General features: G+C 38.7%; 1 protein-coding gene, 1 long non-coding RNA gene and 2 other non-coding genes across 4 annotated transcripts; 3 read left to right on the forward strand and 1 right to left on the reverse strand.

Moving 5' to 3' along the window:
• The first annotated feature begins 11,756 nt into the window (after window positions 1-11,756).
• LOC140176131 (uncharacterized) lies at window positions 11,757-17,846 on the forward strand. Its single transcript, XM_072206015.1, has 5 exons — window positions 11,757-11,847; window positions 12,092-12,147; window positions 12,447-12,506; window positions 14,577-16,884; window positions 17,044-17,846. The coding sequence occupies exons 1-5, from the start codon at window positions 11,757-11,759 to the stop codon at window positions 17,844-17,846; spliced, it is 3,318 nt and encodes a 1,105-aa protein (XP_072062116.1).
• A 1,176-nt stretch (window positions 17,847-19,022) lies between these two features.
• LOC112723922 (uncharacterized) lies at window positions 19,023-19,652 on the forward strand. Its single transcript, XR_003163230.3, has 3 exons — window positions 19,023-19,096; window positions 19,266-19,469; window positions 19,560-19,652. It is a non-coding gene; the product is annotated as an uncharacterized lncRNA (long non-coding RNA).
• Window positions 19,653-27,116: 7,464 nt separating this feature from the next.
• Window positions 27,117-27,224, forward strand: LOC112725300 (small nucleolar RNA R71). The gene has a single exon (XR_003164417.1). It is a non-coding gene; the product is annotated as a small nucleolar RNA R71 (small nucleolar RNA).
• Window positions 27,225-31,909: 4,685 nt separating this feature from the next.
• Window positions 31,910-32,016, reverse strand: LOC112724283 (small nucleolar RNA R71). Its single transcript, XR_003163454.1, has one exon. It is a non-coding gene; the product is annotated as a small nucleolar RNA R71 (small nucleolar RNA).
• Between the last annotated feature and the right edge of the window lie 40,073 nt (window positions 32,017-72,089).

Consider the following 72,089-nt stretch of genomic DNA (forward strand, 5'->3'; position numbering starts at 1 on the left):
CTCCCCATCATCCTGGCGTTTGAACGCCCAAACACTGTCTGTTTTGGGCGTTCAACGCCCAAATGCTGATCTCCTGGGTGTTCAACGCCCAGTTGTTGCCCCTTTCTGGCGTTGAACGCCAGATTGCTACCCTTACTGGCGTTCAGCGCCCACTGGCTGCCCCTTTTGGGCGCTGAACGCCCAAAAATAGGCTCTTACTAGCGTTTTCTTGCCAGTGAGCTCTTTTTCTCTGTTTTGTGTGCAGATTCCTTCTGTAACCCTGTGAACTTATGCAATTGATTCTTTACCTTGTTATCAATGAACTCTATATAAACAAATAAAAATAAAAATAGAAATAGGGCAAAAATACTTAGAGGATTGATGCCCCATGGCTGGGTTGCCTCCCAGCAAGTGCTTCTTTATTGTCTTTAGCTGGACCTTGCTGAGCTTTTATTCTAGCTTCAACCTTGAGCACTCTTGCTCAATGTTGCCTTCAAGATAGTGCTTGATTCTCTGTCCATTGACAATGAACCTCTTATCAGAATCAATATCTTGAAGCTCCACATAACCATATGGTGATACACTTGTAATCACGTATGGTCCCCTCCACCGGGATTTCAATTTCCCGGGGAATAGCCTGAGTCTAGAGTTGAACAGCAGAACCTTCTGTCCTGGCTCAAAGATTCTAGATGACAGCTTTCTATCATGCCACTTTTTTTATTTCTCTTTATAAAGCTTGGCATTTTCGAAAGCCTTGAATCTGAATTCCTCTAGCTCATTTAGCTGGAGCAATCTTTTTTCTCCTGCTAATTTGGCATCAAAGTTTAGGAATCTGGTTGCCCAATAGGCTTTATGTTCCAGTTCCACGGGCAGATGACATGCCTTACCATACACAAGTTGGTATGGAGAGGTCCCTATAGGGGTCTTGAATGCTGTTCTGTAAGCCCACAGAGCATCATCCAAGCTCCGTGCCCAATCCTTTCTACGGGTATTTACTGTCCATTCCAGGATTCTCTTTAATTCTCTGTTAGAGACTTCAGCTTGCCCATTGGTTTGTGGATGGTATGGAGTAGCCACCTTGTGGCGAATTCCATACCGAACCATGGCAGAGTAAAGCTGTTTATTGCAGAAGTGAGTGCCCCCATCACTAATTAGTACTCTAGGGATGCCAAACCTGCTAAAAATATGTTTCTGGAGGAACTTCAGCACTGTTTTAGTATCATTAGTGGGTGTGGCAATGGCGTCAACCCATTTTGATACATAGTCAACTGCCACCAGAATATAGGTGTTTGAGTATGATGGTGGGAAAGGTCCCATGAAGTCAATTCCCCATACGTCAAACAACTCAATTTCCAAGATTTCTTGTTGAGGCATGGTGTAACCATGAGGCAGATTACCAGCTCTTTGGCAACTGTCACAGTTACGTACAAACTCTCGGGAATCTTTATAGAGTGTGGGCCAATAGAAGCCACATTGGAGGACCTTGGTGGCTGTTCGCTCACCTCCGAAATGGCCTCCATATTGAGATCCATGGCAATACCACAGGATCCTCTGTGCTTCTTCTCTAGGCACACACCTACGGATTATTCCGTCTGCACATCTCTTAAAGAGATAAGGTTCATCCCACAAGTAGTACTTTGCATCAGTAATTAATTTCTTCTTTTGTATCCTGTTATATTCCTTGGGTATGAACCTTGCAGCTTTATAGTTTGCAATATCGGCAAACCATGGTGTTTCCTGAATGGCAAATAAATGCTCATCCGAAAAGGTCTCAGAGATCTCAAGAGAGGGAAGGGGCGTTCCTTCTACTGGCTCTATCCGGGATAGATGATCAGCCACTTGGTTTCTGTCCCTTTTCTGTCTCTTATTTCTATATCAAACTCTTACAGAAGCAACACCCATCTGATGAGCCTGGGTTTTGAATCCTGCTTTGTGAGTAGATATTTAAGAGCAGCATGATCAGTATACACAATCACTTTTGATCCTACTAAGTATGATCTGAACTTGTCAATGGCGTAAACCACTGCAAGTAATTCTTTTTCTGTGGTTGTGTAATTTTTCTGGGCATCATTTAGAACGCGACTAGCGTAATAAATGACGTGCAGAAGCTTGTCATGCCTCTGTCCCAAAACTGCACCAATGGCGTGATCATTGGCATCACACATTAGCTCAAATGGTAATGTCCAGTCTGGTGCAGAAATAACTGGTGCTGTGACCAGCTTAGCTTTCAGCATTTCAAACGCCTGCAGGCACTCTGTGTTAAACACAAATGGCGTGTCAGCAGCTAGCAGATTGCTTAGAGGTTTCGCGATTTTTGAAAAATCCTTTATAAACCTCCTATAGAATTCTGCATGCCCTAGAAAGCTTCTGATGGCCTTAACATTGGCAGGTGGTGGTAATTTTTCAATTACCTCTATTTTTGCTTGATCCACCTCTATTCCATTGTTTGAGATTTTATGCCCAAGAACAATCCCTTCAGTCACCATGAAGTGACATTTTTCCCAGTTTAAAACTAGGTTGGTTTCTTGGCATCTTTTCAGAACAAGTTTCAGGTGATCAAGACAGGAGCTGAATGAGTCTCCATATACTGAGAAGTTATCCATGAAGACTTCCAGAAATTTTTCCACCATATCAGAGAAAATAGAGAGCATGCATCTCTGGAAGGTTGCAGGCGCATTACATAGCCCAAATGGCATCCTTCTATAAGCAAACACTCCAGATGGACATGTGAATGCTGTTTTCTCTTGATCTTGAGGATCTACTACAATCTGGTTATAGCCTGAGTAGCCGTCCAAAAAGCAGTAATAATCATGACCTGCTACTCTTTCTAGCATCTGGTCTATGAATGGTAAAGGAAAATGATCCTTTCTGGTGGCTGTATTGAGCCTTCTGTAGTCAATACACATGCACCATCCTGTAACTGTTCTTGTAGGAACCAGTTCATTTTTTTCATTATGAATCACTGTCATGCCTCCCTTTTTTGGGACGACTTGGACAGGGCTCACCCAGGGGCTATCAGAAATAGGATAAATAATCCCAGCCTCTAGTAATTTGGTGACCTCTTTCTGCACCACTTCCTTCATGGCTGGATTTAGCCGCCTCTGTGGTTGAACCACTGGTTTAGCATTATCTTCCAATAAGATTTTGTGCATGCATCTAGCTGGGCTTATGCCCTTAAGGTCACCTATGGACCACCCAAGAGCTGTCTTGTGTGTCCTTAGCACTTGAATAAGTGCTTCCTCTTCCTCTGAATTTAAAGCAGAGCTTATGATCACTGGAAAAGTGTCACCTTCTCCCAAAAATGCATATTTCAAGGATGGTGGTAATGGCTTGAGCTCTGGTTTAGGAGGTTTTTCCTCTTCCAGAAGAAATTTCAGAGGCTCTTTTATGTCCTCTGAATCCTCCAAATCAGGCTGAACATCTTTAAAGATGTCTTCCAACTCTGATTCGAGACTCTCAGCCATGTTGATCTCTTCTACCAAAGAGTCAATAAGATCAACTTTTATGCAGTATTTTGATGTGTCTAGATGCTGCATGGCTTTGACAGCATTCAACTTAAACTCATCATCATTGACTCTCAGGGTTATTTCCCCTTGTTGGACGTTAATGAGGGTTCGTCCAGTTGCTAGGAAGGGTCTTCCTAGAATGAGAGTGGCACTCTTGTGCTCCTCCATTTCCAGCACAACAAAGTCAGTGGGAAAGGCGAATGGCCCAACTCTGACAATCATGTCTTCAATCATGCCTGATGGGTATTTAGTGGAGCCATCAGCAAGTTGGAGACATATCCGGGTTGGTTTAACTTCTTCAGTTAAGCCAAGCTTTCTGATAGTGGATGCAGGTATTAGGTTGATGCTTGCCCCAAGATCGCATAAAGCTGTCTTGGTGCAATTACCTTCTAATATGCATAGTATCAGAAAACTCCCAGGGTCTTTAAGCTTTTCAGGAAAGCTCTTCAGAATGACTGCACTGCATTCTTCAGTGAGGAGAACTCTTTCTGTTTCTCTCCAATCCTTTTTATGACTCAAGATCTCTTTCATGAACTTGGCATAAGAAGGTATTTGCTCAAGTGCTTATGCAAATGGAATCTTTATTTCAAGAGTCCTGAGATAATCTGCAAAGCGAGCAAATTGCTTATCCTGCTCCTCTTTCCGGAGTTTTTGAGGATAAGGTATCTTGGCTTTATATTCCTCAACCTTAGTTGCTGCAGGTTTATTGCCTACAGAAGTGGTTGAAGAAGCCTTTTTAGAGGGGTTGTTATCAGCATTTGTGTGTGTCTGATCCCTCACTGGCAATTGAGTGCCAGGGTTAGAAGTTGGAGTGAATTTAGACGCCAGCTCCTTGTCTGTTCCTGGCATCTGAACGCCAGAACTGTGCCCCTTTTGGGCGTTCAGCGCCAGATCTTGCCCATTTTGGGCGTTCAACGCCAGATCCTTGCCTATTTCTGGCATTGAACGCCAGTCCTGCCTTGTTTCTGGCGTTGAACGCCAGTCCTGAGCATGGTCTGGGCGTTCAGCGCCAGCCTTCCACCAAATTTCTGGCGTTAAAACGCCAGAATTGCTTTTCCCTAGGCTCTTACTGTCCTCAGGTGAATTTTGGGTGGTCTGCTCATTCCTTAGCTCTTTGCTGCCTTGAGGTGGAGTATTTAATGTTTTCCCACTTCTTAATTGAACTGCTTGGCATTCTTCTGTTATTTGTCTTGACAGCTGCTGCTTGGTTTGCTTCAATCGTTCTTCCACATTTATATTAGCCATCCTTGTCTCTTGTAGTTTATCCTTGAATTCAGCTAACTGCTTTGTTAGAAAATCCAATTGCTGAGTGAATTCAGCAGCTTGTTTCACAGGACTGAGTTCAACAGTTACTATTTTAACCTCTTCTTTCATGGAAGGGTCACTGCTTAGGTACAGATGCTGATTCCTGGCAACTGTATCAATGAGCTCTTGAGCCTCTTCAATTGTCTTTCTCATGTGGATAGATCCACCAGCTGAGTAATCTAGAGACATTTGAGCTCCTTCTGCAAGCCCATAATAGAAGATGTCTAACTGAACCCACTCTGAAAACATTTCAGAGGGGCATTTTCATAGCATCTCTCTGTATCTCTCCCAGGCATCATAAAGAGATTCATTATCTCCTTGTTTAAAGCCTTGGATGTCCAGTCTTAGCTGTGTCATCTGTTTTGGGGGAAAGTATTGATTCAGAAATTTTTCTGTCAGCTGTTTCCATGTCCTTATGCTGGCCTTAGGTTGGTTATTTAACCACCTCTTGGCTTGATCTTTCACAGCAAATGGAAACAGTAATAGTCTGTAGACATCCTGATCTATTTCCTTATCATGTACTGTGTCAGCAATTTGTAAAAACTGTGCCAGAAACTCTGTAGGTTCTTCCTGTGGAAGACTGGAATACTGGCAACTTTACTGCACCATGATAATGAGCTGAGGATTCAACTCAAAGCTACTGACTCCAATGGAGGGTATACAGATACTACTCCCATATGAAGCAGTAGAGGGGTTAGCATATGACCCCAGAGTCCTCCTGGACTATTCATTTCCGCTTAGGTCCATGACAGAGAAAGGGAGATGATGTAAAAAAATATTTTTATTTTTATTTATTTATTTATTTACTTATTTATTTCAAAAATAAATTAAAATAAAATAAATAAAAATAGGTGAAGATTTTCGAAAAATGAGGGGAGAGAAAGTGGTAAGGAAATTTTGAAAAAGATATGATTTGGAAAATATTTTAAATTTAAAAAAAATCTGAAATTTTTTTTTTTAAAATAATTTTCAAAAATTTGTTTTAAAATTAGAGAGAAAAGATATTTTTGAATTTAGTGAGGAAAGAGAAAAACAATAAAATAGCACAAGATTTAAAATTTTTAGATCTAATGCTCCTTGTTTTCGAAAATTTTGGAGGAAAAACACCAAGGAACACCAAACTTAAAATTTTAAGATCAAGACACAGGGAAAACTCAAGAACACTTTGAAGACTCACAAGAACACAAGAACATGAAGAAAGAACACCAAACTTAAAATTTTTAGAAAACCAAACTAAAATTTTCAAAAAACAAAGAAAAATCAACAAGAAAACACCAAACTTAAAGTTTGGCACAAAATTTAATAGAAAAATTATTTTTTTAAAAAAAGATTTTTTAAAAAGAGTGTACCAAACTGCCACGGACTTAGACCAATGCTCTAGCCAATTGGGCAATAAATGTAACACTTGTTTTGAAGAAGGATATTTTTAACCAAGAACAATAATAAGAGACTTTAAACCAAAAAGAAAAATTTTCCTAATCTAAGCAACAAAATAAGCCGTCAGTTGTTCAAACTCAAACAATCCCCGGCAACGGCGCCAAAAACTTGGTGCACGAATTGTGAATCACACTTTTCACAACTCGTACCACTAACCAGCAAGTGCACTGGGTCGTCCAAGTAATACCTTACGTGAGTAAGGGTCGAATCCCACGGAGATTGTAGGTTTGAAGCAATCTATGGTTATCTTGCAATTCTTAGTCAGGAAGTCAATTATATTTATTAGTTGAATTCCGAATGAACAAGAGAGCATGGGTTAAAAGTTACTTGTTATGCAGTAATGGAGAATATGTTGGAGTTTTGGAGATGCTTTGTCTTCTGAATCTCTGCTTCCCTCTGTTCTCTGATTCATGCATGCACGTCCTTCTATGGCAAGCTGTGTGTTGGTGGATCACCGTTGTCAATGGCTACCATCCATCCTTCCAGTGAAAAGGGTCCAGGTGCGCTGTCACCGCACGGCTAATCATCTGCAGGTTCTCAATCGTACCGGAATAGGATTTACTATCCTTTTGCGTCTGTCACTACGCCCAGCACTCACGAGTTTGAAGCACGTCACAGTCATTCAATCCCAGGGCCCTACTCGGAATACCACAGACAAGGTTTAGACTTTCCGGACTCTCATGAATGCTGCCATCATTCTAGCTTATACCACGAAGATTCTGATTAAGAGATCCAAGAGATATTCATTCATTCTACGGTGGAACGGAAGTGGTTGTCAGGCACGCGTTCGTGGGGGAATGATGATGATTGTCACGTTCATCACATTCATGTTGAAGTGCGAATGAATATCTTAGATAGGAACACGCATGTTTGAATAGAAAACAGGAATACTTGCATTAATTCATCGAGATACAGCAGAGCTCCTCACCCCCAACAATGGAGTTTAGAGACTCATGCCGTCAAAGAGTACAAAGTTCAGATCTAAAATGTCATGAGATACAAAATAAGTCTCTAAAAGTTGTTTAAATACTAAACTAGTGGCCTAGGTTTACAAAAAATGAGTAAACTATGATGAATGGTGCAGAGATCCACTTCTGGGGCCCACTTGGTGTGTGCTGGGGCTGATACTTAAGCAATTCACATGCATAAGGTTGTTTTGGGCTTTCAACGCTAGGTTTGGATCCATTTCTGGCGTTGAACTCCAACTTTTAATCCTTTTCTGGCGCTGGACGCCAGAATTGGGCAGAGAACTGGTGTTGAACACCAGTTTACATCGTCTATCCTTGAGCAAAGTATGGACTATTATATATTTCTGGAAAGCCCTGAATGTCTACTTTCCAACGCAATTAGAAGCGCGCCATTTTGAGTTCTGTAGCTCCAGAAAATCCACTTTGAGTGCAGGGAGGTCAGAATCCAACAGCATCAGCAGTCCTTTTTTAGCCTGAATCAGATTTTTGCTCAGCTCCTTCAATTTCAGCCAGAAAAATACCTGAAATCACAGAAAAACACACAACTCATAGTAAAGTCCAGAAATATGAATTTTTTCTAAAAACCAATGGAAATAAACTAGAAACTAACTAGAATATCCTAAAAACTATATGAAATTAAACCCAAAAATCGTATAAAATATCCGCTCATCAGTCCTTTGCACACGTTATTGGGACTTACCTTTCCCAATAACGTGGAGAGTCCTCCCTTGTCCCTACGTTAGAGTCCACGTTAACTAGGTTAACGTGGCTTCTAACGTAGCATTGCCAATTCTTCGAGAACGTTAGTGACACTTACCTTTGTCACTAACGTTCTAATGTGCCCCTTTCCCACGTTAGAGTCCACGTTAACTAGGTTAACATGGCTTCTAACATAGTAATGATAGCCATCCCCAACGTTAGTGACAAAGGTGAGTGTCACTAACGTTGGCTCATTATCTCTTTATCCACGTTAGCTTCCACATTAACTAAGTTAACGTGGGAGTTAACATTGCTCATGGTGGCTCTTGGTGGTTCACCCCAACGTTAGTGACAAAGGTAAGTGTCACTAACGTTGGCTATCAATTGCTCTCTCCACGTTAGCTTCCACGTTAACTAAGTTAACGTGGGAGTTAACGTGGCTTATGGAGGCTTGGCCAACGTTAGTGACAAAGGTGAATGTCACTAACGTTGGCTTCTCTTTTGCTTCTTAACGTTAGAGTCCACGTTAACTAAGTTAACGTGGCTCTTAACGTGGCCACTTATGAGCTTGGTCCAACGTTAGTGACAAAGGTAAGTGTCACTAACGTTGGCTCCATTTTCTTTCTTCCACGTTAGAGTTCACGTTAACTTAGTTAACGTGACTCTTAACGTGGGTTATGATGGCTTTGAGTGCGTTATTGGCGATTACTTTTCTCATTAACTTTGCAAGTTAGCACCCATTCCACGTTAGAGGTCACGTTAGAGGGACTAACATGACTGCTAACGTGGTTCTTCTTTGCTTCCTTTGTCCTGAAATCAAACAACAAAGTGCATCAAAGTTCTAGTCCAAGTCATGAGTCATTGGTGCACGAAATTGTGATCTCAGGCAACGGCGCCAGAAACTCTGTAAGCACGTCTTAATGAATCATTTTTCATTCACAAATTCGATACAACTAACCAGCAAGTGCACTGGGTCGTCCAAGTAATAAACCTTACGTGAGTAAGGGTCGATCCCACGGAGATTGTTGGTATGAAGCAAGCTATGGTCACCTTGTAAATCTCAGTCAGGCGGATATAAAGCAGTTATGGAGTTTTCAAACATAAATAATAAATAGATAGAAAATAAGGATAGAAACACTTATATATATCATTGGTGAGAATTTCAGATAAGTGTATAGAGATGCTTTCGTTCCTCTAAACCTCTGCTTTCCTACTGTCTTCATCCAATCAGTCTTACTCCTTTCCATGGCTGGCTTTATGTAAGGACATCACTGTTGTCAATGGCTACTTTTAATCCTCTCTGGAAAATGGTCCGATGCGCTGTCACTGCATGGCTAATCGTCTGGAGGCATCACCCTTGCCAATGGCTGCATCCTATCCTCTTGTGAAAATGGTCCAAATGCTCTGTCACAGCACGGCTAATCATCTGATGTTCTCGATCATACTGGAATAGGATTCACCCTCCTTTTGCGTCTGTCACTACGCCCAGCACTCGCGAGTTTGAAGTTCGTCACAGTCATTCAATCCCAGAGTCCTACTCGGAATACCACAGATAAGGTTTAGACTTTCCGGACTCTCATGAATGCCACCATCAATCTAGCTTATACCACGAAGATTCTGATTAAGAGATCCAAGAGATACACATTCAATCTAAGGTGGAACGGAAGTGGTTGTCAGGCACGCGTTCGTGGGGGAATGATGATGATTGTCACGTTCATCACATTCAGGTTGAATTGCAAATGAATATCTTAGAAGCGGAATAAGTTGAATTGAATAGAAAAACAGTAGTACTTTGCATTAATCTTTGAGGAACAGCAGAGCTCCACACCTTAATCTATGGAGTGCAGAAACTCTACCGTTAAAAATACATAAGTGAAAGGTCCAGGCATGGCTGAATGGCCAGCCCCCAAAACGTGATCACAGGATCAAAAATACAATCCAGGATGTCTAATACAATAGTAAAAAGTCCTATTTATACTAAACTAGTTACTAGGGTTTACAGAAGTAAGTAATTGATGCATAAATCCACTTCCGGGGCCCACTTGGTGTGTGCTTGGGCTGAGCTTGAATGTTACACGTGCAGAGGCTCTTTCTGGAGTTGAACGCCAGGTTGTAACGTATTTCTGGCGTTCAACTCTGGTTTGTGACTTGTTTCTGGCGTTTAACTCTAGACAGCAGTGTAGAACTGACATTCAACGCCCTTTTACGTCATCTAAACTCGGCCAAAGTATGGACTATTATACATTGCTAGAAAGCCCTGGACGTCTACTTTCCAACGCAATTGGAAGCGCTCCATTTTGAGTTCTGTAGCTCCAGAAATTCCACTTTGAGTGCAGGGAGGTCAGAATCCAACAGCATCAGCAGTCCTTCTTCAACCTCTGAATCTGATTTTTGCTCAAGTCCCTCAATTTCAGCCAGAAAATACCTGAAATCACAGAAAAATACACAAACTCATAGTAAAGTCCAGAAATGTGAATTTAACATAAAAACTAATGAAAACATCCCTAAAAGTAACTAGATTCTACTAAAAACATACTAAAAACAGTGCCAAAAAGCGTATAAATTATCCCCTCATCACAACACCAAACTTAAATTGTTGCTTATCCCCAAGCAACTGAAAATCAAATAGGATAAAAAGAAGAGAATATACTATAAATTCCAAACTATCAATGAAACATAGCTCCAATTAAATGAGCGGGACTTGTAGCTTTTTGCCTCTTGAATAGTTTTGGCATCTCACTTTATCCATTGAAGTTCATAATGATTGGCATCTATAGGAATTCAGAGTTCAGATAGTGTTATTGATTCTCCTAGTTCAGTATGATGATTCTTGAACACAGCTATTTTATGAGTCTTGGCCGTGACCCTAAGCACTTTATTTTCCAGTATTACCACCGGATACATAAATGCCACAGACACATAATTGGGTGAACCTTTTCAGATTGTGACTCACCTTTGCTAAAGTCCCCAGTTAGAGGTGTCCAGGATTCTTAAGCACACTCTTCTTTTGCTTTGGACCTTGACTTTAACCGCTCAGTCTCAAGTTTTCACTTGACACCTTCACGCCACAAGCACATGGTTAGGGACAGCTTGGTTTAGCCGCTTAGGCCAGGATTTTATTCCTTTAGGCCCTCCTATCCACTGATGCTCAAAGCCTTGAGATCCTTTTTATTTACCCTTGCCTTTTGGTTTTAAGGGTTATTGGCTTTTTGCTCTTGCCTCTTGGTTTTAAGAGATTTTGGGTTTTTCTGCTTGCTTTTTCTTTTTTTTTTCGCCTATATTTTTTTTTCTGCAAGCACTACAACATTTATGGGCTATTGCAACATATGTTCAAGATAACACTTAAAAAAAGTTGCCTAATATATATAAAGGTAACTTTTTATACTAGTAGTAATAAAATAGTATTATAACAACGAATTTTTAATAACACACCATAAGTGATGCTATTGATAAATTAGGAGACATTTATTAAGTGTTGCTCTATTAAATATACAAAAACAACTATTATAAAAAGAATATATTACTTTTTTTAAGAGTTGTCTTTAAATTTTATTTTAAACTTTACTTTTCAAGTGTTGCCTAAAAATTTTAATATTTTTTTAAAAAATAAAAATAACTCAAACGACAAGGCTAACTATTATGCGGAGAAAAATGGAAAAAAAAGAAAGAAAGAAGAGTCTCTTGTTGCTAGCAAAACCCAACCCTAATGAAATCCATAACCCCAATCCATTCCAAATGATTCATTCCTCTCTGGTTCTTCAATCCATTCGATGATGACGCGCGTTCCTTTACTGAGCTTCGATCTCAATCTCTGCTCGCGAATGTGATTCGATCGTTGAGCTTTGATCTTCTCTGCTCGCGAATGAGCTTCGATTCTCTGCTCGTTGAGCTTCGATTCTCTGCTCCTCTTCTCATTGAGCTTCGATCCTCTCTGCTCGTGTTCATCACCGCCGGTCACTGTTCAATTATCACTACTCGTGTTTTTTGTAAGATTCTCGTTTCGGCATTATTCTGCAGGTACTGATGATTCTACTGTTCTTTCTCTATTCTATTTTAGCACCTTTTTGTGTTTTGAATCCTAATTTTTGGTTAAACTTGTTGCTGTGTATATTAATTTTAAACTTGTTCCCCTCTATTTCCTATGTGAGTTCGCTTTCTATTTTCATCTTCACTTCTCTGCGATATCACTGATGTTAGAATCGGAGCGTCACGATTTATCCGACGACACCGATTACGCCGCTTCGCAGCAACAAGTAACACTGTTTCTCTATTCCTCTCCTTTCACTTCACAATTTCTCCGGTTCCGATCCGATTGCATTTCAATTAGGGTTGCACGATTCAATTGAATGCTTCACTATTGGATTGCTTTCTTAATTTTTATCATTCCAATCACAAATTTAATTGAGTTGATGTTTTTTTAACATATATAATTTGATTAACTTAAATAACATATACTACTTTTCTGCCAGTATTGAATTACCTATGTGCTTCACAAAATAATTTCTTTAGAATATCTATTTAATTGTGTAATGTGTCCTATTCAAATTTGCAGGCTGCTTTTCTGTTAACTTTGGTTGGATCAGAAGTTGCATATTCTGCTGCACAAGCTACAGTGACAACTCTTTTGAAGGCTTACAAAACAACTAAAAATCATCGATCATTCCCAAAAAACACATCGCTACAAGGTGAGAATGGTGAATATCTTTGGCTTAAGATTACAAGCTTCTGAATTAATTAAGGTAATGGTCATAATGGAGGTTATCTTGAAATGGATGGATCAATCTTCATCATGTACTTATTGGACTAGTTTTTGAAACATGTTTTTCTAAATTATTATTATTAATTGCCAGAAAATAAGTGTCATGCATTAAAAATTATTAGCAAGGCCATTAAAAGATACAATTGTCATGTATTTTTCTTGATTTGGGAATTTAAAAGAACAGCTTAGCTTCCAAATGATATAGATACAAGTGTTAAACACTTGGATGATCAAATTTCTACCTCCTGTACTTTTCAACCTTCCAAGCTTTTAATCACAACCACATTAATATATTTGGTTATTAAGTATCTTAAAAATATTAATCAAAATTATTTATATTTTTTTAATGGCCTTGCTAATAGTGTTTAAAAGCTTTTGTTCTCTCTATGTACAAAATTCATGAAAATAGTAGATTGACTAAAAGGGAAGGAGGTGGTGTGTTGGGAACAAACTTTTGTTTTGAAAAATAAAACCATGAACTTGAAGCTCATCATACAAAATTTGAGTGTGGAATTACAAGCCAAAAAGAGTTCATATATAGAAAAGAGTGGAAAAAGACAAATATTAAAGGTAGAAGTTGGACAAAGTGAATGCACAATTGAGACAGATTAGTTGAAGAAAAGTTTATGAAACCAAATGCATAAGGAAGATATCAATAAGATGATTTTATTATTAGCATACTTACTGCGTTTACTAGAAGACATGGTGTTAGGAGAAAATATTAAGAGATGGTAGATAATAATGTATATCATGAAAATAAAGTGACAGGGGATGTTGGAAGACCAATCCAAAATGAAGCAGCATGAAAATTGGTGGTGCATCATCTAGAGAAAATATAAGAAATACATTAATAGAAGAAAGGATCATAGAATTTAATTGTTATTCATGTTTGTTATTTTGCTTTGTTTTAGTTGTTGAAACATTTACATTCTTTTATTGTATTTCTGTACTTATTTGATTTGTGCTCAATTTTAATTACAATACCAAAAAAATTTGATTCATAAATCAAAACACTTCTCCTTAATTTTGGATTGAGTAAATAACATTGATGTAAAAAAACACGTACCATTATGTTCAAACAACAACTTTTCTTTTTTCTCGTTAGATATTTCTCTTGAAATAAATTAATTCATATTTTATACACAAATATGAATCAAATAGTCACAAAACAGAATGCTTTTGTTTATATAAAACCTGCACTCTCTTGTGTATATAAAAGCTGGACTAAGTGCAGAATCAAATTGATTTTATGCAAGTCACAATTCATTTTCACTCGTACTCTTTCTCATCTTCTCTGGTCTCTCCTTCTTAATCAGATTGATTCCTTCACTCATACTTGGGTATACGCAGCTGAACACTAAGTGCAAATTGTTGCGGCATGACCTCGTAAGATATTTCTATCTTATACTTATTTGCTTTTATATGTTTATGTTATTCTTTTGCACTTTTTTATGTAACAAAATACTGATTATTTAATTAAAAAATTAAAATATAAAAGCATTTTTATTTTAAAATATATCTTTTCAAAAGTAATTATTAATATTTCTTTAGAATAATAAAAGAATTATGATTAGTTTGCATTTGGTTAGCTTTTTAGAATAATAAAAGAATTATTAATATTTCTTTTTATATATTTTATATTGAGCAACCGTGCATATATAGCAAGTTTCAGATTCCATTTTGATAAAAGAAAATTGTTTTTAGCTGGTGTTTAAGACCATAATCATTTTTAGTTTAATAGTAATATCACTATGAACAATTAGGTTTTCCCAGGACTCATCCAAGAACTGGATGAGTTTACCAAGACATAGCCAAGAGTTTAGAGACGGCGTCAATAGATTCTTGGACTATGCTTACTCCGTTGGAAATCCTCAAGGAGAGGAAATTCTATGTCCTTGTGCAAAATGTTGCAACTTCCTTTAGGGTCAAAGAGAGTCTATTTATAGCGATTTAATATGCTTTGGATTTGTCAAGGGCTATACACGATGGGTTAATCATGGGGAAAGTGTAATTGGTATGGATGTCGATACTGGTGATACCGATGAGATTTATTCATGCGATGACATTGAAGGCTTGCTAGACGAAAGGTTTAGGAATGTGGCAGATGTTGAGGGAGAAAAAGAAGGTATGAACGAAGATGCAAAGAAGTTCTATAATTTGGTTGACGAGGCTAGCAAGGAACTATATCCTGGTTGCAAGGGATTTTCTACGTTATCTTTCACCATCCGACTATACTTGTTGAAGTGTCTACATGGATGGAGCAATGCCTCGTTCACTTCCCTCCTGGAGTTGTTGAAAGAGGCTATTCCTAACTTGAATCTCCCTTCTTCTTTCAACAAAGCCAAGGCTATGGTGAGAGATTTAGGTCTTGATTATAAAAAGATTGATGTATGCCCAAATGACTGCATGCTATATTGGAAAGAGCACGAGAATGAAACATGTTGCCATGAATGTGGGACTTCTCGTTGGATTGAGCCTGCGGTAGTTGAAGGTGACATATCTTCAAAGAAAGCTCACAACGTTCCTGCAAAGACATTACGGCACTTTCCCCTAATTCCCAGGCTTCAAAGGCTATTCATGTGCTCAAAGACCGCTAAGAATATGAGTTGGCATCAGGAAGAGCGTAAAAAGGATAGAAAGCTAAAGCATCCTGCCGATGGTCAGTCATGGAAAGATTTTGATAATCGACATTCAGAATTCGCCAAGGAACCTCGTAACTTGAGACTTGGTTTGGCGAGCGATGGATTCAATCCGTTTCGAACCATGAGTATATCTCATAGCACATGGCCGGTTATTTTAATGACTTATAACTTGCCACCATGGATGTGCATGAAACAAGAATACTTCATACTTTCTCTGTTGATTCCGGGACCAAAATCGCCAGGAAATGATATTGACGTGTACCTGCAACCATTGATTGAGGAATTGAAGGAGTTATGGGAACTTGGGATAGAAACATACGATGCTGCAAGAAATAAAACTTTTCAAATGCATGCAGCTCTCTTATGGACAATTAGTGATTTCCCTGCATATGCAATGTTATCCGGGTGGAGTACAAAGGGGAAACTAGCTTGCCCTTCTTGTAACTATGGGACTTGTTCTAGTTATCTTACACATAGTCGGAAGATGTGTTATATGGGTCATCGTGTTTTTTTGCCCGAGGAACATCCATGGAGAACTAATAAGAGGTCATTTAATAGAAAAGAAGAACATCGGAAAGCTCCACCGTTGCTAGAGGGCATGGAAGTTTTAAGTCACTTAGATTCTATGGAGAATTCCTTTGGGAAGACAAAAAAAAAGGTGAATGAAGGCCCGTGGAGGAAAAGGTCAATCTTTTTTTATTTACCTTACTGGAAGTATAACACATCAAGACACAATCTTGATGTAATGCATATAGAAAAGAATATAGTTGATAGTATTCTTGGAACTCTCTTGGATATATCTGGCAAGACAAAAGACCACCTAAATGCTCGATATGACTTGCAAGAAATAGGCATTCGTAAGAATCTTCATCCAAAAGAAATAAGAGGTCATAGAAAAGTGAAGTTTGCAAAAGCATGTTTCTCCATGACTAAAGCTGAGAAATCAATTTTTTGTGATGTCTTGAAGAAAGCAAAGCTACCTGATGGTGCTGCCTCAAATATTTCTCGATGTGTGAACCTTGCAGAAAGAAAAGTATCTGGTTACAAGACTCATGATGCCCATTTTATGCTGCATTATTTACTGCAAATTCCCATCAAAAGTATACTTCCAGATTCGGTCGCAATCCCTTTAATTCGGCTTGGCTCTTTTTTTCGTCAGTTATGTCAAAAGGTTATCACATTAGAAGAGATAAATCAATTGGAAGCAGAGATTGTGATAACACTATGCCAATTGGAGAGGATTTTTCCTCCTTCATTTTTTGACATAATGATGCATTTGCCTATTCATTTGGCTAATGAAGTGAGACTAGGCGGCCCAGTTCAATTTCGGTGGATGTATCCTCCCGAAAGATACATGTGTACTTTGAAGTCATATGTTCGAAATAGAAGTCGTCCTGAAGGATCTATTGCGGAGGCCTACTTGGTTGATGAGTGTTTGACTTTTTGCTCACGTTATTTACATGATGGTGTTCAAACAAAATTGAATAGAATACCCCGGAATAATGATGCTAATGACTTTGAAGCGGAAATTCCACATTCGTTTCCAATTTTGTTTCCTAAGAAAGGCTGTCCATTGGGAGCAAAGAAGGGTGAGCTTTTTTCTCTTGACGACAAGTCTCGAAACCAAGCCCATAGCTATATATTATTGAACTGTGGAAAAATTGAAGACTATGTTAGGTAACTGTCCATTTATAAAACTGTCCATTTCTTTTAATTTTTTTAATTATGAATCATGGTATTATCTCTAGGTTTTACTTACGAAAATCCTAATTTTGGATTTAGAGAGCATGAGGCTGATCAACAAGGAACAAGTTGGGTGAAAGCTAAGAACCATAGTATGACCTTTTCCTCATGGTTTAAAGGACGTGCCATGCGTCAAAATATTCCAGATTGGATTAAGGAGCTTTCTAGAGGGCCTAACAAGATTGCAAAAAAATATTCGGGGTATTTTATCAATGGGTATAGATTTCATACTAGGCAACGTGAGGCAAGACGCAAGACGCAAAATAGTGGTGTAACTTTAGTTGCGTTGACTACGAGCTTTGCAAGTGCAAAGGATCCAAATCCAATTCGTGCAAAAGTTTCCTACTATGGCAGAATAAATGATATAATTGAGTTAGACTACTTTGGCAATTTTAAGGTTGTATTGTTTAGATGTGACTGGTATGAGACTCAAGAGGATGGCTATGGCTCTTCATATGTTCAATTCAACAGAAAATGCTATCAAGAAGAGCCTTTTGTGTTGGCATGTCAAGTACACCAATGCTTCTATGTGCAAGATCCATTTGATCAAAATAAACATTATGTTATGAAGTCAATTCCAAGGGATTTATTTAACATAGGTGACGAAGCTGATGTTGATCCCCAAGCTATTTATGAAAAAGAGCCATCTGACCAGTCAATGGGTCCTTCTATACCCAATGATAATGGTGAAATTGATTTGATTAGGGGTGACTTGCACGAAGTTGTTATAGATGCTTCAAAAGGAGTTCTTCTTTCACAAGAATATAACACAGAATCAGAAGATAATTCCGAAGATGACATTGAATGATTTATACTTTTTTTCCTTCATTACACTAAATAGTAGGGAAGTGGAATGAAAGATGTATATACTTTAACTTTTTAATTGCATTAAACAGCAGGGAAGTGGAATGAAAGATGTATCACTTTTTTTATATATGTGTCTTATGGCATGCCTTCCTGTTTATTTCTATAAAATAGTAGTTTTCTTCTTTTTTTATTAACATACAGCAGCTATAGCATAACTGATTAATTTTATTTCCTTTTTATTTTTAAGGTTCTAATAGAATAGGTTTATTTTGTTTTATTTCAGAAATACAGTGGAAACAAGAACTACTCCAAAGCGGAGAAGACTGGTAAAACAGTATCAAAACAACAAGGAATTCATGCAGAAAAATACAGCAGAAATTCATAAGAAGCAACATTTTATCTCTCCCATGATGGCTGGTGGTCATGGACAAAAGAGAGTGACTCCTATGCCTTCTAAGCAAAGCACTCAAAAAGAAGTCCCAATTTCCAAAAGAATGAAAAGTACGCCGAACCAGAAAATTGTAGCTAGTGATGAAGAACCAGAAAATCTTAAAAAGCGTCCAACCATGGGTATGGATAAATTTTTGGAGACACATGGGATTCATTTGGAAAGAGAAGATGACGATTTTGAACCAAGTGCTGAAAACGAAAGATCTATTCAAGAAAAGCAACAAAATCTTAGGAAGATAAATACAAAATCAAGTTGTCAAGCCATGACACTTGATACATTTTTGGAGACAAATGGGATTCATGTGGAAGGAGAGGAGGAACATAGTGGAGCAAATGCTAATGAAGTTGGAGATGATGATGATGATGATTTCTCGGATGATGAGGACTATGTTGGTGAATATGAAGATGCAGTTCTTCATGGTGATGACAATCACCTTATGGAAACTAACAATGTTAAAGGTGTTGTACTTTATACATAATTATCATTTTACTTATTCATTAGCATGTATAGCTATATAATTTATTTAAATGGTTAAATTGCACATATTTATAGATACTCCAAAGACTAGAAGGACACGAGGAAAAACAAGGTGTGCTAAAATTCATGCAAGAAGTTGGGAAGAAAGAGAAGAGGTGACTTTTTATAAAGGACAAGCAGTGGGACCAACTCCAAGAAGAGTGAATGATTTAACTTACTTTATTGGAACAATGGGAAGGAATAGTGATTTCATAACATTGATGTACACAAGTTGGAAAGCTGTGCCCCTCAAAGTCAAAAAGCGCATATGGAAATATATTAACGTAAGTGTTTTATTTCTCATATATTTTTTATGATCTGAAAATTTTCAATTTCGTATGGCTTAGCTATAGTTTTGTGAAAATATATAGCTGCTGTTTTATGCTGCAGTTGTCTTTGTTTTTAGTGTTCTTGAATTGTCATTTACAAATTTTTCTTTGTACTTTTTCATAGTCAAAGTTCATTCTTCCAAAAGAGGGGAAAGAGTGGGTGATGACTGGTGTTCGAGAAGCTTGGAAAGGTTACAAAACAAGAATCAAGGGAAAGCATTTTGAGATATATAACAACATTGAAGATATGCTGAAAAATCGCCCTTTAGATATTCCAGAAGTTCAATTTTGAAAGTTAATTGCATATTGGAGTATTCCTTCTGTTAAGGTGAGTTGTAGAATAAATAATTCTGTTTCTTTGTCTTTTTGATGCTTTTGGTTTATTACATATAACTCCCTTTAATTTTGTTGGGTATAGGCTCTATCTCGTTTAAATTCTGAAAATCGTAAAAAGCAACAACATCAACATCGAATGGGACCTATAAGTTTTGCAAGAGTGCGTAATGACATGGTAATAATTTTGATTTTTTATAAGTCTTTTCTAGTTGTATAATGACCATCTTAAAACTAGATAAATATTATTTTTGGCCATTTTTAATACTCTTTCCCCTTACTTGTAGCGTGAAATGAATGAGAACAAAGAAGACCCATCACAGGTTGATGTATTTGTTGCAACTCGAACTGGACGAAAAGGAAAAGAGCTTGATTCAGGAACACAAGCTGTTATTGTAAGTCATAATAAGTTGAAGTAGAACTGCCTTAATTTACAGTATTATTTTAAGTCAGATTGTCCTGTATAAAACTTAAGATCCTATCCTGAACATAAAATCCTGGATTCTCTTCTACCCTTAAGATTCCCAATGGAGGGTTGAAAGAAAATGCCAACAAATGCAGCATTTACTTTTAGGCTGTTTTGGAAAGAAGCATGAGAATCAGTGAGTGGAACAAAAGTGATGAATTAGCTCAAGTTCGTGTATGAATTAGCTCAAAATTATATCATGTTCTCTATTTTAAAAGTGATTGCTCCAATTTAATTTTAGAAGCAAAAGAAACCACTTGTATTGCTGGTGCTTTATTTTTAATTATTATTGAACTAAATTTCACGTTTAAAGAACCAAATGTTATAAGCAATATTCTTATTGTAATTGTATTTATACATGAAGGGTTAAGATTTATTAGGAATGTCCATTGATTAATTAGATTTGGATCCATCTTTAAAGGCCATCAAGCCTATTTTAACTTGACATAAAAAGTAAAAATAAACTGAGTATTACATTAAATGTTACAAAGAAGAAAAGATATTTTAGTTTTGATAGGTGATGACAAGTATCCTAATTGATTGGAGCTGTAAACTACAATACAAGCAGGTGTCATGAATATTAAGAGGAGGGGGGTTGGGAGCGGCATTTATGATGTTGCTGAATTGGCTGATAGGGGTTGGAGTCTACTTTATCTTTTCATTTTGTGTGTACTAGATTTGAAGTCAGATAAGATAACTTAGTCAGTGGTTTGCATTTTATAAATTATAACAGTGTTGCATAGATTACGAAATCTAATGTTCACAAGTCATGAAAAATCATGTCCTATCCTGTCTTGTCTTGTCTACATTAAGTCTTTAAGGTTCCCAATCCCTCTACTTCATCACCGCCTTTGCCATTTCCAATCCTCAAAATTAACAAATTAAGCTGGTGTCTTAATAAATCAACGTTACTAATAATACTACTAATAATAATACTAATCAAAATGGGGAACTCATCATCACATTCTTGCTATGCTTCTTCTTGAACCGAGGAAATAGCTATGACATAACACCTTTATTTTTAGGCTGTTTTGGAAAGAAGCATGAGAATCAGTGAGTGGAACAAGCTAAAATTGTTATGTTTTCTTTTAATAGGATAAACTTAAGAGCCACCAAGAAGTTGGAGACACTCCCGAGAAAGCATTTACTGCAGTATTTGGCAAAGAACAACCAGGAAGAGTTCGATGTTATGGGAGGACAATCACAAAAACATCTCTGCAGAAAGAACGGGAGATTGCTAAAATTAAGCAACAACATGCAGAAACTATAAGTTCAATGAAAACTGAACTTCATGAGACAAAAGATAGAGTCCAAAGTTTGGAGGATCTTGTGAAGCTTCTCTTGCAACAGAGTTCTCTTGGCACAAATATTGATGAAGCATTGTCTTTATTACGAGCTAAGGAATCAACACATGATATAAATAGTAAGCATTTTTCTTTCTCAATTTACTCAGGTACTTCATCAAACACATACCATGCATTATTTTCCGTTATTGCACCTTTTATGTTTCAATTTTTTTTTAAATGCAACTTTAACTAAACCCCAATTCATTTATGTGTTTGTTTTTTATTTGGGAACTTCTGCTTTTATATGCTGTAACTTTATAAGTTGTTTCAATGGATTCTACACTAAAAAATTGAAGTATATGGATCCTGAATTATTTTGTTCCTTTGATTTTATTCTATTAGTATTGTTTTGCTATTTTATGGATAATCATATGGTTAGAACTTAGAACAATCTGGGAGTTTTCTAACACCTGTATTTTCAGCTGACACAGGTTAAGAATTATTGCCTTAATAGGAAAGTTTGATGTTACTCGCACATAGTTATTAGGGGAGTATAACAATGGCTACTGCAGCAGTTATTGGACTCAGTGGAGGCAAGAGGATTTTGAGTTCATCATACCATTACTCTGATGTTATCGAAAAGCTTTCATTTGACACTGATTTTGGATCCACACACTATCAGATTGTTCCAACAAATTTAAGCATAGATATAAAATATACAAGTAGATTGACATCTTTTTGATAAATATTAATTACTATTTTGTTATGACAATTATTGTTAGACAAGAATTTTATTATTTTGTTGAGAATTATTGATGAACATGTATTTGAAATACTAATTGAACTTTTTAATATCTATTTCAATTAGAATTTTATTATTAGTTATTTTGTCTCTTTTATAATTATTTTTTATTGTGCACAAATTTATTTATTAATTAAAATAATTACACATGTATCAACAAAAAAAATTATTGTCAATTTTATTTTTTTATATTTTTATTACAAAAATAATTTTTATTTTTATCAAAAGGCAACCCTTTTATTAGTTGCATATTTTGAATATTAGACAACACTTGTATGGTTGCATATCCAAAAGAAAAAGTAACACTTGTATAGGTTGCATATCCAAAAGAAAAGACAATACTTTAAAGGGTTGCATATTCAAAACTAATAGGCAACACTTCAAAGGATTGCAAATTTCAACTTATAAGCAACACGTAAAAGAGTTGCATTTTATTGCAAATAGACAACACTTTAAAGGATTGCAAACTCCAACTTATAAGCAACACGTAAAAGAGTTGCATTTTATTGCAAATAGGCAACATTTTTTAGTAGTGACTAAAATACGAGAGAAGAGACAACACTGCAAAAGTGTTGTCTCAAACACACCTTTGAAGTGTTGTTGTTTTTCAACCAAAGGCAACACTTACCAAGTGTTGCTCTCAAAAGCGTTGCTTTTGAAACAAAAAAGTGTTGCCTTGATCTAAGGCAACGGCTGCATATGCAACGCCGACCAAAAACGTTGCCTTAGGTCCAAAAGTGTTGCCATAGATCAAAAGCAACTTTTTGTCAGCCTTTAGGCAACACTTTTTAAATGTTGTCTCAGCATGAAAATGTTGTAGTGAAGCTTTGTTCTTTGCTGCTTTTTCCTGCTTCAAGAATCATTTTTATGATTTTTCATATTATCAAATAACATGTCTCCTTATCATCATTCTTTCAAGAGCCAACATATTTAACATTCTAAAACAACAACTTCAAAAGACATATGCACTGTTCAAGCATTCATTCAGAAAACAAAAAGTATTGTCACCACATCAATATAATTAAACTAAGTTCAAGGATAAATTTGAAACTCATGTACTTCTTGTTCTTTTGAATTAAAACTTTTTTTCATTTAAGAGAGGTGATGGATTCATAGGACATTCATAACTTTAAGACATAGTTACTAAATACTAATGATCATGTAATAAGACACAAACATGGATAAGCACTTAACATAAAGAAAACGAAAAACAGAGAATGTAAGAACAAGGAATGAGTCCACCTTAGTGATGGTGGCGTTTCCTTCTTGAGGAACCAATGATGTCCTTGAGCTCTTCTATGTCTCTTCCTTGTCTTTGTTGCTCCTCCCTTATTGCTCTTTGATCTTTTCTTATTTCATGAAGGATGATGGAGTGCTCTTAATGTTCCACCCTTAGTTGTCCCATGTTGGAACTCAATTCTCCTAGGGAGGTGTTGATTTGCTCCCAATGGTTTTGTGGAGGAAAATGCATTTGAGGCATCTCCGGGATCTCATGGTGATGAGCTTCATGCGTCTCTTGAGATCCATGAATGGGCTCTCTTGCTTGCTCCATCCTTTTCTTAGTGATGGGCTTCCCTTCCTCAATGGGAATGTCTCCTTCTATGAAAGCTCCAGCTGAGTAACATAGATGGCAAATAAGATGAGGAAAAGCTAGCCTTGCCCCAGGAGAGGGCTTTTCGGCTATTTTGTAGAGTTCAAGGGAGATGACTTCATGAACTTCTACTTCCTCTCCAATCATGATGCTATGAATCATGATGGCCCGATCCACAGTAACTTCAGATCGGTTGCTAGTGGGGATGATGGAGCGTTGGATGAACTCCAACCATCCTCTAGCCACAGGCTTGAGATCCAGTCTTCTTAATTGAACCGGCTTGCCTTTGGAGTCAATCTTCCATTGAGCTCCTTCCACACATATGTCCATGAGGACTTGGTCCAACCTTTGATTAAAGTTGACCCTTCTAGTGTAGGGGCGTGCATCTCCTTGCGTCATAGGCAAGTTAAACGCCAACCTCACATTTTCTGGACTAAAATCTAAGTATTTCCCCCGAACCATTGTAATGTAATTCCTTGGGTTTGGGTTCTTACTTTGATCATGGTTCCTAGTGATCCATGCATTGGCATAGAACTCTTGAACCATTAGGATGCCGACTTGTTGGATGGGGTTTGTTAGAACTTCCCAACCTCTTCTTTGGATTTCATGTCGGATCTCCGGATACTCATTCTTCTTGAGCTTGAAAGGGACCTCGGGGATCACCTTCTTCTTGACCACAACATCATAGAAGTGGTCTTGATGAGCTTTGGAGATGAATCTTTCCATCTCCCATGACTCGGAGGTGGAAGCTTTTGTCTTCCCTTTCCCTTTTCTAGAGGATTCTCCGGTCTTAGGTGCCATCAATGGTAATGGAAAAACAAAAAGCTTATGCTTTTACCACACCAAACTTAGAATATTGCTCACCCTCGAGCAAGAGAAGAGAGAATAGACGAAGAAGAAGAAGAAAATATGGATGAGAGGAGGGAGAGGTGTATTCGGCCAAGAAGGGGAAGAGAGGGTTGTGTTGTGTGAAAATGAAGAAGAAAGGAGGGCTATATATAGGGAAAGGAGGGGGGTAAGGTTCGGCCATAAGGGTGGGTTTTGGGTGGAAAATTGATTTTGAATTTTGAAGGTAGGTGGGGTTTATGAGGTAGGTTTATGGGGAAGAGTGGATGGATGTGAGTGATGAAGTGGTGATAGGGAAGAGAGATTGAGGTGATTGGTGAAGAGTTTTGGGGAAGAGTGTTTATAGGATTGTGTGAAAGAGGGGTGAGAAGAAGTGAGTGGAGGTAGGTGGGGATCCTGTAGGGTCTACAGATCCTGAGGTGATCCTGTGGGGTCCACAGATCCTGAGGTGTTCAAGGATTTACAACCTTGCACCAAATTAGGCATGCAAAATGCCCTTGCACACAACTCTGGGCGTTCAGCGCCAGATTGGTGCTTGTTTTGGGCGTTGAACGCCCATTTGTTGCCCATTTCTGGCGTTGAACGCCAGAACCATGCTTGTTCTGGGCGTTCAGCGCCAGCTCTTCTCCAGGGTGCAATTCTGGCGTTCAAACTCCCAGATGCTGCCCATTTTGGGCGTTCAGCACCAGAACCATGCTCTGTTCTGGCGTTGAATGCCAGCCAGATGCTTCTTACTGGCGTTTAAACGCCAGTAAGGTCTTCCTCCAGGGTGTGATTTTTCTTCTTCTGTTTTTTATTCCTTTTTCAATTTTTATATTTATTTTGTGACTCCACATGATCATGAACCTAATAAAACATGAAAGAACAAGAAAAATAAAATTAGATATATAAAAATTGGGTTGCCTCCCAACAAGCGCTTCTTTAATGTCAATAGCTTGACAGTGGGCTCTCATGGAGCCTCACAGATGTTCAGAGCATTGTTGAGACTCCCCAACACCAAACTTAGAGTTTGGATATGGGAGTTCAACACCAAACTTAGAGTTTGGTTGTGGCCTCCCAACACCAAACTTAAAGTTTGACTGTGGGGGCTCTGGTTGACTCTGCAGTGAGAGAAGCTTTTTATGCTTCCTCTCTATGTTTACAGAAGGATGACCTCGAGTTGTAAACACAAGGGAGTCCTTATTCAATTGAAGGACTAATTCACCTCTGTCAACATCAATCACAGCTCTTGCTGTGGCTAGGAAGGGTCTTCCAAGGATGATAAATTCATCCTCATCCTTCCCAGTATCTAGGACTATGAAATCAGAAGGGATGTAAAGGCCTTCGACCTTTACTAATACGTCCTCTACTTGTCCATAAGCCTGTTTTCTTGAATTGTCTGCCATCTCTAATGAGATTTTAGCAGCTTGCACCCCAAGGATTCCCAGTTTCTCTATTACAGAGAGGGGCATGAGGTTTATCCCTGAACCAAGGTCACACAGAGCCTTTTCAAAGATCATGTTGCCTATGGTACAAGGTATTACGAACTTTCCAGGATCCTGTTTCTTCTGAGGCAATGTCAGTTGATCCAGATCACTTAGTTCATTGGTGAACAAGGGAGGTTCATCTTCCCAAGTCTCAATACCAAATAATTTGGCATTCAGCTTCATGATTGCACCAAGAAACTTGGCAGCTTGCTCTTCAGTAACATCCTCATTTTCTTCAGAAGAGGAATACTCATCAGAGCTCATGAATGGCATAAGGAGGTTCAATGGAATCTCTATGGTCTCTAGATGAGTCTCAGATTCCTTTGGTTCCTCAGAGGGAAACTCCTTATTGATCACTGGACGTCCCAGGAGGTCTTCCTCACTGAGATTCACGTCCTTAACCTCCCTTACAGGTTCGGCCATGGTAATTAATTCAATGGCCTTGCACTCTCCTTTTGGATTCTCTTCTGTATTGCTTGGGAGAGTACTAGGAGGGGTTTCAGTGATTCTTTTACTCAGCTGGCCCACTTGTGCTTCCAAATTTCTAATGGAGGACCTTGTTTCATTCATGAAACTCACAGTGGTCTTAGATAGATCAGAGACTAAGTTTGCTAAATTAGAGGTATTTTGTTCAGAGTTCTCTGTCTGTTGCTGAGTGGATGATGGAAAAGGCTTGCTATTGCTAAACCTGTTTCTTCCACCATTATTAAAGCCTTGTTGAGGCTTTTGTTGATCCTTCCATGAGAGATTTGGATGATTTCTCCATGAGAGATTATAGGTGTTTCCATATGGTTCACCCATATAATTCACCTCTGCTATTGCAGAGTTCTCAGGATCATAAGCTTCTTCTTCAGAAGATGCCTCTTGAGTACTGTTGGATGCAGCTTGCATTCCATTCAGACTCTGAGAAATCATATTGACTTACTGAGTCAATATTTTGTTCTGAGCCAGTATGGCATTCAGAGTATCAATTTCAAGAACTCCCTTCTTCTGAGGCGTCCCATTACTCACAGGATTCCTCTCAGAAGTGTACATGAACTGGTTATTAGCAACTATGTCAATGAGTTCTTGAGCTTCTGCAGGCGTTTTCTTTAGGTGAATGGATCCACCTGCAGAAGTATCCAATGACATCTTAGCTAATTCAGACAGACCATCATAGAATATATCCAGGATGGTCCATTGTGAAAGCATGTCAGAAAGACACTTTTTGGTCAGTTCTTTGTATCTCTCTCAAGCTTCATAGAGGAATTCACCTTCTTTCTGTCTGAAGGTTTGAACATCCACTCTAAGCTTACTCAGCTTTTGAGGAGGAAAGAACTTGGCTAAGAAAGCCTTGACCATCTTATCCCAAGAGTTCAGGCTATCTTTGGGTTAAGAGTCCAACCATACTCTAGCTCTGTCTCTTACAGCAAAAGGGAAAAGCATGAGCCTGTAGACTTCAGGATCTACTCCATTAGTCTTAACAGTATCACATATCTGCAAGAATTCAGTTAAGAACTGAAAAGAATCTTCAGATGGAAGTCCATGAAACTTGCAGTTCTGCTGCATCAGAGAAACTAATTAAGGTTTCAGCTCAAAATTGTTTGCTCCAATGGCAGGGATGGAGATGCTTCTTCCATGTAAATTGGAATTTGGTGCAGTAAAGTCACCCAGCATCCTCCTTGCATTATTATTATTTTCGGCTGCCATCTCCTCTTCTTGTTCGAAAATTTCTGAAAGGTTGTCTCTGGACTGTTGTATTTTAGCTTCTCTTAGTTTCCTCTTTAGAGTCCTTTCAGGTTCTGGATCTGCTTCAACATGAATATTCTTATCTTTGCTCCTGCTCATATGAAAAAGAGGGACAGAAAAATAATAATAATAATAATAGGGATCCTTTTTACCACAGTATAGAGGTCCCTGTGTGAATAGAAGAAAAGAAGAAGAGAAAATCTGAACTCAGAGAGAGAGAAGGGGTTCGGATTTTTGGTGAGTGAGGAAGAGATGTTAGTAAATAAACAAATAGAAGAAGATGAGAGGGGGAAGTGAATTTTCGAAAATAATTTTTGAAAAAGAGTTAGTGGTTTTCGAAAATAGTTTTTGAAAAAGGATAGTAATTTTTGAAATTTTAAAATCAAAAATTAAAATAATTAGTTAATTAAAAAGAAATTTTGAAAAAGAGGGAAGATATTTTCAAAAATTAGAGAAAGAGAGAGTTAGTTAGGTAGTTTTAAAAAAGATAAGAAACAAACAAAAAGTTAGTTAGTTACTTGAAACAAATTTTGAAAATCAATTTTTGAAAAGATAAGAAGATAAGAAGTTAGAAAAGATATTTTAAAATCAGATTTTGAAAAAGATAAGATAAAGAGATATTTTTGAAAAGATATGCTTGAAATTAGTTTTGAAAAAGATTTGATTTTTAAAAAGATTTTGAAAAAGATAAGATTTTTAAATTGAAAATTTGATTTGACTCATAAAAACAACTAGATTTTAAAAAGTTTTGAAAAAGTCAACTCAAATTTTCGAAATTTATGAGTGAAAAAGGGAAAGATATATTTTTTTTATTTTTGAATTTTTAATGATGAGAGGAAAAAACATGAAAATGATGCAATGCATGAAAATTTTTAGATTAAAACAATGAATGCATGCAAGAATGCTATGAATGTCAAGATGAACACCAAGAACACTTTGAAGATCAAGATGAACATAAAGAACTTATTTTTGAAAAATTTTTAATGCAAAGAAAACATGCAAGACACCAAACTTAAAAATTTTTCATGTATAGACACTATGAATGCAAGAATGCATATGAAAAACAAGAAAAGACACAAAACATGAAAACATCAAGATCAAACAAGAAGACTTACCAAGAACAACTTGAAGATCATGAAGAACACTATGAATGCATGAATTTTTCGAAAAATGCAAGATGAATATGCAATTGACACCAAACTTTCAACTTGACTCAAGACTCAAACAAGAAACATGAAATATTTTTTGATTTCTTATGATTTTTTTATTTTTTTGGATTTTTGTATATTTTTTTCGAAAAAACATATAGGAAAAAGAAAATAAGGATTTCAAAATTTTTTTAATATGAATTCCAGGAATCTTGTATTCTTAGTCTAAAGCTCCAATCCGAGGGTTAGGCATGGCTTAATAGCCAGCCAAGCTTTAGTATGTAACTCAGACATGCCACGGCTGACATTCCAATTAACTTGCCTCTATGCTGATGGTTGGAAGCCACTATCCAAAAGAATTAGACATGGCTTTACAGCCAACCAGGCTTCAACATGCTTCATGAAACTCTAGAATTCATTCTTAAAAATTCTGAAGAAAAATATATTTTTGAAAAGATTTATTTTTTTTTTTCGAAAACAGATGAGAAATTTTTGAAAGGTTTTTGAAAAATTTTTGAAAATAAAACAAAAAGAAAATTACCTAATCTGAGCAACAAGATGAACCGTCAGTTGTCCAAACTCGAACAATCCCCGGCAACGGTACCAAAAACTTGGTGCACGAAATTGTGATCTCAGGCAACGGTACCAGAAACTCTGTACGCATGTCTTAATGAATCGTTTTTCATTCACAACTTCGATACAACTAACCAGCAAGTGCACTGGGTCGTCCAAGTAATAAACCTTACGTGAGTAAGGGTCGATCCCACGGAGATTGTTGGTATGAAGCAAGCTATGGTCACCTTGTAAATCTCAGTCAGGCGGATATAAAACAGTTATGGAGTTTTCGAACATAAATAATAAATAGATAGAAAATAAGGATAGAAACACTTATGTATATCATTGGTGAGAATTTCAGATAAGTGTATAGAGATGCTTTCGTTCCTCTGAACCTCTGCTTTCCTGCTGTCTTCATTCAATCAGTCTTACTCCTTTCCATGGCTGGCTTTATGTAAGGACATCATTGTTGTCAATGGCTACTTTTAATCCTCTCTGGAAAATGGTCCGATGCGCTGTCACTGCATGGCTAATCGTTTGGAGGCATCACCCTTGCCAATGGCTGCATCCTATCCTCTTGTGAAAATGGTCCAAATGCTCTGTCACAACACGGCTAATCATCTGAGGTTCTCGATCATACTGGAATAGGATTCACCCTCCTTTTGCGTCTGTCACTACGCCCAGCACTCGCGAGTTTGAAGTTCGTCACAGTCATTCAATCCCAGAGTCCTACTCGGAATACCACAGACAAGGTTTAGACTTTCCGGACTCTCATGAATGCCGCCATCAATCTAGCTTATACCACGAAGATTCTGATTAAGAGATCCAAGAGATACTCATTCAATCTAAGGTGGAACGGAAGTGGTTGTCAGGCACGCGTTCGTGGGGGAATTATGATGATTGTCACGTTCATCACATTCAGGTTGAAGTGCGAATGAATATCTTAGAAGCGGAATAAGTTGAATTGAATAGAAAAACAGTAGTACCTTGCATTAATCTTTGAGGAACAGCAGAGCTCCACACCTTAATCTATGGAGTGCAGAAACTCTACCGTTAAAAATACATAAGTGAAAGGTCCAGGCATGGTCGAATGGCCAGCCCCCAAAACGTGATCACAGGATCAAAAATACAATCCAGGATGTCTAATACAATAGTAAAAAGTCCTATTTATACTAAACTAGTTACTAGGGTTTACAGAAGTAAGTAATTGATGCATAAATCCACTTCCGGGGCCCACTTGGTGTGTGCTTGGGCTGAGCTTGAATGTTACACGTGCAGAGGCTCTTTCTGGAGTTGAACGCCAGGTTGTAACGTATTTCTGGCGTTCAACTTTGGTTTGTGACTTGTTTCTGGCGTTTAACTCCAGACAGCAGCGTAGAACTGGCGTTCAATGCCCTTTTACGTCATTTAAACTCGGCCAAAGTATGGACTATTATACATTGCTGGAAAGCCCTAGATGTCTACTTTCCAACGCAATTGAAAGCGTGCCATTTTAAGTTCTGTAGCTCCAGAAAATCCACTTTGAGTGCAGGGAGGTCAGAATCCAACAGCATCAGCAGTCCTTCTTCAACCTCTGAATCTGATTTTTGCTCAAGTCCCTCAATTTCAGCCAGAAAATACCTGAAATCATAGAAAAACACACAAACTCATAGTAAAGTCCAAAAATGTGAATTTAACATAAAAACTAATGAAAATATCCCTAAAAGTAACTAGATTCTACTAAAAACATACTAAAAACAGTGCCAAAAAGCGTATAAATTATCCGCTCATCAGTCATGCATCATCCAATTTGTCATATAATTCATGCAAAATTCTCATGAAATCATGTAAAGTGCACAATGTATGCTTGAATCAAGATGTAAGTGAATATCTACCCAAAACTAGCTTATTTTCTAAGTAAATGCATGAAACTACCTTAAAAATAGTAAAAAAAAGGTCAGTGAAACTGGCCAAAATGCCCTGGCATCAAGAAGAAGCAGAGCTTCAACTTCCTTTGATTCTGAACCTGAGAGGACCTTCCTTAGATTAAGGTGGGAAGCAAGAGGGAAGAGAGTAGTTGGTGCTGAGGAAGAGGAAGAGTACTTTGAACTAGATATGGATGAGAATATGGAGAATCATCATGAAGAAGAGGCTCACAACCATGGCAGAGAAGGTCCAGCGCATCAGGCTGGACAAGAGAGAAGAGTTCTGGGTTCTTACATTAACCCAAACCCAGGAAACTGTGGAAGTAGCATCCAAAAGCTAACCATACATGCCAACAACTTTGAACTAAAGCCACAGCACATCACCCTTATTCAGAACAATTGTTCACTCGGAGGAAGTGTCCAAGAAGACCCCAATCAACATCTAACCACCTTCCTGAGGATATGTGATACTGTGAAGTCTAATGGTGTTCATCCTGACACCTATAGACTACTTCTGTTTCCCTTTTCACTCAAGGACAAAGCATCTAAATGGCTAGAATCCTTTCCAAAGGGGAGTTTAGCAACCTGGGAAGATGTGGTGAACAAATTCTTGGCAATATTCTATCCTCCTCAATGGATCAACAGGTTGAGAGCTGAGGTACAAACCTTCAGACAGCAAGATGGTGTGACTCTATATGAAGCATGGGAGAGGTTTAAGGACTTGACAAGAAGGTGCCCACCAGATATGTTCAATGAATGGGTGCAGTTGCACATTTTCTATGAAGGTCTTTCTTATGAATCAAAGAAGGCAGTAGACCACTCATCTGGGGGATCTCTGAACAAGAAGAAGACCATTGAAGAAGCCATAGATGTCATTGAGACTGTAGCTGAGAATGACTACTTCTATGCTTCTGAAAGAGACAACACTAGAGGAGTGATGGAGCTGAACAATGTGGATGCACTGCTAGCTCAAAACAAGATGATTACCAAGCAATTGGCTGACCTCACCAAGAAGATGGAGAGGAATCAAGTAGCAGCAATCACCACTTCAACAGCAACTCAAGAAGGAGTGAATGAAGAAGCAGAGGGTAGTCAGGAGCAAGCCAACTACATTGGAAATTCACCTAGGCAGAACCATGACCCATACTCCAAAACGTATAATCCTGGCTGGAGGAACCACCCAAATTTTGGGTGGGGAAATCAACAAGACCAAGGCCAAGATCAGAGACGCCACAACCCTAACAACAATGCAGCTCACCAACATCCCACACAGAGATCATATCAACACTCACCTAACAACACATCTCAACATCCATACCAAATCCAAAATGGCCCTTCTCATCCCTCCAATCTCAACTTTCCATCATCGGAAGAAAGACTATCAAGGATTGAGACTCTACTTGAAGGCATATGTAAGAAAATCTAAGATAGTAAGGTGTTCCAAGAGGAAGTGTGATCCAACATGCAGAATCAAGACGCTGCCATCAAGAAACTTGAGACACAAATTAGCTACCTATTTCAGCAAGCTCCCAGCCATGACCTTCACAGTAACATTGAACCAAATCGGAGGGAGGAGTGTCATGCTATCACCCTCAGAAGCGGAAAGGAATTGAAGGAGACTTCCAAGCAACCACAAGAGGAAGATGCAATTGGAAGAAAGGAGGAACAAAATGAAGTTCAAGTCCCCACCTCCAATGCGCATCCAAAGGGAGAAGAGCTGAGGCCATATATTCCGAAAGCCCCATATCCTCAACAATTGAGGAAGAAGGGGGATGACAGCCAGTTCTCCAGATTTTTAGAAATTTTCAAGAAACAACAGATTAACATACCCTTTGCTGAAGCAATAGAGCAAATGCTGCTCTATGCCAAGTTCTTGAAGGAGTTGATGACCAAGAAAAGAAGCTGGAAAAATAATGATACTGTGATACTAACCGAAGAATGTAGTGCTATCATTCAGCATAAACTGCCCCAGAAATTGAAGGATCCTGGGAACTTCCAGATTCCCTGTATTATAGGAGAAATAACAGTGGAAAAGGCTCTATGTGATTTAGGAGGCAGCATAAATCTGATGTCTATAGCTATGATGAGAAAAATAAAGATTGAGGAGGCCAAACCAACAAAAATGGCCTTGCAACTGGCAGACCGATCATTCAAGTTTCCTCACGGCATAGTGGAAGACTTGCTAGTGAAGGTAGGAGACTTTATCTTTCCAGCAGACTTTGTAGTGTTAGACATGAAGGAAGGAGCTAAGGCTTCTATAATCTTGGGTAGACCATTCTTAGCTACTGCCGGAGCTGTCATCGATGTCCAAAAGGGAAAACTTACCCTTAGACTACACAATGAAACAATGATGATCAATGTGTTTAAGGCCATGAACTACCCACATGAACCTTTGGGAGAATGTATGAGGTTGGACTCACTGGAAGATGTAGTACAAGAGACTTTTGAAGAAGAAGAAGAAGAACTTGAGGAGTTAACAAAAGAGGAGGAATCAGCATCAAGCGAAGAAGCTGCAACAGCTGAGGTTCAGGTTCAGGGCACAATAGAGGAGAAGAATGAAAAGAAAGAAGCACCCAAACTTGAACTGAAGGCACTACCACCCACTCTCAAATATGCATATCTAGGAGAAAATGAAAGTTATCCAGTGATCATAAACTCATCTCTCAGCCAAGAACAAGAGGAGGAGCTACTCCAAGTGTTAAAAAGGCACAAGGAGGCCATTGGATAGACCCTTGCTGACTTGAAGGGAATCAGTTCGGCCATATGCATGCATAAGATACTGTTGGAAGATGATGCCAAACCATCCATTTAACCCCAAAGGAGGCTGAATCCAGTCATGAAGGAAGTGGTACAGAAAGAAGTCATGAAGCTGTGGCAAGGAGGGGTGATCTATCTGATCTCCAATAGCCCTTAGGTCAGCCCTGTACAAGTTGTCCCAAAAAAGGGAGGAATCACTGTAGTCTCCAATGAGAAGAATGAACTAATCCCTACAAGGACCGTCACAGGATGGCGGATGTGCATAGACTACAGAAAACTCAATGAAGCTACACGAAAAGATCATTTCCCCCTTCCTTTCATGGATCAAATGCTGGAAAGACTTGCAGGACACGCATATTACTATTTTCTCGATGGTTATTCAGGATATAACCAAATAGTGGTTGATCTAAGAGACCAAGAGAAAACCTCATTCACTTGCCCATATGGAGTGTTTGCCTACAGGCGCATGCCATTTGGGCTATGCAATGCGCGTGCAACTTTCCAACGCTGCATGCTCTCCATTTTCTCAGATATGATAGAAAAATTCATCGAAGTCTTTATGGATGATTTCTCAGTATTCGGAGATTCCTTTCCTAATTGCCTAAATCACCTGGCCCTGGTATTGAAAAGATGTCAAGAGACTAATTTAGTTTTAGACTGGGAGAAATGTCACTTTATGGTGACAGGAGGAATAGTTCTTGGCCATAAGGTTTCTAACCAAGGCATTAAGGTGGATAGAGCTAAAGTAGAACTCATTGAAAAATTACCCCCACCAAGTGATGTTAAGGCAATTAGGAGTTTTCTAGGACATGCTGGCTTTTACAGAAGGTTTTTTAAAGATTTTTCAAAGATAGCCAAGCCTTTAAGCAATCTCCTTGTATCTGATACACCATTTATCTTTGATGAAAAGTGCATGCTAGCATTCAAAAACTTAAAAAAGAGGCTATCCTCTGCCCCTATCATTTCCCCACCTAATTGGAATTTACCATTTGAACTGATGTGCGATGCATCTGATTTCGCAATTGGGGCAGTGTTAGGACAGAGGAAAGATAACTTGGTCCATGTGATATACTATGCCAGCAAAGTCCTCAATGATACTCAAAGAAACTATACCACTACTGAAAAGGAGTTGCTGGCAATAGTTTTTGCATTTGACAAGTTTAGATCATACCTCATTGGTGCCAAAGTGATTGTCTTCACAGACCACACAGCACTTAAATACTTATTTGCCAAGCAAGAATCAAAACCAAGACTAATAAGATGGATCTTATTGTTGCAGGAATTCAATATTGAAATCAGAGACAAGAAAGGGGTGGAGAACAAGGTAGCAGATCACCTATCTAGAATCCCTCATGATAAAGGAGGAACACATGATACAAATGTAAATGAGTTCTTCCCAGATGAACAGTTGATGACGATTCACAGAGCACCCTGGTTTGCAGATATTGCCAATTTTAAGGCAACTGGGCTTTACCTCCAGAAATCAACAAACATAAAAAAAGAAAGCTCATCAACGACGCAAAGTATTTTGTTTGGGATGAACCATATCTCTTCAAGAAGTGTTCAGATGAAATCCTGAGAAGATGTGTTTCGGAAGAAGAGGGACGAGAGGTCTTGTGGAACTGCCACGGCTCGTGCTATGGAGGCCATTTCGGAGGGGATAGAACTGCGGCCAAGGTGTTACAAAGCGGATTCTTTTGGCCCACCCTATTCAAGGATGCCAAAGAACTAGTAAAGAACTGCAATAAATGTCAAAGAGCTGGAAACCTACCCAAAAGAAATGAGATGCAACAGAATTTCATCTTAGAACCGGAACTGTTTGATGTGTGGGGAATCGATTTCATGGGACCATTTCCAACCTCATATTCAAACAAGTACATCTTGGTAGCAGTGGATTACGTTTCCAAGTGGGTAGAGGCTATTACAACCCCAACGAATGACAACAAAGTGGTCATGAACTTCCTCAGAAAGAACATCTTTAGCCGGTTCGGAGTCCCACGAGCACTCATCAGTGATGGAGGGATCCATTTTTGTAACAGACCACTAGAAGCTCTCCTCCTACGATACGGAGTAAAACACAAAGTTGCCACACCTTACCACCCCCAAACTAGTGGGCAAACCGAGATATCTAACAGAGAGCTAAAAACGATTCTGGAAAAGACTGTAGGAGCATCAAGAAAGGATTGGTCGAAAAAGCTGGATGATGCTCTTTGGGCATACAGAACGGCATTCAAAATACCAATCGGGATGTCCCCATATCAACTGGTGTATGGAAAGGCCTATCATTTACCATTGGAGTTGGAACACAAAGCCCTCTGGGCTCTCAAGCTACTAAATTTTGATAATGTTGCTGCTGGTGAAAAGAGGGTCTTGTAGCTGCAGGAAATGGAGAAATTCATATCTCAAGCCTATGAAAATGCCAAAATTTATAAAGAAAAGGAAAAGAGAAGGCACGACCTCCATCTAACACCCAGGAGCTTCGAGAAAGGACAGCAAGTGCTCCTCTACAACTCCAAATTAAGACTTTTCCCTGGGAAACTCAAGTCAAGGTGGTCAGGACCTTTTCTTGTCACAAAAGTCTCGCCATATGGACACATAAAAATCATGGAGGAAAGTTCAAGGAGGACGTTCACTATGAACGGACAAAGGCTCAAGCACTACATGAGCAACATGGGAGAAAGCCCCAAAATGAAATATCATCTCAATTGATGGAGAAATCATCGAGCTAGCGACGCTAAAAGAGCGCTTCGTTGGGAGGCAACCCAACCTAAGGTAGTTTTCTTTTCATGATCATCTCAATAAAGAGTATAAGTAAGTCCATGTATTGTGAGGAGCTAAGTTTGGTGTTGCACACCAAAACAATCCAAGAGTGAATGTGTAATTCTAAGTTTGGTATTCCACCAAAGATTTCAGTTAGAATCACATTACACCTCTTCAATGGCAAGTTGCTAGCCCCAACCAATCAGGGAAACCACTTAACAATAGTTTAGTTTCTATCTTATAGTCAGTTTATTAATAAAAGCACATGAGGTTCTCTGAATGTATTCAATTTGTGTATTAAGCAAGGAACTAAGTTTGGTGTTCGCACACCAAATGAAGTTCAAAAAATCATAAGTATAGATGCATGCTAACCATCCCTCAAGTGCTTGGAGAACAAGCAACTTCCAATAACTTTGCAGGAATCCAATCAACCTTCTGGAAAAATAGTGCACCACCACCCAAGGAGGCGAAGAAAGACGCAGAAGCTATGGATGATGACAACAAAGAGATAGACAAAAAGCACCACCAAAAGGTTGTATTGTTACTTGATTCATTGTGCTTGGAAATGTTAAAAATTGGAAGTCTGAATGTGCCCCTGATTAATAGTTACTCTTTAGCTTAAACCACTAGAATTTAATAATTGCTTTCCCTGCTTTTGTCATATGTGTGCTGGTTCAAGTTACCTATTTTCATCTGCATCTTGCTTATTGTATGTTTGTCCTTTTAAACCAAATAAAAAGAGATGGTATGAAAGACCAGAGTGATGTTCAAGTTGTGGAGTAGGTCCTTAAATTTGTGGTGTAGTAATCACTTAGCAAAGTTGGTTCACCAACAAGGTAGAAAGGCAACTATCTGTCCTGAATCCTATGCTTGAAACACACCCCATGAGACTAGCTAAATAACAAGATCCTAATAAGAAAAAGGAAGAGAACAATAAGAGTTGACAAAGAAAGAAAAGTAATAAGAAATAAGGCTAGGCACCAAAGGCTTGAATCTTGAGGGATGTGTCTGTGGTGCTCTTGTATCAAGGATATGCTTGGATGAATAAGTTCTTAGGAATGCTTCATCACTTGGTAACTTGGGTTAACTAACCCGGGATTATTAACTGAAAATCCACTATCAAGAGCAACCTTGCTACAGAACATTTAGTAACCCAAAGAGGTGCTGGACACCAAGGCCTCAAGGAAAGAAAATAACAAACCATGTGCCTGTGGTGTGTATGTATGGGGGAAAGAGACTTGAGGGAGTAAGTCCTTAGGGGTGTTTCAACACCTAGCACCTTGAACCAAATGGTTCGGGAGTGTTGGCTGAAAGCTTATTTTAAAGAGTCGCCCCCTCACAGAACACTTAGCCTAAGGATGCAATAGACCTTGAAAAGACAAAGGGATCAATAAATAAAAGTCTCCAAGGGTGAAATCAAGTGAGTATTCCAGGGCATGGTAAAGGTCTAAAAGCCAATAAAAGAATGAACCTAAGTTGCTATGCATGAAACCCCATAAAACCAAGGACATGACTTCCACAATAATGATTCATTTCTCTTGTCATTTCATTCATCATTCTCTTGTTCAAGTACTTGCTTAGGGACAAGCAAGCTTTAAGTTTGGTTTTGTGATGCCAGGGCATTTTGGCCAGTTTCACTGACCTTTTCTTTATGGTTTTAGGGTAGTTTCATGCACTTTCTTAGGAAATAAGCAAGTTTTGGGTAAATAATCATTTACATCTTGATTCAAGAAAACATTGTGAATTTTATATGATTTCATGAGAATTATGCATGAATTGAATGATAAATTGAATGATGCATGATCTCATGGGTTAGAACCTAGCTTTGATGCACTTTATTTGCTTGATTTCAGGACAAAGGAAGCAAGGAAGATGCCACGTTAATAGCCACGTTAGTCCAACTAACGTGACCATTAACATGGAAAGGAGGCTAGCTTACAACGTTAACAAGAAAAGTGAACACCAATAACGCTTTCGTGAGCCATCATAGCCCACGTTAGTGCCTACGTTAACTACGTTAACGTGGAGGCTAGAGCTCCAACGTTAGTGGTAAAAGTGAATGCCACTAACGTTGGGGAGAGGGGCATACTTAGCCACGATAAGAGTCACGTTAATTACATTAACGTGAACTCTAACATGGGAGAAGCAATGAAGAGCCAACATTAGTGACACTCACCTTTGTCACTAACGTTGGACTAAGCCTCTATTAGCCACGTTAGTTGCCACGTTAATTGTATTAACGTGGAAGCTAATGTGGAGGAAAGGAATGATGAGCCAACATTAGTGACACTCACCTTTGTCACTAACGTTGGAGATGGCTATCACTACCACGTTAGAAGTCACGTTAACCTAAGTAACGTGAACTCTAACGTGGGAAGAAGGGTGTTTGGAGCGTTAGTGACAAAGGTAAGTGTCACTAACGCTCTCGAAGTTGAAGCATACCCACGTTAAGAGTCACGTTAGCTATACTAACGTGGACTCTAACGTAGGGAAGAAAGGGCCAAGGGCAACGTTATTGGCAAAGGTAAACGCCAATAACGCTCGCGAAGGATCAAGAGGCAACGTTAGTGGTCACGTTAGTGCCACTAACGTTGAAGTTAACGTAACTCATCTTGGGCTAGGAACGTTAGTGCAAAAGGTGATTGTCACTAATGTTCTCGAACCCACATTTTCACTTAACGTTAATGCCACTAACGTCCTAGCCAAAGTCCATGCCTACTTCACACTTTCTCTACAAGTAAAGCTGAGCCCACTGAAGATTCCAAACTGCTTCAACTCAAGATCCAAAGGCCCATATCTAAGACTTGAAGAGCCAACTGGAAGATCAGAAGAGTAGTATATATAGGGGTAGTTTTGAACTAGAGAAGAGCTTTTGGGGGGATTGAGAGGACTACTCTCTATATAATTTTACTTTCTCTGCAACTTCTAGTTTTACTTCAGAATGTACTCTCCATCTTTACTTTCCATTCCCTGAGCCATGAACAACTAAACCCCTTTCATTGGGTTAGGGAGCTTTGTTATAATTTGATGGATCAATAATAGTTTTCATTATTCTTCTTCTTTCTTTTCTCTTGATTTTACTTGAAAGCTTTCAATCTTCATCCAATTGGATAGTTGTCTTGGAAAAGAAACTATTCATACTTGGATTTCTTCTGAACCTTGGAAGAGGAATGAAGAGATCATGCTAGAAATGCTTTCTCATGTTGGACCAAATTGGGGTTTGGGCGGATATGGTGACATATAATTCTCCCAATACTTTAATTTGGAAATACATGTGGTATAATCAGTGACCACACCTCATCTCTTCTCATAAACAATTAGACCAAGGAATTGGCTATTGATCAAGATTTGATAGATTGAGTTAACAAGGAATTGGAATTCAATCACTTAAGATTGCCAAGGAGATCAATGAATGCATTGATTGAGGAAGAGATGAAAATGAACTTGATCCGGAGAATGCAACATCTCCTAAGCCCAATGAATTCCCTATTTCTAATCTTACCCATTCTCTTTAGTTTCTGCCATTTACTTTCATGCTGAACTCCCTTTCCCCATTTAAGATTCTGCAATTTACTTTCCGTCATTTATTTTCAATTTTTTATTTCTAGCATTTACATTTTCTGCTATTTACTTTTCTACCATTTAATTTCCTGCAACTCTCAAACAAAATTCTGCTTAGCTCAACTAGAACATTCCTCCAATTAAAGTTGCTTGACCAATCAATCCCTGTGGGATTCGACCTCACTCTATTGTGAGTTTTTACTTGACGACAATTCGGTATACTTGCCGAGGGAGATTTGTTAAGAGACAAGTTTTCGTGCATCAGGTATTTCCATGAATCATCAACAACATCAACCACTACAATTCCTTATATTAATCTCATAAAACTCATATCTTCAAACAATAGTCATCAAAATCAATATTCATGTTACCCATATCAACATACACACCCAACCACATCACTCAACATCATAATTCATCATTATCACCAATACTTCTCAACAATCACCCTCACCCACAAAATCAATTATTTATCATTACTCATCAACCATATCAACAACCCTCATCAACAACACAAATCATCAATACTCATTAACACCAACAATCCCCAATAATCATCATCAACCACAATAATCCAATATAACTAACAATTACATCCATTCACATATAATTATTCATACACCAATATCATTCAATCCTATCTTAGGGTCAACTAGCCTAAGTTTCCAGAAACATTACATATTACATAAAGGAAATCAAAACCATACCTTGGCCGGCCCAAACGCTCCAAACACCAAAACGAAACCACCAAACTTGATCCAAAGCTTCAACCAACTCCAATAAACACCAAAGCTCAAACTAACAACACATATATCACCAAAATCAAAACCTAAGATAAATAAAACAACTAAACACAAGGGTTTAGTGAAACCTTACCTTACCCAACGAGATTAGGGGTAAAATCTAACAATTACCCGCTACTAGAGATCACCTAAACAGGCAAAACCACAAAATCTACTCAAAACCATAACCTCAAAATTACAGAAATCTAGGGCATGAAACTGGGAAGTGAGGTGCGGTTTCTTACCAGATTCGCTTGGATAGAAACGTAGAGCTCGACGAAAGCTTCGCGTGGCTGCAAACAGCTCGTCAATCGGAGCTCCGGATCAAAAGTTATGGAGCTTTGAAGGAGGAGGTGAATAGTGTTTTCTTCTTCTTCCTCCTCTCCTCTCAATTTCTGTTGTGTGTGTGTTTTAATGGAGAATGGGTTCATTAGTTACTTTTTATTAGTTACTTTTTATATTTTTATTAGTTACTTTTTATTATATTTTTATTAGTTTTTATTCAAAAATCACATTTCTGGACTTTACTATGAGTTTGTGTGTTTTTCTATAATTTCGGGTATTTTCTGGCTGAAATTGAGGGACCTGAGCAAAAATCTTATTCAGAGGCTGAAAAAGGACTGCATATGATGTTGGATTCTGACCCTCCTACACTCGAAGTAGATTTTTTGGAGCTATAGAAACCCAATTGGCACGCTCTTAATTTCGTTGGAAAGTAGACATCCTGGGCTTTCCGGAAATATATAATAGTCCATACTTTGCCCGAGATTTGATGGCCCAAACTGGCATCCAAAGCCAGCCTAAAACATCTTGGCGTAAAAGGCCCAAACTGGCACCAGAATTGGAGTTAAACGCCCAAACTAGCACCAAAGCTGGCGTTTAACTCCAGGAGCAGCCTATGCACATGTAAAGCTCAATGCTCAGCCCAAGTACACACCAAGTGGGCCCTGGAAGTGGATTTCTGCACTATCTGCACTTAGTTACTCATTTTTTGTAACCCTAGGTTACTAGTTTAGTATAAAAACTACTTTTAGAGATTTGTCTTTTGTCTTTTGTTAATCTTTTGCTATCATAGACCATTATTCACGTTTTGGAGGCTGGCCTCACGGCCATACCCAGACCTTTTTTACTTATGTATTTTCAACGGTGGAGTTTCTACATACCCAGACCTTCAAACTTGCGAATGTTGGGCACAATGACAGTGTGCAAAAGGACAATAGTCCTATTCCGACGCTAGCGGGAACCGACAGATGATTAGCCGTGCGGTGACAGCGCATATGGATTTGTTTTCATCCGAGAGGATCATACAGCTTGCCATGGAAGGAGGTAACGCACGGTTGGAAGAAGGCAGTAGGAAAGCAGAGGTTCAGAAGCAACAAAGCATCTCCATACGCTTATCTGAAATTCCCACCAGTGAATTACATAAGTAACTTTATCTTATTTTATATTTTATTTATATTTTAATTGTCAAAACCTCATAACCATTTGAATCCGCCTGACTGAGATTTACAAGGATGACCATAGCTTGCTTCAAGCCGACAATCTCCGTGGGATCGACCCTTAATCACGTAAGGTTTATTACTTGGACGACCTAGTGCACTTGCTGGTTAGTTATGCGGAGTTGTGAAGAAGTGTTGAGATCACGATTCCGTCGCACCAAGTTTTTGGCGCCGTTGCCGGGGATTGTTCGAGTTTGGACAACTGACGGTTCATCTTGTTGCTCAGATTAGGTAATTTTATTTTATTTTTAAGCTTTTTATTTTCGAAAAATTCAAAAAAAATATACAAAAAAATTTTATTTTGTTCTTCAATATTTTTAAGAATGAATTCTAGAATTTCAGATGATATGTGAAGCCTGGCTGGCTGCTAAGCCATGTCTAAATTCTTTTGGACCAACTCTTCCACTTATCATTGCAGGAGCTTTTTGATTCCCATCAATTTGGCTGTTGTATATAATGCTCTGCTGAAGCTTGGCTGGCCATTGGCCATGTCTAATCTTTTAGACCGAAGCTTTCACATAAAGCTTGGCTGGCTATTAAGCCATGTCTAAATTTTTGGACCGAAGCTTTAGATTAACATTGCATGATTCCTGAAATTCTTATTAAAAATTTTGAATTTCTTTATTTTCTTTTCTTGATTAAATTTCGAAAAAGAACGAAAAAAATTTAATAAAATCATAAAAACCAAAAATTTCATGTTTGAGTCTTATGTCAAATTTTAAGTTTGGTGTCAATTGCATCTTTTTAATCTTTCTTTAAAATTTCGAAAGTTCATGCATGTGTTCTTCATAATCTTCAAGTTGTTCTTGATGATTTTCCTTGTTTGATCTTTACATTTTCTTGTTTTGAGTCTTTTCTTGTTTTCCATATGCATTTTTGAATTCTTATTGTCTAAAGTTTAAAAATTTTTAAGTTTGGTGTCTTGCATGTCTTTCTTTTCTTAAAAATTTTTCAAAAATAAGTTCTTGGTGTTCATCTTAACATTCAAAGTGTTCTTGGTGTTCATCTTGACATTCAAAGTGTTCTTGCATGCATTTTTGTTTTGATCTTAAATTTTTATATTTTGTTTCATTTTTATGTTTTTCTCTCTCCTCATTAAAAAATAAAAAATAAAAAATAATATCTTTCCCTCATTTTACTCATAAATTTCGAATATTTGAGTTGATTTAGTCAAAAACTTTTAAAATTTAGTTGTTTCTTGTTAGTCAAGTCAAAATTTCAAATTAAAAATTCTATCTTTTTCAAATCTTTTTCAAAAATCAAATCTTTTTCATTTTTTTTTTACTATTTTTGAAAATTTTCAAAATTGATTTTCAAAATCTTTTTTTATTTTTATTTCATATTTTCGAAATTAATGCTAACATTTAATGTATAGATTCAAAAATTTTCAAGTTGTTACTTGCCTATTAAGAAAGGATCAATCTTTAAATTCTAAAATCATATCTCTTAGTTTCTTATTAGTCAAGTAATTAACTTTAATTTCGAAAATCAAATCTTTTTAATTTCCTTTTCAAATCCTTTTCAAAATAAATTTCAATCATATATTTTTCAAAATCAATTTCAAAATCTTTTCTAACTTCTTATCTTTTCAAAATTGATTTTCAAATCTTTTTCAATTAACTACTTTTCTCTCTCTAATTTTCGAAAACTCATCACCACTTTTTCAAAATTCTTTTTAATTACTAATTGTTTTAAATTTTAATTTAATTTTATTCCTTTTTATAATTTTCAAATTATAACTAATAATTAAAATAAAAACAAAAATATTTTCCTTTTATTTTAATTTAAAATTCGAATTCTCTCTCTCTCTCTCTCTCATCTCTTTCTATTTATTTATTTACTAACACTTCCCTTCTTCTTATAATTTGAACCCTTTCACTCTCTCTGTGTTCGAATTCTTCAACTTCTCTCTTCTTCATTCTACTCTTCTATTCTTCTACTCACATAAAGAAATCTCTATACTGTGACATAGAGGATTCCTATTCTTTTCTGTTCTCTTCTTTTTCATATGAGCAGGAGCAAGGATAAGAACATTCTTGTTGAAACTGATCCGGAACCTGAAAAGACTCTAAAGAGGAAGCTAAGAGAAGCTAAAGCACAACACTCTGGAGAGGACCTGATAGAATTTTTCAAAAAAGAAGAGATGGCCGAACCCAACAACAATGGTGGAGAGGCAAGGAAGATGCTTGGTAACTTTATTGCACTCTCTTTTGACTTCTGTGGAAGGAGCATCTCAATTCCTGCAATTGGAGCAAACAACTTTGAGCTTAAGCCTCAATTAGTTTCTCTGATGTAGCAGAATTGCAAGTTTCATGGACTTCCATTGGAAGATCCTCATCAGTTTTTAGCTGAATTCTTGTAAATCTGTGACACTATTAAGACAAATGGGGTTAATCCTGAGGTCTACAGACTTATGCTTTTCCCCTTTGCTGTAAGAGACAGAGCTAGGACATGGTTGGACTCACAACCTAAAGATAGCTTGAACTCTTGGGAAAAGTTGGTCAATACTTTCTTGGCCAAATTCTTTCCACCTCAAAAATTGAGTAAGCTTAGAGTGGAAGTCCAAACCTTCAGATAGAAGGAAGGTGAATCCCTCTATGAAGCCTGGGAAAGATACAAGAAATTGATCAGAAGGTGTCCTTCTGACATGTTTTCAGAATGGAGCATCATATGTATATTCTATGATGGTTTGTCTGAATTGTCCAAGATGTCATTGGACCACTCTGCTGGAGGATCTCTTCATCTGAAGAAGACGCCTGCAGAAGCCCAGGAATTCATTGAAATGGTTGCAAATAACCAGTTGATGTACACTTCTGAAAGGAATCCTGTGAATAATGGGACAACTCAGAAGAAAGGAATTCTTGAGATTGATACTCTGAATGCAATATTAGCTCAGAATAAAATATTGACTCAAAAAGTCAATATGATTTCTCAGAGTCTATCTAGAATGCAAGCTGTAACAGGTAGTACTAAGGAAGCTTCCTCTGAAGAAGAAGCCTATGACCCTGAGAATCCTGCAATGGAAGAGGTGAATTACATGGGAGAATTCTATGGAAATACCTATAATCCTTCATGGAGGAATCATCCAAATTTCTCATGGAAGGATCAACAGAAGCCTAATCAAGGCTTCAGTAACAATAATGGTGGGAGAAATAGGTTTGGCAATAGCAAACCTTTTCCATCATCTTCTCAGCAACAGACAGAAAATTCTAAGCAGAGCCACTCTGACTTAGTAATTGTAGTCTCTGATCTATCTAAGACCACTCTCAGTTTTATGACTGAAACAAGGTCCTCCATTAGAAATTTGGAGGCATAAGTGGGTCAGCTGAGTAAAAGAGTTACTGAACTCCCTCCTAGTACTCTTCCAAGCAATACAGAAGAGAATCCAAAGAGAGAGTGCAAGGCCATAAACACGTCCCACATGGCTGAACTTATAGAGGAGGGAAAGGTAGTGATTTCTAGTGAGGAAGACCCCAATGGACGTCTACTGGCCTCCAAGGAGTTCCCTAATGAGGAACCCAAGGAATCTGAGGCTCATATAGAAACCATAGAGATTCCACTGAACTTACTGTTGCCATTCATGAGCTCTGATGAGTATTCTTCCTCTGAAGAGGATGAAGATATTGCTGAAGAGCAAGTTGCTCAGTATCTAGGAGCAATCATGAAGCTGAATGCCAAGTTATTTGGTAATGAGACTTGGGAGGATGAACCCCCATTGCTCATCAATGAACTAAATGATCTGGTTCAACTGAAATTACCTCAGAAGAAACAGGATCATGGAAAGTTCTTAATACCTTGTACCATAGGCATCATGACCTTTGAGAAGGATCTGTGTGACCTGGGGTCAGGGATAAACCTCATGCCCCTCTCTGTAATGAAGAAACTAGGGATCTTTGAGGTGCAAGCTGCAAGAATCTCACTAGAGATGGCAAACAATTCAAGGAAATAGGCTTATGGACTTGTAGAGGATGTCTTGGTGAAGGTTGAAGGCATGTACATCCCTGCTGATTTCATAATCCTAGACACTGGGAAGGATGAGGATGAATCCATCATCCTAGGAAGACCCTTCCTAGCCGCAGCAAGAGTTGTGATTAATGTGAACAGAGGAGAGCTAGTCCTTCAATTGAATGAAGACTACCTTGTGTTTAAGACCCAAGGATCTTCTTCTGTAACCATGGAGAGGAAGCATGAAAAGCTTCTCTCAATACAGAGTTAAACAGAGTCCTCACACTTAATTTCTAAGTTTGGTGTTGGGAGGCCATCATTAAGCTCTAAATCTCTGTGAAGCTCTCTAAGAGCTCACTGTCAAGCTATTGACATTAAAGAAGCGCTTGTTGGGAGGCAACCCAATGTTATTTGATTATATTTATTTATTTTCCATTGTTATTTTATATTTTCTTTAGGTTGATGATCATGTGAAGTCACAAAAATAGCTGAAAAATCAAAAACAGAATGAAAAAACAGCATAAAAAATAGCACCCTGAAGAACGGGCATCTGGCTGGCGTTAAATGCCAGAAATGAGCATCTGGCTGGTGTTTAACGCCAGAAATGGCAGCAGAATGGCGTTTAATGCCAGAAAAGGTAGCAGAGCTGGCGTTAAATGCCAGAATTGGCACAGAATGGGCGTTTGAATGCCAGAATGGTGCAGGGACTCAAATCCCTTGACACCTCAAGATCTGTGGACCCCACAGGATCCCTACCTACCCCACCTCTTCTTCTCTCCTCTTCACACCTTTCTATAACACTCTTCTCCAAACACCCTTGACCAATCCCATCAAAACCTCTTCCCCAAACACCCCTCACCTATCAAATCTTACCCTCTTCCCCACAACCTCTTCACCACTCACATCCATCCATCATTAAACCCCACCTACCTCACCATTCAAATTCAAACCATTTCCCTTCCAAACCCAATCCCTCATACACGGCTACCCTCTCTCCCTTACCCTATAAATACCCCGTCCTCACTTCCTTCACTTTCACACTTTATATACACTACTACCCCCTTGGCCGAATTCACACCCCCTTCCATCTCCTCTATTTCTTCTTCTTCTACTACTACTTTCTTTCATCTTTTTTTTTGCTCAAGGACGAGCAAACCTTCTAAGTTTGGTGTGGGAAAAGCTAAAGCTTTTTGTTTTTCATAACCACTAATGGCACCTAAGGCCGGAGAAACCTCTAGAAAGGGGAAAGGGAAGACAATTGCTTCCACTTCCGAGTCATGGGAGATGGAGAGATTCATCTCAAAGGTCTATCAAGACCACTTCTATGAAGTTGTGGCCAAGAAAAAGGTGATCCCCGAGGTCCCTTTCAAGCTCAAAAAGAGCGAATATCCAGAGATCCAACATGAAGTTCGAAGAAGAGGTTGGGAAGTCCTCACCAACCCCATTCAACAAGTTGGGATCTTAATAGTTCAAGAGTTCTATACCAATGCATGGATCACTAAGAACCATGACCAAAGTGTGAACCCAAACCCAAAGAATTGGCTCACAATGGTTCGGGGGAAATACTAGGATTTTAGTCCAGAAAATGTGAGGTTAGCATTCAACTTGCCAATGATGCAAGGAGATCCTTACCCTTTCACTAGAAGGGTCAACTTTGATCAAAGGTTGGACCAAGTCCTTAGAGACATTTGTGTGCAAGGAGCTCAATGGAAGAGAGACTCAAGAGGCAAGCCAGTTCAACTAAGAAGACTTGACCTCAAACCCGTGGCTAGGAGATGGTTGGAGTTCATCCAACACTCTATCATTCCTACTAGCAACCGGTCTAAAGTTACTGTAGACCGGGCCATCATGATCCATAGTATCATGAATGGAGAGGAAGTAGAAGTTCATGAGATCATATCCCTAGAACTCTACAAGGTGGCGGACAAGTCTTCCACTTTGGCAAGATTAGCCTTCCCTCATCTCATTTGTCACCTATGCAGTTCAGCCGGAATTGCCATAGAGGGAGATATCCTAATTGAAGAGGACAAGCCCATCACTAAGAAAAGGATAGAGCAAACAAGAGCCCACTCATGGACCTCAACAAGAGCATGAGGAAATTCCTCATCATGAAATCCCTGAGATGCCTCAAGGGATACATTTTCCTCCACAAAACTATTGGGAGCAAATCAACACCTCCCTAGGAGAATTGAGTTCCAGTATGGGACAACTAAGGATGGAGCACCAAGAACATTCCATCCTCTTCCATGAAATTAGAGAAGACCAAAGAGCCATGAAGGAGGAGCAACAAAGGCAAGGAAGCGAAATAGAGGATCTCAAGCACTCCATAAGATCTTCAAGAGGAAGAACTAGCCGCCATCACTAAGGTGGACCCGTTCTTTAATTTCCTTGTTTTTATTTTTCTGTTTTTCAAAAATTATGCTTTATGTTTTGTCTATGTTTATGTCTTTATTACATGATCATTAGTGTCTAGTGTCTATGTCTTAAAGCTATGAATGTCCTATGAATCCTTCACCTTTCTTAAAATGAAAAATGTTTTTTACTTGCAAAAGAACAAGAAGTACATGATTTTGAATTATATCTTGAAATTAGTTCAATTGTTTTGATGTGGTGGAAATACTTTTTGCTTTCTGAATGAATGCTTGAACAGTGCATATTTGTGAATTTGTTGTTTATGAATGTTAAAATTGTTGGCTCTTGAAAGAATAATGAAAAAGGAGAAATGTTATTGATAATCTGAAAAATCATAAAATTAATTCTTGAAGTAAGAAAAAGCAGTGAATACAAAGCTTGCGAAAAAATGAAAAAAATGGGGAAAAAAATAATAAGAAGAAGAAAAAAGAAGAAAGAAAAAGAAAAAGCAAGCAGAAAAAGCCAATAACCCTTTAAACCAAAAGGCAAGGGTAAAGAGGATCCAAGGCTTTGAGCATTAATGGATAGGAGGGCCCACAGGAATAAAATTCTGGCCTAAGCGGCTGAACAAAGCTGTCCCTAACCATGTGCTTGTGGCGTGAAGGTGTCAAGTGAAAAGCTTGAGACTGAGCGGTTAAAGTCGTGGTCCAAAGCAAAAAGAGTGTGCTTAAGAGCTCTGGACACCTCTAACTGGGGACTCTAGCAAACCTGAGTCACAATCTGAAAAGGTTCACCCAGTTATGTGTCCGTGGCATTTATGTATTCGGTGGTAATACTAGAAAAGAAAATGCTTAGGGTCACGGCCAAGACTCATAAAGTAGCTGTGTTAAAGAATCAACATACTGAACTAGGAGAATCAATAACACTATCTGAATTCTGAGTTCCTATGGATGCCAATCATTCTGAACTTCAAAGGATAAAGTGGAGATGCTAAAACTGTTCAGAAGCAAAAAGGCTACAAGCCCCGCTCATCTAATTGAAGCTAATCTTCATTGATAAGTTTGGAATTTATTGTATTTTCTCTTCTTTTTATCCTATTTTGTTTCTAGTTGCTTGGGGACAAGCAACAATTTAAGTTTGGTGTTGTGATGAGCGGATAATTTATACCCTTTTTGGCATTATTTTTACATAGTTTTTAGTAAGTTTTAGTTACTTTTTATTATATTTTTATTAGTTTTTATTAAAAAATCACATTTCTGGACTTTACTATGAGTTTGTGTGTTTTTGCTGTAATTTTAGGTATTTTCTGGCTGAAATTGAGGGACCTTGATGTGTGTTTTCGGAAAACGAAAAAAAATGAATTCCAAACACACAAATCTAACCGGCAAGTGCACCGGGTCGCATCAAGTAATAAAAACTCACGGGAGTGAGGTCGATCCCACAGGGATTGAAGGATTGAGCAATTTCAGTTTAGTGGTTGATTTAGTCAAGCGAATCAAGATTTGGTTGAGTGACTTGTGATTAACAGAATTTAAATTGCATAGAAAGTAAAGGGAATGGGTAAATGGCATAAAATTAAAGAGAACAGAAAATAAAGTGCTGAATCTTAAAGAACAAGTAATGTAAATTGCAGAAACTTAGATTGCAAGAAATGTAAATTGCAGAATCTTAAAGTGCAAGAAATGTAAATGGCTTGAATTGTAAAGGGAATTGGGAAGTGGATTTGTAGAATTTAAACAAGGAAAAGTAAAATTGCAACAAGCAGGGAAGTAAAAGATGGATTTAATTGCAATAGATCTCAAACAGAAAATGTAAATCGCTTGAAGAAGTGTTCAACAGAGAAATAAAAAGGGAATTTCAGATCTCAGGACCCAAGAGACTAGGTAACCAAGTCTAGATCTCAATGCCTTCCTAGATCCAATCCAGAAATCAATTGCAAGAGAATTTAAAGATCAAGCAGTAGAAGAAGCAAAACCAAATTCAATTTCCAAAAGTGCAGTAAAGTGAGACAGAGAGATCTCAAGGTGAGATTGAGATAGAATTTCCTCAATTCTTCAACCCAAGATCCAAGACAAATGTAATTGAAATTGAAAACGAGAAAACTAAGAAGAAGAGAATTCAATTCTCCTCTCCGAAATTCAGAAACTCAAGACAACTCAAAACCAAAAGCTCTCAGCAAAACTAAAACGGAAAATTCTCAAAGGAAAGAAAAAACTCTCTCGAAAACTTAAATCCTAAGCTATTTATACACTTTCTTCAAATGGTCTTCAAGCCTTGAATTGGGCCTTTGTTCTTGATGGAATTGGGTTGATAAAGGCCTTGGTTGATTGCTCTTGGAGTTGGAGAAAGATCCATTGTGAACCGGGTTGAAAAACATAAAAGCTTGAGTAAAAGTTTGAGTAAAAGTTTGAGGTCAAACTTTTACTCAAACTTTTTATACCAGATGGCTTCACTTTGCTGCTACCAACGTTTGAGCCAAAGTTTGAGGTCAAACTTTTGCTCAAACGTTGGCCCCCTTGTAAATGTGTGTTGCGCCAACGTTTGAGCAAAAGTTTGACCTCAAACGTTGGCGCAAGCTTTTTCTCCCAGGGTGTGCAAGTGTGGCGCCAACGTTTGAGCAAAAGTTTGACCTCAAACGTTGGCGCAAGCTTTTTCCTCCAGGGTATTGATTTTGTGATGCCAACGTTTGCCAAAAAGTTTGAGGCAAACGTTAGCTCAAGCTTTTTTTCCTCTGGAGTGTTTTCAACTCTTTTAAAAGTTTGAGCTAAAGTTTGAGGCAAACTTTTGCTCAAACTTTTTGTTCTCTCTTGCTCCTAGCCATTCCTTCTTTCTTCAACCTTCTTCAAAACTCTTTTCACCTATCATCAATCAACCAAACACATCAAAGCTTTGCTTAAAATCATGAGTTTGTTATTCTTTCATAATATATGACAATTATAGCATAAAATCTCATGAAATTGTATTAATTCATACATGGTTGATTGAATCAAAGGAAACATGGAAATCTACCTAATTGGCTTGCTTATGGCTCAAGAAAGTGCATAAATCAACCGAAAACAAAAGAAAAAGGCTAGTGAAACTAGGCTAAGATGACTTGTCATCACAACACCAAACTTAAAGCTTGCTTGTCCCCAAGCAAGAAAAGAATTATTGAGAAGAAAGAATGAAATGGAAGAGGATGTTCATGCTAGCAGAGTATTATTGGTAGTTCATGGGGTTTTCTGTGGATATGTAAACACTCACTTCTTATTGACTTTTAGGCCTAGAAAGTCTCCTTCAAGCATCAAGCAACACACTGCTATGACCTCTCACTATTCCTTTGTCCTTGACTATTATTTTTTTTTCTCTAAAAGCTTTAGTTCAGTGTCATGTGTAACAAGTTCTTTTCTTTCTTTATACTTGACACATTATTCACTATAGACACTTGGCTCACATTCCTTCTTAAAACATTGATGTCCAGCACCTCTTTGGGTTACTAAATGCCTTGTAGTTAGGTTGCTCTTGATAGTGGACTTTCAGCTGATGATCCCGGGTTAGTTAACCCAAGTCACCAAGTGTTGATGCACTCCAAAGAACTTAATAATCCAAGCAGATCCTAGTACAAAGACACCACAGGCATATATTCTAAGGTTCAAGCTATTGGTGTCTAGCCTTGTTTCCTTTTTTTTTTCTTTTATTCTATTGCCCATTTTTGGCTTTTTCTTTTCTCTGTTTGTTTTTCTTTTTAACCAAGGACTTTTATTTGATTGAGATTCATAGACAGTAGGCCACTTTCTACTTAGAAGGAGACATCCTAGTTCTTTTATTCACTAAAAGTGAGCTATCATACAATCACACTTACATACCACCATTTACTTTTATTGTACTTCTATCTAACAGAGAACTATCTTACTTCACATTCAAACGTTTCTTTTATTGAATTAAATATGCAGGGGACAAAGCATGCTTTTTGTTAAGTGAAAGTAAACACACAAGCACACACTTAGACTAGCTTATTTATTGCAAAAAGATAGATTCTACTTGTACTAGATGAACACTTCAGCAAGACATAAATCAAAGCATTTCTCAACAGCAGAAGTTAAGTATAGATACAACCTATCGGTTTGCAGTTCTTTTGTCCTTCCTTCTGCTGTGCCCCTTTTGAGTTATGATGCATAATGTCCTCAAATGGTGGTTAGTTCCCTGCACAATTCTCAAAAGTTGCTTGCTTCTCAAGCCCTTAGGTGACTGGTTAGTATGCATGAATTGAGTGTGGCTTTTGGATTTAATTTGGTTTGGGAATACCAAACTTAATTCCTTGCCACTGTCTCTAATGCAACAGGTTGTACATTTATGAATTCTTTTGGCCTTGCTAAAGGTTATAGAACCAAAACTAAAAGCAATTAAATGGTTGAATAATTTGTCTGATTGCTTGGAGCTAGCATTATGCAGGAGGTGAGAGTATGCTTTTAAATGAGATTTTGGTGGAACACCAAACTTAGAATCCTTCATTCTCCCTTAAATTGTTTTGGTGTGCAACACCAAACTTAGCTCCTTGCAATGCATACTAATTATTCAACATTTTTATTGAAAAGGCTATGAAAAGAAAACTACCTCAGGTTGGGTTGCCTCCCAACAAGCGCTTCTTTATTGTCATTAGCTTGACATCGATCCCCTTAGATCATGGGGGTTGAAAATCATAGTGCCTCAGTTTTTCTCCTCTTACTGTGAACTTCCTTCCGGTCTCCTTTTTGATGATCTCTAGGTGTTCAAGTGAAAGGACCCGGTTCACAGTGTAGTATTCAGATGATTGTGGGGGCACCTTCATTGGTTGGGTGTTTAACACTACTTTATCCCCTGGTGAAAAGCCTTCAGTAGGGATCTTCTTGTTTCTCCACCCTCTTGGTCTCTTCTTCTTTTCTTTCTCAAGAGATACTTCCTGCCTTGGTGGTTCCTTATCTGAGATGTTGAATTTCTCATCTGGAGGTTTTGGATCTAGTTCCTCCTTGATTTCTTTGGTTTGTTGCACCATTTCTACTGCTTTCAAGCATGGATTTGGAAGTCTTGGAGCTAACTCATTGACTATCTCCTTCAAACTTTGATCTGTGGCCTTATCCTTCATAGAATCTTTTTCTTGAATTGGCTCATGCAAGGTTTTAAAAACATGGAATGCTAGGTGCTCATCATGCACTCTTAGCAATAATTCCCCTTTCTCAACATCTATTAATGCTCTGCCCGTAGCCAGGAAAGGCCTCACCAGAATGATGGGAGTGTTAGGGTCCTCCTCCATATCCAGGATGACAAAATTAGCTGGAAGAAGGAATTTCCCCACTTTTACCAGTACATTCTCTACAACTCCAACTGCTTGCTGGATGGATTTGTCAGCCATTTGAAGGAGTATTCGTGTGGATTTCAGCTCACAAATTCGAAGTTTTCTCATTAGAGACAAAGGCATCAAGTTTATGCTTGCACCAAGGTCACAGAATGACTTTTCAATTGTTATGTCTCCTATGGTGCAAGGTATATAAAAACTCCCAGGATCATCTTTCTTCTCTGGTAACTCTCTTTGGAGAATAGCACTACATTCCATTGTCATCTCAACAATTTGTCCTTCTTTTAGGGACTTTTTCTTTGTCAGCACTTCCTTCATAAATTTGGCATACACTGGCATCTGTTCAAGTGCTTCTAAGAAAGGAATATTGATGCTGAGGGTCTTGAATATGTCCAGGAACTTTGAGTATTGCTTATCCTCATTCTCTTTTTTGAACCTTTGAGGGTATGGAAGTTTGGGGATATGTGGCTTCACCCTTTCCTTCTTCTCTTGTAGTTGTGTTTCAAGGATGTCCTTGTCTCTCTTTGAGCTTTTTGCATTCTTGATTTTCTGATCCTCTTCACTTCTCTCTTCTGTCTCTTCTTGTGGAACTTCTCTGTTGTGTTCTTCCTGATTGATGGCTTTCTTCTCACTTTCCACTATGATTGCTTTGCACTCCTCCCACTTTGTAGCTTTTCCTTTGTCCCTTGGGTGGTCTTGAGTAGCACTAGGGGATGCATCTGTAATTCGTTTAGCCATTTGTTCCATATGCCTCTCGAGATTTCTGATTGAAGCTTCTTGGTTTTTGCTTGTTGTGGCTTGATCTTTTCTTGCTGCTTCTTGATCTTTTCTTGCTGCTTCTTGATCTTTCATGAGTTTCTCCATCATTGTCTCTTGGTGCTTCATCATCTTATCCATCAATATCTCCAAGTTGGAGATTCTTTGAGTGTCTTGTGATGTTTGTGGCTGGTTGTGGGGTGTTGAAGGTTGATGGTAGGTGTTTTGGTTAGTGGTTTGGTTATTGGGTGGACAGTAGCTAGAATTTGGGTGGTTGTTTTGGGGTTTTCTATATGGATTGGGGTTAGTGTTTTGCTGGTTGTGGTTTTGGTTATTTCTTGAGTTGTTTTGGTTTGAATTTTGTTGCCATGGTTGCTGGTTTTGAGTGTGGTTATCTCCCCATCTTATGTTTGGATGGTTCTTCCAGGATAGATTGTAGGTGTCACCATAGACTTCATTTTGGCCGGAGCTTTGGTTATGCACATATTGAGGTTGTTCCTGCTGCTGATCTTCTTGGTTTTCTTCATTTTGCCCCCATTTGGTTGATGGTTGGCTTGTATTCACTGCTGCAACTTGCAAGCTATCAATCTTTTTAGCCATCTGCTCAAATTGTTGTTGAATCTGCTCCTGCATTATCTTGTTTTGAGCTAGGAGGGTGTCAACCCCTTCCATTTCTAACACTCCTTTCCTTTGTGATGGCTGGCGTTGTCTCTGATGAGCAAAGAAATATTGATTTTTTGCCACCATATCAATGAGGTTTTGGGCCTCTTCAGCTGTCTTTATGAGTTGCATTGAGCCTCCTGCTGAATAGTCAAGTGCCTCTTGAGCTTTCATTGTCAGTCCTTCATAGAAATTTTGGAGTTTATCCCATTCATTAAACATCTCTGGTGGACACTTCTTGAGTAAAGCTTTGTATCTCTCCCATGCTTCATACAATGACTCTCTATCCATCTGAGTAAATGTTTGAACCTCTATTTTGAGCCTGATGATCCTTTGAGGAGGATAAAACTTTGCTAAGAACTTGCTCACTAGATCCTCCCAATTGTTGATGCTTTCTCTTGGAAATGACTCCAACCATTGAGTAGCTTTGTCCCTCAGGAAAAATGGAAACAACAACAATTTGTAACTGTCAGGATGTACACCATTGGTCTTCACTGTGTTACATATCCTCAGGAAGGTGGATAGGTGCTGGTTTGGATCTTCCAAGGGGCCTCCTCCATAAGAACAGTTGTTCTGCACCAAGGTGATGAGTTGGGGCTTCAATTCAAAGTTATTTGCATCGACATTTGGGGTAAGGATGCTACTCCCACAATGCCTTGGATTAGCAAATGTATATGAAGCCAAGACTCTCCTCCGGGGTTGACCATTGTTGTTGGCCATTCTCACTGGTGGATTTGTTGGATTTGTTGAGTGTTCCTCCAATTCATGATATTCTTCATCTGATTCTTCCTCTCCAGCAACATTTTTTTCTCTTTCTTCTCTTCTTAGCCTTCGGAGGATTCTTTCATCAGTTTCATGAAAGGTAGGGATCTCTCTTCTTGCATCTGACATACAAGCAAAACACAAGAATCACATAATACCAGAAAATCAATAACACTTCAATCCATGGCTGAAGTGAAATATTAGTTAGCTTAGGCAAAAATTCAAACAGTTAGCGTGTTAGTCAAAAGTTAAAGAAACAGAAAAGAAAAATGCTAGATCTAGATCTCCACTTCACGTAATCATTGTCAATCTATTTCAATCCCCAGCAACGGTGCCAAAAACTTGATGTGTGTTTTCGGAAAACGAAAAAAAAAATAAATTCCAAACACACAAATCTAACCGGCAAGTGCACCGGGTCGCATCAAGTAATAAAAACTCACAGGAGTGAGGTCGATCCCACAGGGATTGAAGGATTGAGCAATTTCAGTTTAGTGGTTGATTTAGTCAAGCGAATCAAGATTTGGTTGAGTGATTTGTGATTAACAGAATTTAAATTGCATGGAAAGTAAAGGAAATGGGTAAATGGCATAAAATTAAAGAGAACAGAAAATAAAGTGCTGAATCTTAAAGAACAAGTAATGTAAATTGCAAAAACTTAGATTGCAAGAAATGTAAATTGCAGAATCTTAAAGTGCAAGAAATGTAAATGGCTTGAATTATAAAGGGAATTGAGAAGTGGATTTGCAGAATTTAAACAAGGAAAAGTAAAATTGCAATAAGCAGGGAAGTAAAAGATGGATTTAATTGCAATAGATCTCAAACAGAAAATGTAAATCGCTTGAAGAAGCGTTCAACAGAGAAATAAAAAGGGAATTTTAGATCTCAGGACCCAAGAGACTAGATAACCAAGTCTAGATCTCAATGCCTTCCTAGATCCAATCCAGAAATCAATTGCAAGAGAATTTAAAGATCAAGCAGTAGAAGAAGCAAAACCAAGAGAATTTTGTGATGCCAACGTTTGCCAAAAAGTTTGACCTAAAGTTTGAGGTCAAACTTTTGCTCAAGCTTTTTTTCCTCTGGAGTGTTTTCAACTCTTTTAAAAGTTTGAGCTAAAGTTTGAGGCAAACTTTTGCTCAAACTTTTTGTTCTCTCTTGCTCCTAGCCATTCCTTCTTTCTTCAACCTTCTTCAAAACTCTTTTCACCTATCATCAATCAACCAAACACATCAAAGCTTTGCTTAAAATCATGAGTTTGTTATTCTTTCATAATATATGACAATTATAGCATAAAATCTCATGAAATTGCATTAATTCATACATGGTTGATTGAATCAAAGGAAACATGGAAATCTACCCAATTGGCTTGCTTATGGCTCAAGAAAGTGCATAAATCAACCGAAAACAAAAGAAAAAGGCTAGTGAAACTAGGCTAAGATGACTTGTCATCAGACCTGAGCAAAAATCTAATTCAGAGGCTGAAAAAGGACTCCAGATGCTATTGGATTCTGACCCTCCTGTACTCGAAGTGGATTTTCTGGAGCTACAGAAGCCCAATTAGCGCGATCTCAATTGCGTTGGAAAGTAGACATCGTTGGAAAGTAGACATCCTGAGCTTTCCAGAAATATATAATAGTCCATACTTTATCCGAGATTTGATTGCCCAAACTGGCGTCTAAAGCCAGCCTAAAATATCTTGGCGTAAAACGCCCAAAATGGCACCAGAATTGGAGTTAAACGCCCAAACTGGCACCAAAGCTGGCGTTTAACTCCAGGAACAGCCTATGCACATGTAAAGCTCAATTCTCAGCCCAAGCACACACCAAGTGGGCCCTGGAAGTGGATTTTTGCACTATCTGCACTTAGTTACTCATTTTCTGTAACCCTAGGTTACTAGTTTAGTATAAAAACTACTTTTAGAGATTTATCTTTTGTCTTTTGTTAATCTTATGCTATCATAGACCATTGTTCACGTTTTCGAGGCTGGCCTCACAGCCATGCCCAGACCTTTTTCACTTATGTATTTTCAATGATGGAGTTTCCACACCCCAAAGATTAAGGTGTGGAGCTCTGCTGTTCTTCATGAATTAATGCAAGTACTACTGTTTTTCCTTCAATTTACGCCTACTTCTTCTCCAAGATATACTCTCATTCTTAATTCAGTTAAGTTAAAATGAAGGGGTGACTCGTGACAATCACCCAATCTTTGTTACTCGCATAGCCAAGATCGCATGCCTGACAACCACAAAGCAATCTACATGATGTTCAACGTAGTCATTGGACGACAGCTGGAGTATACTCTCTTGGATATCTAATACACGGACCGAGTCCATGAGATTAGTATCTTCGTGGTATAGGCTAGAACCATTGGCAGCATTCCTGAGATCCGAAAAGTATAAACCTTGTTTGTGGTATTCCGAGTAGGATCTGGGAAGGGATGACTGTGACGAGCTTCAAACTTGCGAATGTTGGGCGCAGTGACAGTGTGCAAAAGGACAATGGTCCTATTCCGACGCTAGAGGGAACCGACAGATGATTAGCCATGCGGTGACAGCGCATATGGATTTGTTTTCATCCGAGAGGATCATACAGCTTGCCATGGAAGGAGGTAACGCACGGTTGGAAGAAGGCAGTAGGAAAGTAGAGGTTCAGAAGCAACAAAGCATCTCCATACACTTATCTGAAATTCCCACCAGTGAATTACATAAGTAACTTTATCTTATTTTATATTTTATTTATATTTTAATTGTCAAAACCTCATAACCATTTGAATCCGCCTGACTGAGATTTACAAGGATGACCATAGCTTGCTTCAAGCCGACAATCTCCGTAGGATCGACCCTTACTCACGTAAGGTTTATTACTTGGACGACCCAGTGCACTTGCTGGTTAGTTGTGCAGAGTTGTGAAGAAGTGTTGAGATCACAATTCCGTCGCACCAACCGGGCAGACTTAAATCGGTTTGACCGGTTCAACTACCGGTTTGCGATTTTTCACGGTTTTTTGCAGAAAACACATTTTCTGACTCGGAAAGGCCTATTGAGTCCAAAAATCATATTTAAATCCCAAAATTCTTATTCTAACTTTTTGGAACTTAATTTGGGCATTTAAATTATTTTATTCGTGAAAAACCCGGTTCTTACAAAAATGCGATGCGAAAGGATGATTCGGACGATGAGACAGATCACATATTGGGGGACAGTGAGGAGGATACTCCTAAGAACCGACCAGCTCGTCAGAGGCCATCCAGTTTTGGGTCCCACCAACAACTACCACATTTCTCGACGTTGAATTTGGAAGCAGTCGGCCAGCAATTAGATATTGATCCCACCTTCAGAGGCCAAGGATTACACGAGGAAAATCCTTTTGGGAAATTTCAAATTGGTCAATCTTTCTAGAATAAGGAGGAAGCTTGATAAACCACTATTTTATGGTTTATAATGTGTTTAATTGTGTGGTTTTATCATGATCTTTACCCACTTATTCATATGATTAGCATGCATTTATATTTCCTTCCTAAAATTATTACGTGATTGAAAACTTGCTTCCTAGAGACTTTTAATTATGTATTTCAATTCTCCTTTATTCCATTTGATGCCGTGATCTGTGTGTTAAGTGTTTCAGGCTTTATAGGGCATGAATGAGTTGGAGATTGGAAAAGAAGCTTGCAAAAATGGAAGGAACACAAGAAATTGAGGAGATGACCAGCGAGAAGTGACGCGGCCGCATGGCTCACGCGACCGCACGAAAAAGAGGAAATCACAGTGACGCGGCCGCATGGCTCACGCAACCGCGCGGATTGGAATAGCACAAGTGACGTGGAGGCGTGGACGATGCGCTCGCGTGGCAGGGCAAAACGCCGAAAGACGCAGCCGCATGAATGACGCGATCGCGTGACGTGCGCGATCTGCATAATCTGCAGAATTCGCTGGGGGCGATTTTGGGCCCTGTTTTGACCCAGTTTTCGGCCCAAAAAAGCATACTAGAGCCAGAGAACATGCAGAGACCGAGCACAACTTTCATTCTACACAATTTTAGTTTTTAGATCTAGTTTTACTCCTCCTCTAGGTTTTCTCTCTACACATTCATAGTTCTTAGGATTTTTTATTTTACTGCTTTTGCATTGGGATATTGAGAAGAGTTATTACCTCAGCAAGACTTTGTCATTCTAGTTCATTTTCTTTACTTGGCTCTTACTCTTCCATGTCCTTAATTTGCTCAATTTTACTATTGGATTATTTTAGAATTTATTAATACAATAATTACTTTTATTTTTAATTGATTTCTTTGATTATTATTTATCATGACTTTCCTTAATTCCCTTTCCTATGTTATGAATTCTACATTCACAATGAGCGAGTAGTTCCCTAACTTGATGGGGAGTTGATTGAAAGGAACCCTTGAGTTGGAATGCTCAAAAGAAAAATTGTAATTGGGTTTATTGTTGGATTGCCCTCTAGTCACTGACACCAATCCCTTTTAATTGAGTGGGTTGGAACTTGTGAATAGAAGTAGCATTCCAACTTGTTTGACTTTCCCTTACCTAGTAAGGGATAACTAAACAGAACAACCTTCAATTATCAATTAATCTAGAGAGTACTTCAACAAGAATAGGGCTTCCAACTAATCTACTCCCAGTCAAGGCTTTTATTTAAATTATTTAATTTCTCTAATTTAAATTCCTGTTTATTCAACTCAAACCCTTTTTGAAAACATCTGATTAATAAAATAGCACACCTTTCTGCAACTCGTTGGGAGACGACCTGAGATTCATACTCCCAGTATTTTAATTTTAATTTTTGTGACACCCTTCTAAATTGATAAGCGAATTTCTGGTTGGTTAAGAACTATACTTGCAACGCGTATCTTATAACAATTCTTGACTCGTCAATTTCTGCCACGTCAATTTTTGGCGCCGTTGCCGGGGAGTTGCAATAGAGTGCTAAGGTATTGATTGGAATTTATTTATTTGCATTTTATTTTATCTTGCTACTATGAGCTGCTTGTTTCTTTCGTTAGATGACGCGTTCACTTCCTGATCCAAGCTTGCCAGTATTCGATCCTGAGATTGAAAGAACTATTTCACGAATAAGGCAAGCTCGGCATCGGTTATTCCTCTCTGAGGGCGGATCTGAAACATCACTTAAGGAAGAAACCAGCCCCCATTCTACTGATTTGGTTGATTTACGTGCAGGTGACATGGCAGCAGCTAGGAGAGTTACTATCCAGGAGGCTGGAGCCCCTGATTTTTCAATGCAACCGTTTCAAGCGCATCACCCAGCGGTGGCTACAGACTTTGAAATAAAGACTGCACTGCTCAATTTGATGCCCAAGTTTCATGGCTTACCTGCTCAAGAGCCTATCAAGCACCTGAGAGATTTTCAAGCAGCCTGTTCTATTGTCAGGCGTGATGGTGCAAATGAAACTTCAATTTTGTTGAAAGCTTTCCCGTTTTCTCTTGAGGGAAAGGCAAGAGAGTGGTACTATACTCAACCCGCAGCAATTGTATCCAACTGGGATACACTTAGAAAAGAATTTTTGGAGAAGTTCTTTCCAGCTGAAGTTACTGATAAACTGAGGAAAGACATTTCCATGATTGTTCAGGACGAATCCGAGACTCTCTATGAATACTAGGAGCGCTTCAATAATCTTCTAGAAGCATGCCCCCACCATATGATTGACAAGATAGTGTTACTCGGTTACATCACACAGGGCATGAGGCCCCAAGATAAGACCACATTGGAAAGTGCTAGCAATGGGTCTATGAAAAAGTACAAGACCACTGATGAGACATGGCAATTGATCAGTGACTTAGCTGAATCTACTCGGAATCACAGGCAGAAACAAGGCCGTTCAAAAGCCGTTGCAGAAGTATCCTCTACCAGAGAGACTGCTGCTCTAACTCAGAGTATCTGTGAAATGACCAACTTGCTGAAGCAGATGCAATTGAATCAACAACAAGTTCAGCAAGCTCAACCTTCTACAACACAGCAAAGCCAACAGTTAGTCCCACAGAGAGTTTACGGAGTCTGTGCTGATTATAGCCATTATACTGATGAATATTCGCAGCTCCAGCAGGAAGACAACACCGTGGCAGCCACTTATAACTTCTATGACCGCCCTAACCAAGGGTACAATCAAGGTGGCAATTACAGTCATGGATGGCAGGACAATTCTAACCAGAATTGGAGGGACAACAACAATAGAGGAGGCAGAGACAATCAGAAAAATCAGAGGTGGAATAATAACAACAACAGGCAGTAGAACCAGAACCAGCCTTACAGAGCACCTCACCTGAGGCAATCCCAAGGACCACAGAATACCCAACAGCAGACCTCTCAAATTACTTATCCTTCTTCATCTTCTAATGACGACTTACTACAATCTATTGATCGGAGACAACAGACCATGGAAAATAACCTTTATGCTACACTAAATGGTCTGAACTCTACTTTGCAAGCTCTTGTCTCACAGATTGGATCAATGAATAACTCCAATAACCAGCCTTTGAGCTCCAGTGGAATCTCCTCTCAACCATTACCCAATCCAAAGGGTAGCATTAATGCCATCACCCTAAGGTCCGAAACCACACTGCAGGAGAGGAATCAGGAGGAGCCAAGCCACCAGAACACGCCTCAGCTGAAGAGGTAGTGGAAATAGAAGATGTTGAAGAGAAAGAGGACATACAGGACATGGCTGAAAAAGAAGAAGTTCAACCACAGGAGGAAGCACCAAAGGGCGCAGACACTGCAGAAGACACCACTCCCATTCCATTTCTACAACTTGCAAGGAAGCCCAGGAAGCAGCTGGAACCTGATCCCAAAATGGTAGAGATATTCAAAAAGGTTGAGGTAAATGTTCCTCTTTTTAATGTTATTCAACAGGTACCTAAATATGCAAAGTTTCTAAAAGAATTATGTATACATAAAGACAAAATTAATGAATTAGAAACTATTCCTTTAGGTAATTCCATATCTGCTTTAATGGGAGGTTTACCTAAAAAGTGTAGTGACCCAGGTCCATGTATGGTTAATTGTACTATTGGTGGTGTAGTATTTTCTGACTCCATGTGTGATTTAGGAGCATGTGTGAGTATAATGCCTTTGTCTATATATGATATTTTGAGGCTCCCTCCCTTAAAAAGGTCGGCATCTCGTTTTGTGTTAGCAGATAAAAGCATTATTACAGTGGCTGGAGTTGCTCAAGATATATTAGTAGGCATTAAGGGGCTCACATTTCCCATTGATTTTTATATTCTGGAGATGCCCCAAAATGACTCAGAGAAGCCATCATCAATCCTACTCGGAAGACCATTCCTGAAGACTTCGAAGTTCAAATTAGATGCTTTTTCAACACATACTCTTTTGAAATAGATGGCCGAGTAGTAATCTTCAATCTGAATGGAGTTATGAAGCATCCTCTGGAGGATCATTCTATCCTCCAGTGTGACATCATAGATGAAACCGTGGCTGAAGTTCACCAGGAGAAATTTGAAGAGAAGTACATAGGACAAGGTCCAAGTGTGGAGACATTCTCAGAGGATAATGACAGTGCTTTACCATTGTTACCAGCTCCAGACAACCCAGAGCCTGACCATGATCAGAAGTTAGAATTAAAACCCCTTCCTCCACACCTCAAATATGCTTACCTTGAAGACGAGCAGAAGTTTCCAGTTATCATTGCAAGGGAACTCACTTCTCAACAGGAAGAGGAGTTACTTAGTGTGCTGAGAAGGCACAAGAAGACAATTGGTTGGAGTTTGGCAGACATAGTAGGCATCAACCCTCAAGTCTGTGAGCATAGGATATTTTTGGAAGAGGGAGCAAGACCTGTCTGTCAACCCCAGAGAAGACTGAACCCCACTATCTTAGAGGTTGTCAAGAAGGAAGTGACCAGGCTACTGGAGGCAGATATCATCTACCCCATTTCAGACAGTGAATGGGTAAGCCCAGTACAAGTAGTACCCAAGAAGTCTGGAATTACTACAGTAAAGAATGAGCATGGAGATCTCATGGCAACCAGAGCTCAGAATGCCTGAAGGGTCTGCATTGACTACAGACGCCTCAACCAGGCCACTCGTAAGGATCACTATCCTCTTCCATTCATTGATCAAATGCTGGATCGCCTGTCAGGTAAATCACATTATTGTTTTTTAGATGATTACACAGGTTATTTCCAGATTCATATAGCTCTTGAGGATCAGGAAAAGACCACATTTACATGTCCTTTTGGGACTTATGCTTACAAGAGAATGCCCTTCGGCTTGTGCAATGCACCAGCTACCTTCCAAAGGTTCATGATGAGTCTTTTCTCTGATCTTATTGAGGACTGTATGGAAGTTTTTATGGATGATTTTAGTGTATTTGGCGATTCCTTTAGCCTTTTCTTAGATGGATTATCTAGAGTATTAGATAGATGTGTCAGTACAAACCTTGTATTAAATTTTGAAAAATGTCACTTTATGGTAAAACAAGGTATTGTACTAGGACATGTGTCTAATACTGGCATTTCTGTAGATCCAGCAAAGGTGGATGTTATTTCTAGTTTACCTTACCCCTCCTCTGTGAGGGAAGTCCGTTCGTTCCTGGCCATGCAGGTTTTTACAGGAGATTCATTAAGAACTTCAGTAAGGTAGCACTTCCCTTATCCAGACTACTGTAGAAGGATATTGAGTTCGAGTTCAGTGAGGATTGCAAACAAGCGTTTGATAAGCTGAAGACCGCCCTGACTCAAGCTCCAATTGTGAGAGGACCAAACTGGAGTCAGCCATTTGAGATAATGTGCGATGCTTCCAACCATGCAGTAGGAGTAGCACTGGCTCAGCGTGAAGGTAAGGACCCCTTTGTTATTGCTTATGCGTCTAAAACTTTAGATGCCGCTTAGTCTAATTACACTACTACTGAGAAAGATCTTCTTGCTATTGTTTTTGCTCTGGATAAATTTCGAGCCTATTTACTTGGTACGAAGGTAGTAGTGTACTCAGACCACGCAGCTCTAAAGTATCTATTATCTAAAAAAGAATCTAAACCAAGGCTTATACGTTGGATACTGCTATTACAAGAATTTGATTTAGAAATTAAGGATAGGAGTGGTAACCAGAATTTAGTGGCAGACCACTTGAGTCGCCTTGAGCACATTACAGATGACCCCACTCCTATAGCTGATAATTTCCCATTTGATAACCTGCAAGCAGTATCTGAGGTAGTCCCTTGGTATGCACCTGTAGCTAATTATCTAGTTAGCCGCACCTTTCCTCCAAACTTTTCTAAGCATCAAAGAGACAAGCTAAAAAGCGAGTCTAAATATTATATATGGAATGACCCATATTTATGGAGATGTGGCGCTGACCAAGTAATTAGACGGTGTGTGCCTCAATCAGAATTCCAGTCCATCTTAGAGGCCTGTCACTCATCTGAGAGTGGAGGACATTTTGGCCCTCAAAGAACAGCTAGAAAAATCTTAGACTGTGGATTCTGGTGGCCTACTCTTTTTAGAGACGCTGCTGAATTTTGTAGATCTTGTTTCCCATGCCAAAAATTTCGTAATATATCCAAGAGGGATGAGATGCCTCAACAAATTATGCTTTTCTGTGAAATTTTTTATGTTTGGGGCATTGACTTCATGGGTCCATTTCCAAATTCTAATGGTTATTTTTATATATTGTTAGCTGTGGATTACGTTTCCAAATGGGTGGAAGCAATTCCTAGCCGCACTGATAATGCTAACACTGTTATTTCCTTTATGAGAAACCACATTATTTGTCGCTTTGGATCACCACGAGCAATCGTGAGCGATCAAGGCACCCATTTTTGTAACAGGAGACTAACAAGATTAATGAAGAAGCATGGGATAAATCATAAGGTTGCAACAGCCTACCATCCTCAGACTAATGGGCAAGCCGAGGTGTCAAACAGAGAGATAAAGCGTATCTTGCAGAAGATAATCAAACCTCATAGAAGAGACTGGAGCATCAGGCTACAAGATGCACTTTGGGCATACAGAACAGCATACAAAACACCCATTGGGATGAGTCCTTTCCGCTTAGTTTATGGAAAAGCTTGTCATCTCCCTGTTGAAGTAGAGCACAAAGCCTTTTGGGCAGTAAAGGAGTGCAACATGGGAATTGAGAAAGCCGGAGCTGAAAGGAAGTTGCAACTGCAAGAACTGGAAAGCCTTCGCCTAGAAGCTTATGAGAACTCAAGACTATACAAGGAGAAGATGAAGGCTGTACATGATCAGCACATCAAGAGAAAAGAGTTCCAACCTGAGGATTTAGTCCTCCTTTACAAATCTCGACTGAGGCTCATGCCAGGCAAGTTGAGATCAAGATGGGAAGGTCCATACAGAGTCAAGAAGGCCGAACCGTACGGAGTTTTTCACCTAAGTCATCCTTCAAGCTCTGAACTTATCAAATTTAATGGACAACGTTTAAAGCTATACAATGGAGAGAGGATGAAGAAAAACAAGGAGCTCGAGATCTTCCTCTTGGAAGATCCCCACATAGCCGAAGACTGAGCTAGTGGAGCGTCCAACTTACGGACGTTAAAGCAAAGTGCTAGGTGGGAGACAACCCACCATGGTATGATCGTTCTTTTCTTTATTCTTAGTTTTTCTATTCAATAACTCTTCTCTTTATTAGTACATTTCGCGCATCTGCATTTACATACTTTTATTTATAAAAAAAAAAAAAAACTTACGCGACGCGACCGCATCATTGACGCGTCCGCGTCGCAGGTGATTGGAGAAAATAATAAAACGAACAGAGAGTCATGCGAGAGCGTGTCTGGAGGCGTGCCCGTGGCACAAATTACCCCACACGACCGCGTCACTCACGCGGTCGCGTGCCCTGGAATTCGACGTGAAAAGGGTACACGACCGAAAGTTGTGCTAGAGTGGTGCTGGATTGGCGTTGAACACACAATTCTTCCCACGCGAATGCATGGCTCACTCGTTCGCGTCATATCCTTCTAATGGCCACTCACGCGATCGCATGCCCCACGCGATCGTGTCACCCAACATTTGGCGCAATAAGAGTTTGAACAGAGAGTTGTGCAAGTGCGAGGCTGCCCTCGCGCCAGTAGCATAAAACGGGTCACACGACCGCGTGACCGACGCGACCGCGTCAATTAGTATAAGGGCAAGTCGCGCGACCGCGTGCCTCACGCGACCACGTCGCTTGCACCGCACAGCTTCCCTGATTTGCCAATTATCTTATCTTTCTTTTTCCCAAATCCTATTTTTTCTTTTCCCTCCTTATTTCTTCCTTCTTCCTTCTTTCTCACTTTCTACTCTCTCTTACTCACCCCCATTAACAAGGTTTTCTTTTCTTTTTCCCCCTTACTTTTCTATTATTCTTCTTATTTTTATATGTTATCTTCTTTTCTTTTCTTTTTACTTTCATTATCCATATTTTCTTTTTCTTTCTTTTTCCTTTTTACTTGGTGTTGGAAATTTATTTGAGTCATTATTTCTCATTATATGCTTGTGGATTGTTGTAAAATTATTTGGCAATTATATATTACCTTTTTAAAGGGTTGATTGCATGTTCACTTTAATACTTTCTATACCTTATTTACCATGCATGCTATGTGTTTGTGAAAAAGCCCATATGGCATCATGCATTTTCTACATTATTCTATTCTACTATTCAATGCTTGCTTTTCACAAATTCCCTTTACTATTGTATTAATTGAATTTAATTGTCAATACAAACGTGATGGCTAGTTTGTTACGAGTGATAACACATTCAACTAATTAAATGCTTGATCTATGCTACTCATGCCTTTGCCTGCATGCCAATAAACCCTTTGCATTTAATTATCCTCCAATGCACTTGCTATATTTCTATTGATGAACTTTTCACATGTAGTCATGACCATGTGTTAACAACACCCTCTTTACCGTGCATTGTTTATCACTTATACAACCCTCTTCCTTGCTCTATCTCTTTGAATTTACGTTACTTTCTTTTTTTTCCATTTTCAGGATGGCCACCAAGAAAGGAAAAGAGAAAGCTACTCCCAAACCACCAGCAAGAACAGGAACAAAAAGAGCATTAGTGGCAGAGCCCTCTTCAACTGCGGTTAAACCCTCAACAAAAAGAACTAAGAGGATTATAAAGGTTGATGATAAAGAAAAGCCTTCCCAGCAAAGGACACTGCGCGATTTCCCAATCGCTACTGTGAGCAGATGTTCCCCATCCTAGCAGAAAGGAGTTACAACAACGAATACCTTCTTCTCCTCCCAAACCATATTGCTACCTTTGTTGGGCCACAAATTGCACAAAGACAATGGGGTTTCCTACAGAGACAGCCGAGGCAGGTCAATCTTTCTTGGGTAGTCGAGTTCTACTCTAATTTCCACCTGCCAACCCTGCAGTCTGTCTTTGTCCGTCAGAAGCAAGTCCCCATTACAGAAGAGGCCATTCAAAAAGCTCTAGGTCTTCCCCCTGTTCCAGAAGGATTGGACGCCTTTCAAGAAGCCGCACTCAAGTGCCAGATGTACCAATTTGACTGGGACGCTGTTCTCAGAGTTATCGCACTACCTGGCAGCCGTTGGATCTACGAATACCATCGTACCCGCCCTAAGGGAATATCGGCTTCAGCACTTACCTTGGAGGCTCGCGTATGGGCACAGATCATGTCCCATTACGTCTTTCTGAGCACTCACGAGTCCTCCTTCACTGTAGACATTGCCGTTCTACTATGGTGCATCCTTACAGACCAACCTCTGAACCTACCAAGACACATCTGGAATGCCATGGGACACGTACAAAATGCGGGCAACTTACCTTTTCCCGCCTTGGTCTCAGATCTTGTCTCAGCAGCCGGAATTTCCTACAGAGCTGGGGACACCAAAGCCATGCTCCCACGGGATGATCAGTATGTCCCTAACGGGAAATACATTAGACCTCCACCAGCCGCCATAAGCCATCCTACCGAACCAGTTGAAGATACCCCTTCTTCAACACCACAAGCACCTACAACCACCCAACTGCTCCATCAGATACTCGAAAAGGTTGGATCGGCAGGAACACAAAGCTAAGATGAGAGAGCGCCGTAACAAGCGCCGATTCACATATCTCAAGGAGCTGATTATGGGACACCCCGGACTCCACTTTCTTTACCAGAACAGGAAGCCATGATGGTCCCGACTATGGAGATACTGCTACCAGCCCACCTTTGTTCCTGACAGATGGCACCGAGGACGGTGCAAAGCCTTAAGTATGGGAAGGTCGGTCAGTACCTGACTTCCGGAGGTAATTTCTCTTCCCTAAACACCAATAAATTAGGATATTTAGTTAGTTTTTCTTTTGTAGAATAGGATAAATTGCATAGTAATAGGTTAGTTGCATGCATGTTCTACTTGATTGAAAAGACAATAAGTTTTCCTCTAAGACCCTATTTTTGGAACAAAATTTCACTAACTTTAATTAAAACTTTTATGTTAAATTTGGTTGAAGTTGTATTTGGAACATGATTTTTTAAGCTAAAGAACACACAACCTGCGAGATTTGAGCCTTTATGCATGGTTACATTATTTAACCATAATTATTTTATTCTTGTGTGTTTACTTCTCTATGATTGTAATCTATATTTTGTTTCATCCTATATGTCCAATGTTTATTATATTTGTATGCTTGCATATGATTGAGGCCATTATTTGTTTAAACTCACTTATCCAAATTAAACCTACCCTTTCAATTACCTTTGTTAGCCACTTTGAGCCTTTAAATCTCATTTGTTCTATATTTTACCATATTACTAGCCTTAAGCGGAAAAACAATTATATATCCCAAATTGAATCTTTGGTTAGCTTAAGATAGAATTGTGTGTGCTAATTAAGTATGGGAAATTGTGGGAACAAAAGATAATAAGGGAATGTGTCATGATAATATAATGGAAATTTGGATACCTACTCATGTGAAACTATAAGAATTAAAAATCTATGTGCATTGATAAGCTATGTTTATTTTTATGTTCATGTTAAAAAAAATATTCAATAAATAAATAAGGGGACAAAATTACCCCAATGCTAAGTTAAGAATTCAAAGATCAATGCATGTATGATAAAATTAAAATAAAAAGTTGATACACGGGTATGGAATGTGAAAGGGAAATTCTGGGTAGCTAGGTATGAATTCTAAAGTTATATAGAATATATATAGGTTATGTTAAAGCTTGGGTTAATTAAAGATTCAGTTTATAAGCTTACTTAGCCATATATGTATCCTTACCATTACCTTGGCCCCATTACAACCTTGAAAAGACCTCATGATGTTTGCATTGGTATATTAAATGTTGTTGATTGGTTAGGAGAAGAACAAAAATTAGAGAGCATGATTAGAGAAGGATAGAGTGATTGCCCTATACACTAGAGAGATTAGAGTGTACATACATCATCAGTGAGGGTTCAATGCTTAAAATTCTATGTTCTCTGCTTTCATGAGCTACCTTCTTGCATTTTTATATGTTCTTACTGTATAAGAATTAAATTAATGGAATTTGATTTGTAATTGTTTTGAAGAGCTTATTTACTATTGATCAAGTGGACAAGAATCATATACTTGCATTCACATATATAGGTTGCATTACATTGCATGAGTTTTACATGTTCCTACTCATTTATTTTATCTCCTTCAACTAAGCATGAGGACATGCTAATGTTTAAGTGTGGGGAGGTTGATAAACCACTATTTTATGGTTTATAATGTGTTTAATTGTGTGGTTTTATCATGATCTTTACCCACTTATTCATATGATTAGCATGCATTTATATTTCCTTCCTAAAATTATTACATGATTGAAAACTTGCTTCCTAGAGACTTTTAATTATGTATTTTACTTCTCTTTTATTCCATTCGATGCCGTGATTTGTGTGTTAAGTGTTTCAGGCTTTATAGGGCATGAATGAGTTGGAGATTGGAAAGGAAGCATGCAAAAATGGAAGGAACACAAGAAATTGAGGAGATGACCAGCGAGAAGTGACGCGGCCGCATGGCTCACGCGACCGTGCGAAAGAGAGGAAATCGCAGTGACGCGGCCGCATGGCTCACGCAACCGCGCGGATTGGAATAGCACAAGTGACGCGGAGGCGTGGACAACGCGCTCGCGTGGCAAGGCAAAATGCCGAATGACGCGGCCGCATGAATGACGCGATCGCGTGACGTGCGCGATCTGCATAATCTGCAGAATTCGCTGGGGGCGATTTTGGGTCCTGTTTTGACCCAGTTTTCGGCCCAGAAAAGCAGACTAGAGCCAGAGAACATGCAGAAACCGAGCACAACATTCATTCTACACAATTTTAGTTTTTAGATCTAGTTTTACGCCTCCTCTAGGTTTTCTCTCTACACATTCATAGTTCTTAGGATTTTTTATTTTACTGCTTTTGCATTGGGATATTGAGAAGAGTTATTACCTTAGCAAGACTTCGTCATTCTAGTTCGTTTTCTTTACTTGGCTCTTACTCTTCCATGTCCTTAATTTGCTCAATTTTACTATTGGATTATTTTAGAATTTATTAATACAAGAATTACTTTTATTTTTAATTGATTTCTTTGATTAGTATTTATCATGACTTTCCTTAATTCCCTTTCCTATATTATGAATTCTACATTCACAATGAGCGAGTAGTTCCCTAACTTGATGGGGAGTTGATTGAAAGGAACCCTTGAGTTGGAAT

This window comes from Arachis hypogaea, chromosome 11, assembly GCF_003086295.3.
Source record: "Arachis hypogaea cultivar Tifrunner chromosome 11, arahy.Tifrunner.gnm2.J5K5, whole genome shotgun sequence".
In the NCBI taxonomy this organism is placed as follows: domain Eukaryota; kingdom Viridiplantae; phylum Streptophyta; class Magnoliopsida; order Fabales; family Fabaceae; genus Arachis; species Arachis hypogaea.

What these genes read in the sequence shown, in the direction of transcription:
- LOC140176131 (XM_072206015.1), top strand. Translation starts at nt 11,757, where the DNA reads ATGAGCTTCGATTCTCTGCTCGTTGAGCTTCGATTCTCTGCTCCTCTT. An exon ending in GCTCGTGTTCATCACCGCCG is followed by an intron (nt 11,848 to 12,091) that starts GTCACTGTTCAA and finishes CACTGATGTTAG; the next exon opens with AATCGGAGCGTCACGATTTA. An exon ending in TCCATTGGGAGCAAAGAAGG is followed by an intron (nt 16,885 to 17,043) that starts GTGAGCTTTTTT and finishes TATTATCTCTAG; the next exon opens with GTTTTACTTACGAAAATCCT.